Source organism: Eulemur rufifrons, chromosome 23, assembly GCF_041146395.1.
Source record: "Eulemur rufifrons isolate Redbay chromosome 23, OSU_ERuf_1, whole genome shotgun sequence".
NCBI classification, from domain to species: Eukaryota; Metazoa; Chordata; class Mammalia; order Primates; family Lemuridae; genus Eulemur; species Eulemur rufifrons.
In genome coordinates this window covers 25,397,456-25,469,544 of record NC_091005.1, presented here as the reverse complement: position 1 = coordinate 25,469,544, position 72,089 = coordinate 25,397,456, and the positions used below count along the sequence as shown (strand labels likewise).

Genomic DNA, 72,089 nt, shown 5'->3' with positions numbered 1-72,089 from the left:
GGTGCTAATTATTTTCTTTCATTTAGAAAGGCCAGGATATTGAAAAAATCCTAATTTATTTCTTAGTTTTTAAGACTATGTCTATTAATAATTTCTACACCCCCCAGAAGTGAATTTAGCATTGGCCACCCTGGAGTGGGCCCACTGCAGTTACATCCATGCTGGAATTCACTAGAAGGCCAAAGGAAGGTGCTTTACCCAGGCCCTGACTCCAAGGCAGAATTAGGCTGGCCTGTCTGACGCAGAGGTCAGGACCGGCCCCAGCAGAGCTGCTAAGCCCCGTGAGTGATAGTATCAGAGCCCCAAGGGTCCCTTGGCATCTACTTTGACCACTTCGTCCTTTAGCTGGGGAAGCTGAGACCAGAAAGGGGAAGGACCCCCAGCGTCACTCAGGTACAACAGGGGGTCCAACCTGTCTTTGTACCTTACCCTACTAAGCACCTGTCCCTCGATGGAGGTCTCTGCCCCACTGTCCTCAGCTGACTTTCCTTGCAGATCTTGTAAAATGTACCTGTCCGCAGTCCTGCTGTTTACAACCCTTGTTCATTCTGCGTTGCATTGAAGGATAAACTGTCCCTTGGTGGGGACATTTGCAGCACTGTGGTAGACTGGTTGGAAAAGATTTCTTAGGCTGGGGGCCTGTGATTTCCTCAGGTGACCCCCTTTAGGCAGCACCTCCCTTCCCCCACAATGTCCTGCTCCAGAGTATGGCTGGCCCTGGGTCTGTTCTCAGTCCTGGATTTGAAGGGTCCAAAGTCCCCCTGAGTGTGTGTTTACCAGATTTACCAGATTCTCATCATCATCTAGCATGTTTTCTTCAAGGATAAAATTCCTAAGCCCTTCCCTTGGAAATCCCAATTCAGCAGATCCCACGTGGAAACTGGGAATCTGTACGTTTCACAGCATACAGGTGATTCTCGGATTTGTCTGGTTAACTCACTATTTTCTCCTTCCCCTTCCTCCGTGTAACTTGCTGATGAGATCATTGAATCTCAAAGATAAGAAATAGTATTTCCAAGTGTGTAAAAATAGTTCTAGAACCTACTCACCTTTTCAAAAATAATTTATCCTTCTCTTTAAAGCTTGGGGCTAACCATTCCATTGTCATTCATGACCTTGACAGCTGAAGGTTCTTTCTCTCTCCTCTCACCTTCAGGATAAGCATTGTCATTTTCCTTTGGCAACAACTTTACAGGGGCCCCGCCCAGGAGTCCTCTACGAAAACACCCCCAGGCCGGTTCGCAGAGAGGAGTAACAATGTGACTGGGAGCAAATCTCTCCTAAAATTATAAAAGAAAAACATCAGCAGCTAAATATATCAGCCATGATGAGTCTTCTATTTTTGATCCATTGTTGTATAGCTCAAGATCCAGGGCTCTTAGTGTGCTAAGCTGAAATTAGACTGCAGATATTAAAAGCAATTAATGTTCTTCCCTTTATTTTTATTTATTTATGTAAGTTTCACAATGCAATTACTTAAGAGGCCTTCAGAAGAAATCCTGAGAATCACTTTCAATCAGCAGAATGAAAATGTCGCCTTCTGTGATTTGGCAAATAAACAGTGCGTAGAAGTAACTCCCTTACATGTTGCTGTGTACTATTCATTAAGGGCTAATTGCTGTGCTCTCTAAATGAAATGCAGCAAACCATTCCACCTCTGTGCCAGTTTGTTTAAAATCTGCAAAGCTTTATTATTAACGCTGTTTAATTATGTGAATGCCAGCCATGGAGAATTCCAAACCCACACTTTGCCTTCATCATTAGTAACAGGGCAAAAATGAAACACTTTCGACAATGAAGGGTTCATATTTCAAGCTTATACAGTAGCTGCTAAAAGGCTATACTCAGAAAATCAATTTTATTAAAGTCCTTCAAGCACTAAAGGGACTTGCATGCAACTAAGCAATTTTAAAAACATGTCCATGAGCCGTGACTTTTTGATTCATGTTTTTGGTGGGGTTATTTTTGAGTATTTTCAATATTGTCTCGGTACAGTGGGGTCAGAAGTGATGTGGGGAGGGGGCAAGCGGGAGAAGGGAACATGTCTTCGCAATTATTCCCTGCCTCAGTTGCCATCAGACATGGGCCTGGAAATCGGTGAGTGAAAACGTGAAGAATTCGAGTAGGCGGGAACTGGGGAGGAAGACAGAGGCGTCAGGAGACAGCACCTTTCCTTTTGTGTTTTATTTTAGTAGTTTTTGTTTGTTTGTTTAAACCCTGGAAAATACTAGCTAAGTGTGGCTCGAAGGCACACATTTACCAGCGTGGGCCCTGAAGCCTGCGTGAAACTTCCCCCGCTCCCCAAATCCCACTGACCCTTCCAGAATCGTGTTTTGTTCAAATCGCTCACTTGGCAATTCATTTCTCGCCTTACTAATTACTTTTGTCTTTGAACTTATCCGTTGGTGATTTGCGAGTCTTGTTTCCTCAGAGAGCCTGGAGTGTTCTGAAGGCACAGAGCATGGATTCATCTCTCGGAACCAGGAAGCCAACCTACTCTTCACCTGAACTGTTACCTTAATCTTAAATTACTGCTTCACTTGTCGCCTAACTCCGTTTCCTCTTCCCAACCTTTCTGTAGACTCCTTGGTAGGATGTGGCTTTTGTCACTAGAGTGTCTAGCATGGTGCTTCGTACACAGCAGGCGCTCGCCTACGTTGGCTGAATCGACTGGGGTATTGATGATCTATGATCCACCTGTGGGCCCACGTAGCCTGCTCCAGTGGTCTTGTCCTTAGCAGGTATGAGTGATTTATTTCAGCATTATTATTTTAGTATTTTAGTATCACTCAGCATTTTAGTACTGTCATTTTGGAACTAACTGGAAGATAACGTAGGGGCGGAAGTGCGGGCTCCCAAGTCAGCCAGCCTGGGTCTAACTCCTGGCGCTGCGTATTTCGAGTCATGTCATCATCCCGAGGCGGATGATTAAACACTTTAAGGAAAGAAGCGGGTCGTACGCTTTTCAGTTTCTCCCCTCGTTTTCACATAGTGACAAGAAATCTAGGTTTCGTCCTCACACGGCTCTCACTTGGATAGGGCTTTTCTTCTGTCCCTGTGGGACCTTGGGCTCTGAACTAGCCCTTCTCGGCTGCGGTTTCTTTGTGGGTAAAATCAAGGCAATGATGTCAATTCTTCGGGATCGCTCTTAGGGTTAAGTGAGATGATGCATGTGCGGGACCAGTGCTGGGTTGGGCACATAATAAGCTCTATAAATGGATACTATTGACAAGAACAAACACACTACGGCTGTTGTTCGTTTTGTCAGGGCAGGGTTAAGGTTTCGGTGTACTTAGGTTTCAGTGTAAAAGTGCAGTGGAGAAGCAGAATATCTGAGTCTCGTTCTAAGTCTCGGAGACCCTACGCAAGGCCTTTCACCTCTTAGTTTTACCATCTTTGAAATGGGTACAATCATACTTAGCCTGTTTGCATCCAACGTTGTTGAGTGGCTAACGCAATATAATAGATCTAAAAGGAGCGCCCCGAGCATTATACACGATTACTCAGTGTCTACACAAGTGTCTACTGAGGGTTTGATGCTGGTGCAGCACCTACCGCTGTCGCAAAGACATGTGTGATCAACCCCTATCCCCCAGGATAAGGTAAGACTAACCTTAGCTGAGTAATGAACGGAAGGTTTACTGAGAACTTGCCATAGAGCTTGTATTACTCCCATCACTTTGCAGGTTAACTCATTTAAGCCTCATAACAAGCCACTAGGACAGGCGTTATTTCCCTTCTCATTTATAGATAAGGAAACCGAGGTTCAGAGAGGGGAGGTGATTTGCTCAAGGTCACCAAGCTAGTAAGTGGCAGAGCCGGGATTCGAACCCCAGCAGCCTGGCTGTTTGCTACTCTCGAGCTGTTTGTCCGCAGATAAACTGCTTCTCTTTTCTGGGTCTCTGGCTTCCTTATCTTAAGATGAGCACATAATTTTCCTCTGATCCTCCTTGGATCCCAGAAGGCCTCAGGGACAGAGGGGAGGAGAAGAAAAAGGATTTTAGCAGTGAGGGTAGAGGAAGGCCAAGAGGAGCACGGCTTTATTTTAATAAGAACATAAATATATTTTAAGTTACCAAATCATTAATATTTTCATATACAGCTCCCTTCCTTGTGTGGATGTTTACAAAGATCTTCCCCAGTTCAAGTTCAGATAAAAAGCTTCCCATCATCTGGTCTATTTCTTTTTTGTTTTGTTTCATTTTGTTTTGCATTTATGTCTTTAATTGGATTGAAATTTATTTGGGCCGAGAGAGTGAGGTGACGCTCTAACCTTGTATTTTCTAAATAGTTAATCAATTTCCTCCCCACAATTTCATTAAATCTTTATTAATTTCCTGACTTATTGGAAATACCTCCTTTATCAAACAAATGAATATGTAAATTCGAGTTTGTTTCTGAGCTTTCTCTTCCTCTGTGGACGCCTGCCTACTTGTGTTTCAATACCACAATTGCTGTTGCTGGTTGGTTAGAATAAATCAACACCCAGTGCCTGCACATTAATAATATTCTAAATGGAGAACCTTGGATATGAGGTCGAAGACAACATGGACCTATTACCATTAGGACTTTGCGTGCCCGGGCAGCCTTCCATCAGAACAGTGCTGTGGTCTAGCAAGACGCTGATTGAAAACACGGTGTTTGCCAATTAGTCATTTGACTTATTCTCCAAATGGTTGGTGGGAAGTCTTGACAACCTGGAACATTTGTAAAAGACAAGGACAAACAAGTTAGTCAGGTGAAGTGCTAAGAAGGCCGGGATCCATTTTTCTTAGACCCTTAAGGGGCACTTAGAGATGGTTTTCCATGCTCACTCAACGACAACCCATGGTACAGATTTGGGCAAAGGGAGCCAGTTCAGTGTGTGGCAATATCCACATGGTTCGGGGAAACCTCCAGTGGGCAAATATTCAGCCCTTTGGCTCCCACTCAGTTGCTGAGCACACCCAGCCACAGCAGGCACACATTAGGAAGCCCTGCAATCCCCTTGGGGTTTGGAGCCAGAGGGAGTGCTACGTAAAGGGTCACCATTTGTTTTCTGAATAGCTTTGGATGAGTCATTGATCTCTCTGAACCTCTGTTTCTTCTTCTGTGAAGTGGGAATAGTAATTCTTGCCCATGTTATATGGCTGTAAAGATCAAATGGGGTAACACAAACACAACACTTTGCTGCCTTTAAACAATTAAACAAACGATGGTTATGAGTACTACACCTGGATCATGATTCTTTTTATAGGTGAATTATGGCAAACCAGATACCGATCTGGAAAAAAAGTCCGATTGTTCAATAGCTTTTGAAGTTTAAGCAAGAGTAACAGAATCCTCCAAATCCCCATAACAAGGAATGTGTTGGGCAGAAGCCATTCACTGGGCAGCTAGCTACATGGTTGGTTTCACTCGTGTAACAGGAGTTTTTCCACCCAACATAAAAGAGGGCAGTAAAGACGCTATACTTTACAGAGTCTCTCTTCCTACTTTTTAAAAAGAAAATACTTGTTGAACATGGTACATGTGGAAATGCAACGCTGAGCAGCTGGTTCTTGTGCTTCCATGGAAGTCCATGCAGGTATTGGCTACCTGTGCATTGCTCTGGGACTTGAAGTGATGAAATTTCACAGTAAACTTTTCAAAATAATCATTTCACCTCATTACCCTACTTTTATTTCTTCCATTCTCTTTTGAATCCAGTCCAATCAGGGCCTTTCCTTTAAGAAAGTTCTTGTCAAGGTTACCAACGACCTTCATGTTGCTAAATCCCATGGTCAAGTCTCAGACTTCAACTTACTCGACCTCTGCACCGTGTTTGACCTTGTTGCTCATTCCCTCCTTCAGAAAGCACTTTTCTTTCTTGGCTTCTAGAGCACCACATTGCCCTGGATGTCACCTTACCTCAAGGACAACCCTTTCTTAACTGCAGGACTTCTCTATCTTCCATTCTGTAAATGTTGAAGCATCTCCAGGCTCAGTTCTTAGGCCCCTTCTCTTCCCTCTCTACCCCTCACCCTCCCTGACCTCTTCTCTGGTTATATTCACACCTTTGGTGATTTTCTTCTCTGGCTACTTATCCAGTCTTACGGCTTTAAATATCATCTTAAAACACATCTCCAGACAAGACCACTCTTGAATTTCAGACTCGTAGATCCAATTGCCTGCTCAACCTCTCCACTCGGGTATCTAAAAGACATCTCAAACTTAGCATATCCAAAACCAAATTCCCACCAAGCAGGTTCAAGCCACCAGTATCTCTTGTCTGGGTGACAGCAATGACCACCTAACGGGTCTCTCCTTCCATTTTCGTCACAGTCTTTTATAGAACAAGGAAGCTGAATAGTCCTGCTGAAATCTGAATCTGATGGTGACATTCCTCTGATCAAAAATCTTCACTGGCTTCACCTCTTACCTGGAGGAAAAGTAGTTAGATCCTTACAATGGCCCATAGGGCCATAAATGATCTGCCCGACCTTCCCAAATCCAACTTCCCCCCACTTTCTCCCTCACTTACACTGCTCTGACCAGACTTGCCTTTCTGTTGCTCTAGTCTCAGGACCTTTGCACTTGCTGTTCCCTCTGCCAAACATGGTTTACAGCCTTACTGTTTTTCATGTCCCTGCTCAAATGTTACCCAAACATTGAGGCCACCCCTGACCACCACTTGTAAAATAGCAACCCCCACCCCGTCCCTGCCTTCAATATCCTTTCTGCCTCATTTTATTTTTCTTTCTTAAGCTTCTCATCGTCTGATATATATTTGTCTGTGCTAGGCACATAGTAGGTGCTAATAAATATTTGTTGAATGAATGAGTGAATGAACAAATGAGGCCTGCCAAGCGCAGATTCCCATGAAAGCAGGGTCTATCCAAAGGGCTTCGTCTTTCTGGGTGGAGGGACATCCACTGGCCCTCAGTCCTTAGTGCCCTGCACCAGTGGGGTTTGCTGCGGTCCCCAAGTCTCCAAGGGGCCGTGGAGGGAGCGCAGAGTTCCCCCTAAGCCTCTGCAGTCTGGATTCTGGGCCAGGCCTGGCAGCATGGGACGGGACCGGACTGGACGGGCCAGGCCAGCAATCAGCTGCAGCCGCAGCTTCTCACCTGGTTCGGGGAGGGCAGGAGGGGAGGGGGTGGAGGGTTTTGTTGTCATGGCAGGTGTTTGGACCCGAGTCCTGAAAACGAGACTGAGCCACTTCACAAGGGAGACCAAAAGCCTCCCAACATAAACCGCCGAGTTTGCGGTCCTAGGTCTGCAGCGGATTCGTCCGGCCTGATGTCCTCCGGGGAAGCAGTAATGTGTGTCAGCAATTGCTCTTTCAAGTCGAAACACTGTCTTTATCACAGGGCACTCGGGCGCTGGCTCCGAGGAGGGCCGTGAGGGAGAGAGGGCGACAGCTGAGACAAGTGGCTTCAGGAGGCCTCCTCGGGCCTGGGCAGGGACGGGGGCGCAGGGGCACAGGCCCCCCCCACCGCCTGCAGGCCCCCAGCCCCGGCAGGGCAGCTCGCCCCGAGACTCCAGAACACCCCTGGGCTGCAGCCGGGGAAAGAGAACCGAGCCACACAGGGCCGGTTTTACGCTTTTAGTTCTGAGATAGCGATCGTGGAGGAAAATTCCCTGCGTTTGTGGAATCATAAATTTTTTAAGGTCTCTCGGCTCCACTTTTAAATTTAGTGCCTGAATAAAATGTTGGCTCGAGCTCCATATTCGATTATTAAAAATCATACTCAGGCCTGGGAGACGAGTATTTACACATCTGCCCGCTCATCTGAAGACCCACATATCAAAATGTGGCTCTCATCACGGGGCTGCCTGGGAAGGGCGGCGGGAGGACTCCCAGGGCCACGCTTGCTCCAGGAGGGAGTTGGGCTAGAAAGTCCTTAAACTCCTCCTTGTCTCACAAAAAACATGTGTAAGTATTCCAGACTGCACTTTCTCTGCATTTGTTGTTTACTTTTGCCCTTGATTTTTAAGAAATATGTAAGTGCATATGTGTGTGTGTGTATAAATTAATAAAAGAACAGTCTGGAAGAATCTAGTTCAAATTGGTAACAGTGGTTCTCTCTGGAGAGGGACCCAGTGTGGGAGGGAGTGGGGTCAAAGGATTCTTTGACCTTACTTACATGCAATGCTTTTCTAGGAATATGTAGTCTCATGTTTGTTATTTAATCAGAATTATGCTTAAACTAGCACACGATCACTATAGATAATCTAGAAGCCATAGAAACGTGTAGAAATGAAAAAATTACCAGGTCCACTCATGCCAGGTGTTCCTGCCAGTGTTACCAGGACGTTGCTCTTGCAGACAGGCAGTGGCTCTGCTTCCGTTGCCAGAAGTGATGATGCATCTTTTCCCCTAAATAAAAATCAACAATAAAATACCCTGGGGAGCGAGATGTTAAAAGTGTCCATTTTGGCCCATTTAAAAAACATCTGCACGTTTTATTTTTGGTGCATTCTGGATCATAACAGTTCCAGGCATGATAAATATTTACCCAAATGAGGGAGGAGGGGGGAAATTACTAACAGAAACGGGAGAGGTAGAAGATGTTGGGATAAGAGGAAAACTTCTAATTTCTGTTTTTAAGGAAATTTAGTAAAAAGATAGCTTCCTCCCAATGGCTCTATTAGACCTACAAAAATAACATAGAACACCTGTAGTTCAGGTATGGCTAACAAAGCATAATAGATGGATTCCTTATTTTTTTTTTAAAAAAGTCTCCAAACAGCTTATCTGTGTTTTGGTAACTGTTTTTCCATAAACGTTCACTGGACTTACCAACAGCAGTAAAGCACATGTGCATGCCCATTTTAAATGCAGCGAAACAAACACCCTTAACTAGAAAAATCACTTTTAACATTAAACGATTCTCCAAACAATGCCCTGAATATGAGTGCACAGTACAATGGCGGTTTTTAATATTTCAGAAAAAAATAGCTCAAAGAGACGCAGCAAGGATATTTCTGTTAAGAACAGGAGAGATGGAATGACTCAGTTTCCACTTTAGAAATGAGCAGGTGGTTCTGGGTTAAGAGGAGGAGGAGGGAGGACACAGCAGAGTCAAGGATTCCAAAGTTAGTAGGAACGAAAGAGAAGAGCCCTTCCCGGAACCCCCAGTCAGGCCTCTTGACCCTCGCACAGGCAGACACTGGGGCAGTGGCCTCTTAGCGACTCTGCTCCCTGCTGTCCCCAGCCTGCAACCTGGGGCTCTGGCACCCAAGCTCCCCTTGGAGGAGCCTCCCGCTGTATATGCAAGTGGTGGGTAGCAGGAGCAATAGGCAAGGTTTCAGGTGGACGTGCAGGGTCTACACTTGAAAGGTAATTTCTCCGTTTCTTTGCTTTAAGCATTGAGTCTGCCATTTTCAATCATCTCCATAGCAACTCGGCCCTCATGAACATAATTTTCCTGCTGGAGAAGCTTGGTCACAAATGAAAAAGACAATTCAAACAGTAGCAACTTCATCCTGAGAACGGATTCTTCACAACTCTGGGCTAGCAGGGATGTAAAGGGTGTCTGGTCACAGTTCCACCTGATGCTTCACTCTCTTGTATGGCATACTGTTTGGCACTTTCCTCTTAAATGCCTCCCTGGGTGGGGAGCTCATTACCTCCTCACATCTGAGAGTCAGTAATGTTTCCTTACATTGAGTTAAATCCAGCTCTAAAAATCCTTCATCTAATGGTCTATGCTGCGGGGTCTTTATAACAATAGCCTGTCACATCTCCCTGGAGTTGCCCAGTGTGTTTTATTAACTATTCCTGGCATCCATGCTTCCAGGTCTCTTTTCTGTGATCTCATTGGGCTGCCAATGCCCCCCCTGAGCTGTGGAACCTTGCCTGGGTTTGGGCTAATGGGTATCTACAATACATTTGTTCAAGGCAGAGATTCAATGTTTGAAATAGATCATTCATCAGGACTCCTTCCACGGTAAGTGACAGAAACCCAACTCAAAAGGGCTTTTGTCAAAATAGGTGGTTGATCCGCCCACAGTACTGAAAAGTCCCGCAGTGGGCCTCGGGCATGGCTTGATCTGTGGGTCCAATCATGTCCTCAAGACTCGGTTTCATCATCTCCAACCCTCTACTCTGCCTCTCTCCATTGGCTCCCAGGGTGGCGAGCTGGCTGCCAGCAGCTCCGGACTTGGACTTTCACCGCTTTAGCCTAGTGGAAGAGAGGACCCTGATGGTTTGGGCCAAAGTTCTGAAAGAGTCCTGACTCTCATTGGCCTGAAATGGATCATGTACCCATCCCTGCATAGTTGGCTGGGGCCACAAGTATTGTGAAGCTTTAACTGGCCAGCCGTGAGTCAATCCCCACCCCGGAAGTTGGCATTGGCGCCAACTTCTCCCAAAACACTCATTCCTGAGGATGGGAATTTGCCAGAGGAAAACAGGAGTCCTGTCACTAGAAGGAGGGAGAGTGGTGGCCGGAGAGCGCAGGGGCAGGCAAAGCGAGGGACAGTCCAGGACACCAATGGAAGGTGCGTGGCTCCCGTGCAGGAGTTGCCGATGGGCCAAAGAAAAGATCTTGGAGAGTCTGAGGACTAGCTTGTCTGTCCAGTTCGGGAAGGTCCTTTGTAAGCACAGAGCCGGTCAGCTTCCCCCTTGGGCTTTTGATAAAAGCTTTTCCTCGCAAGTGGCCTGGCTTTAGCACCACCATTCGCAGCTTTCGAGTTGTTGCCACATTGTTCAGAGGAAAGTTGATTTTGACACTTAAATTAGGTTGCTTTAAAAAAAAAAAAAAACTAGCTGTTCTTCCTTTTCTCTCCCTGTTGTCCCCTGCCCCCCACTTTGTTCAAAGACAACGTTCCTGATCCGGGACCCACCAGAACCTTCGGGTACTAAAGGTTTCAGCATTTAGGAAACAAGGAGTCCAAGTGGCAATAGGGACGGGTCCTGCAGAGCATCGTTGTTAGAAGGTGGTGGGTACCAGGGCTCCGGGAAGGGCTCTGATGTGATGTGTAAAGAGCCCAAACGGTCAGAAAGCTGCGCCCTGCTGGAGCGGCGTCTGCCCTGCATGGAAAACAGCTTTAGGAACAGGAATGAATGTCAATGAGATTGTCTAGTCACCGAAGACAGAATGTCAGGGCCAGAGGGACATCGTGCCTAGACCATACTCTTCAAAGGTTTTGATTAAGATACTAAAAGATACCAAACATAAAATATGGGGAAAATATTTCAGTACATACAATGACAAGACATTAACATACCAATTATACAACATCTTACAAACTTGTTTGTTTGGCTGAGATTTATTAGTTTGACTGAGACAAATAGCCCATCAGAAAAATAGGTAAAGGACTTAACCAGGCAGTTCATAAGTGAATAAAGAGGATGAAGATTCAACCTTTATTTCAATCAAGGAAATGTAATCTTAAAGAATAAGGTGCAGTTTTTTGGCTTACCGAAGAAGGTAAAGGGATTTAAAGTGATGATATCCAGGGATGGTAGAGATTTGGACATGGGCTCTTTTACATTGTTTGGGAGGGTATGAAGTGGTCCAATTTTCTTGGACAGAAATTTGGAAATTTCCTTCAAAAGCTTCAAAAATATGCATGCCCTTTGACCTAGAAAATCCAGATTGAGGAAATATCTTGAAGAAATTATGGGAAGTATTTATAAAGATTTATACATAGAAATAATGACTGAGGCATTTTTGCAACAGCAAAAAGTTGACAAATCAAGATTTCCAGTAATAGGGTATTGGTTAAAAGAGCCACGAAAAATCATATTTTGAAAGAATTTGATGACAGAGGAAATGTTTAAAATATACTAAAATTAATAAATTATGAAATAGTGTGCATACCATATGAAATACATATGTGTGTGTATGTGTGTATACATATATATTATATAGTTTTGGGGGAAGAAAGCCTGGAAAGCTAATCTCTAGAATATTAATTATGATTTTCTCTAGGTTTGGGATAATGAGTGATTTTTTTTTGTGGGTATTTTTATATATCTTCTATCATTAAAAAAATGTTGATGATAGCTATTGAGGATTTATCATGTGCTAGACACTGTGATAAACTCTTTATATAGATTAATTTACCAGACAACAACCTTGTGAGATAGTATTATAATTATACCCACTTTACAGATGGGGACACTAAAGGGATGTGCCCACTCAAAGCCCATGCCCCTTGTGTAGACCATGCCCCAGATTCTCAGGAGCTCAGAGTCCCCTGCTGCATGGGCCTTGCTAAGTGTGGGCCTACAGAGCAGGCCAGGGAGGAGAGCAGGACAGACTGGGACCAGTCACCCTTTGTTGGTTCGTGCTCACATGGTGAGCACTGTGCAGAATCCCGGTACTGGTTTGCCAGGGTGCCCTGGGGCAAGTCCCTTACACCCTCTGGGTGTCAGTTTCCAGCTGGGTTTATACTTGCTGCCCTGACGCTGCATGATTTTGCTCAAGAAACAGGATCCTTAACACCTCAGAGATGTTGCTGGGAGCTGGAATAACTAGTCCTCTTTCTTCTGGTCTCAAAGTAAGATATTAACAGCTATGCACACTTCAGAAACGCTTAGAGCTCTCTGACGCACACACGAAATCCATTCATTCATTCACTGATTCAGGCAGCTAATTCCCATGCACCACTTTCATCTAAGTGTTCTTACTCAGTCCCCACAAGGGCCCTGCTGGGTGGGTGTTAAATGACTTTTTGATTTCTGGAGAGAAGTAGATATTTATGCAATTTCACTGGCCATGAGAGGAGAAAAATCAAAGACAATTAAGATTTTGCTGGTGTCCCTCTTTTTGAACCCTCCCACCAAGTCTCAGAAGTAGCCACCATAGCCTTTGCCATCCGTCATCCACTGACCTTTTAGAGAACCCTCTGGGCAGTGAGTGAGAGCTGTCGGTAGCACGGAGTGAGCTGACATTCACAGTCTGTGTCTTTTGCCCCATCAGGTCCCTGCACGCTGGCAAGGAGGCTGCTATGGGTGCACGCTGCGTGCAAGTGTTGGGTGCAAGTGAAGGTCCTGTAAGCCCCATGCTGAAAACCTCTAACAACCAACTCTTCAGTTTAAACTAAAACTCTGACTCCTCACCTGGGGCTCACAGAGCCACCTGATGAAGCCCTCCACCTCTCAGATCTCACCCTCACTCCACTCTCCAGCAGTCTCGGCTCCAGCACCCTGGCATTCTTTAGACTGAGGGAATGTACTAGTCTCATTCTCACCCCGCTCTTACTGTCCCTTCTGCTCAGAAGGCTCTTCTCTGGGATCTTCATGTGCCAGGCTCCTTCTGGAATCAACTGAAAGCAGGTACCTGGATTGTGTCACTCACGGCTGAAAATCCCCAGCATCTAAAACAATGCTTGGGACACACTAGGTCCTCAGTAAATATTTGATATAAGAATAGTTTTTTTTTTTTTCAAGAGGCATCCCTGAGGTCTGCCTGGAGGAGGAGGCATGTGATCTGGGCCCTGAACACTAAAGCAGCTTGCTTGGCCTCCCTTCCCCTGGCCTGCTTCATATTTTTTCCATCTGGACACACACTCTTTCCCAGGATGACCTCATCCGGGCATGTACTTGATTTCAGCTACTATCTTTGCTCAGGCCTCTTTCCACGACACTGTCTCTCCATCCCTGCCTCCCCCCACCTCTTTGTCTGTTCTCAGCTGTCCTATTTCTGGTGCTTAATTACAGTCCTGCTATGCAGACAATGACGATGCCATCGTTCTCAAAAGATGATTGTGTCTGCTCGCTCTTTTGTCCAGAGCAGAAAGACGGCAAGACGGTCCAGATCATAAAAATGAGTGTCGTGTTAGTTAGAAACCATTTCAAAAAGCACCAGAGTGCTGCTATCTGTCACCAGGCTTGCGGGCTCGCCCAAATGGCCCACACGGCTTCCGATCTGCTCTAGGCAGGATGTCTTATTAAATTAATTGCAATTTTTAGACCTAAGCTCTTTTTTTAGAAGTTCTTTTAAAACAGTTTTTGTTTTGGTGTGCGTGTGTGTGTGTGTGTGTGTGTGTGTGTTTTAATGACAGGAACTGGAGTTTTTCCAACCTGGAGCAAATTTAGACAACCAAATAGTTTGGGTGGGAAATGTGCGCATTTAGGCCTTGGCAAACAGAGCTATTGTCTTCATTGGACGCAACAGGCAGAGGGCCAGAGGCTAAAACTTTTCAAGGCCCTTTGAAAATGTTGAGACCGGATGGTGAGGAGGGAGTACATCGTTGGCTTCAAAATGGGGAAAAAATGCTATCCCCTGAAAATGAATAATAATGTTAGAAACAAAACTAGAAAAGAATTTCCCATTTTTAAGCCAAAAAGTTACATTTAATGTGGGATATGAGTGTACTTTAATATATTTGATATAGCACGAGAAGGGCCAACGCAAACGAGATGTGTCCGGGCTGTGTCCGGAGGCTTCTTGGCAAACGGAGTTGCTGGTCTCTCACCTCGACCCTCAGCGCCACGTAGGGTGCTCGGAGAGAAAGCTTTTGTAGTGGTACGAGAGAGGCTTTTATTCCCCCATCATAAATCGGAGAGTTTAAACTTCACTGGCAGGAGGAAGATTTAAGAATTAAAATGATGAAAACTTATAAAATCTTTCCAACAGGACGGTAATTGCAGTAATAATCCCCTTTGTTATAGAAGCTACTGTATTATGGGTGACCTTGACTTCCATTATGTACTGTTACCTTTAGCTCGGAATCTATAACTCAGGGGACTATTAATTATCTTGCCATAAGTGCCGGCCAGAGTGGGGGGCTTTCTGGGAGAGTAAATGCCACATCGATATGAAGCGGAGCTCCTCTGCTGCTGGGTGGCTCTTATCAGCGATGACGGTGCAGCAGCCCATGGTCAAAGCCAGATTATTCCCGCCTGGGCTTTCACGCCGCCTCAAACTTTTCTGATCGCCGTGACCTCTATCCGTGATCTACCCCAGCACGTAAAACAAAACAGTTTATACATACAATTTACACGCTCCTACTTTTTCATCAGTCACATCCCTGGGGTGTCCCCTCTGCTGCTAAGTGAAAACACTCCTTTTTCAAGTATGTTTTTTTCCCTTGGAGTATTTTTTAAAATTTACATTTTGTCCCATGGAATTGTATACTCCCATCTTCCACCATTTATTATCATCAGGCAAGAGAGTATTACTTATACTATGTCCAGCTCAATAGATGCTGAAAATGCTATGTTGGGGGTGACACAAAGAAGATATATTTATATATGTATTTTTTTAATGAGCTAGAAATCAGATTAAAGGAAGGCCTTTCGTTTGCTATCTGTTTCTAAAAAGGGCCAGCTCGAACCACTGTTCTGACTACTCAGCATTCGCTGGAAATTTTATCCTTCGAATTCAATCTTCAGTTACAGCCAAGAAACTATTCCGAGAAGTTCTCCACAGTCATGACTAACCCCAAAGCAACATTTCCATTTTCCCCCCACTAATGCCCTAATTGAATTTAGGGGTCGGTTATGTTTTGCATAGGCGTCCACCCCACATCAATGGCATCCGTTCCAAGAGAGCCGTACGGACTGGATCAGATAAACATGGGCTGCAAATGTGCTGATTTACCCCAGCTTGTAAAACAAAACAATTTACGTATACAATTTAAACATTCTTTCTAGTTTTTCATAAACCACATCCCTTGGGTGTATAATTGAGATTTCCTCGCCACCCAGAAGATACGGAGACGGTCCGCGGGGCTTTGTTCCCTTCTGCGGGAGGGCGGCGGGAGCGCGGGGAGCCGCGTCCTAGAAACGCGCCGCTGGCGGCTCCGGATTCGCTGCTGGCGGGTGCTGGACCGGGCCGGCGACGCTAGGGAGCAGGCTGACACCAGGATTGCGGATGTGCCGCAGACACCCTGCCGGAAAGGGCACAAGCCCCTGCCAGTAGAAGAAGCCCTGCCTGGTATCTTCTTTATTTAGGCTTTGGGACCCGAGGGACCCGGCGTGTGCAGAGGGAAGGAGCGCGCGTCTGACGCTCAAAGGCTCCGGCCAGCTTGAGCCACATGGCCGTGAACAGGGAACCCACATAAAATACAAGAGCGGTGGCCGAAGGAAGAGGGGACGTTTTTCTCCCTCGGTTCTCCTGTGCTTGAGCGCTGGGGGAGGGGACGTAGGTCTTCCCGTGGGTGAGGCTGTGGTCTGACCAAGGACCTGAGATCTATTCGATCATCAAGCGCCCCGGCACCTTCCTCCTAATTGATGTCAGAACTACAGTAAGGTGTCGCAACCTTACCATCCGTCCGTAAGAGAGAGAGAGAGAGAGAGAGAGAGAGAAAAGAATAAAGAACAAGAAAATGACAGAATCACAGAGTGGAATATTACACCACAGTTAAAAGGAATGAATGAGATTGTCAAGTGGCAAAAGCAAGTTGTAGAATGTTCACGGCACAGTCCGGATGGCTTACGGTGGCCTAGGTAGGTATGTAAAAGCACAGCAGCGAAGGCGAGAAGGAGACACAGCACACGCAGTCCAGCCACTGGGAAAAAAGGAAGGGGACGAGAAGGATAAGACAGAGAGGGGGACAGACAACAGTGACATCACTTTTATGCGCGTTATTTTTATTAAAGTGATCTGAAGCAAATATGACATTTAAAAGATATTTTTTTCTTTCTGGTTTATGGGAGCTTGTTTGTTTTTATTATTCTCCGTACATTTTTGTATTTAAAGAAGGGTTTTTTTTTTTTAAAAGAAAAATAACTGGAAATCTGAGTGTGCCAACCACAGAGCCCACTGTGAATGTAGCTCAGACCTTGGGTCCCCAAGTCCCCAAGTCCGAATATAGCTCAAAAGTTGTAGAAGTCAGTCACCCTTTCTAATTTGAAATTGCACCATTTGGGTGTAATTGAGTCTTTTTTCTCCCCCGCCCTTCTCCTTTTAGTCAAATTAAACTTATTGATTAGAGCCCATTAGTATGTAATGGATTGTTAATTTGACTCTTTTTACAAATCATATTTATCTGCACCAATAAAATATTTGGATTTAATATTCATATGTCACATTTATGGTGATGTTGATTGAGGGCCAAGCAATTTGAAGTGAAAGCAGACACCTCGTCCTTTATCCGCTCCATGAACTCTTCCAAAGGTGGGGAATTAAATACAAAGGAAATCAGAGAAAAGGAGAGACACGCCCCCCCCACCACCCCCGACTTTGCAAACATGAAATAAACTGTATACAGTGTTTGCATGCTCTTCTCCTGAATCGGAGCACCCCAGTGTAGTATTCAAGTTATTTATAATGTGGTTGCAAAATTCCTACTAGCAACAAAAATCAGATCCTTGGTAAACATCAGTTCAACTCTGGCCTCTTGTACTCATTTCTCCTATCGAGGAAAATAGAGCCCAAAGAAAGATCAGGTCCTTGATTGCTTTTCCTGGTAGAGGGCACTGAGCAGGCAGTTGCTTAAAGGGAAAACATGAATATATTTTCTGTGTATTTCAAATAGATACTAACCGAATGCTGTAGGTGATGTGACTGCTGGGAATGCGGGACAAAAATACCGAAAACTGCTACCATTTATTGAGTGCCTATTCTCTGCCTGGCTCCCGGAGTGATGATAAAAATATTTAACGTATAATACAGCATGAGTCTCAGCCAATTGGAGAAGATGCCCGCTGAAAGCGCAACTGGTAAGCTTTACTGATATACCAGCCAAGTTTCTGTCCTGCTTGTTTCTTGAACAGGAAATGCAACATTTAAGTTATCTAATGCTCAATTAAAGGAGCAGTATTTGCCTGGGATAATCAAGTATTTGATTATTTCTTTTCTTCATCATTTTTTTAATTAAAAAAAGTTCATGTTTATATTTGTACCAGTCTTAATGCATTTGGGTTTTTTTTTTTTTTTTTTGGTTTGTTTGTTTTGTTTTTGCAAGCCACTTCAAACCTTTTGAGAGGCAGGCAGGCTGTACATTTTAAATAAATAAAAAATAAATACATGCTTTGCCTGATCCTGGCCAAATCCATTACAAAGAGAACCAAGGCACCATCAGAATTCCTTTGTTGCCCAGGGGGTTGTCCTATCAATATTGCATAAAGCAGGCAGGTCACTGGCTAGGCCTCAGAATTCTTTTTGTTATTTCAAGGGTTTAGAGTAATATTTGTTGTAATGAGAGCCAATCTGTAAAAATGAAACTTCTTTTTGCAAGGTTGTAACAAAAAAGTCTTGCCCAGCCGGTAACGCTGTGATGATATTTGGTCCACCCTCTTTGCAGACAAAGAGGTTGGCCGGTCACCATGAATGATGGAGCAAGATTGCTACAACTTTTTTTGACAGCCAGCTTCGGTAGAAACTATAGGCAGCCGATTGTCAAGTCATTTTACTGAGCTCAGGAAATTTCCATGTGTCACTTAACAGCCATGTGTCAGAAGCAAGGTTCTTTGAACATGAATTGTGATTTCTTTCAGTTATCTTCGGAGAATGCATACTCTTTCACCAGTAGGAGATGACCTAATATTTGAAGTAGTAACCTTTATTTAAAAACACATGCAAGTTTTCATATTGAATACCATCAATTTTTTTTTTTCTCTCTAAGAAACCCAGCCCCCTTCATAAGCAGTCATTATCCCAGATAAGTATGTGGTGAGCTAGGATACCGAGGGGAAGTGGAAAGTTTCCCTGGACTCAGCAGAAATTTGGTGTCGGAAGCAGAAATCGCCCCTTGTTAAGTGCATGGCTAATAGTTGTGTAGCTCTTCCTTTTCTGCCCAGGTTCTGATAGATTTTTATACGAATATGGGATGGCTCCGGACTGAACTGTAAAATCCTAGACAGGGAATAGATTCCATTTGTTTATTTCTCTCCGCAGGACCTAACAAAATAAGTATTTGTTGATTACATGGTAAATTTGGGGATTAGAAATGTCTTTAAAATCTTGATCAAGTTACTTCAAACTCTGGCAACCGTGTTTTATCATATCTGGACTGAGTATAATAATGTTTTGAGGATTAATGAAATGTTGGGCAATTCTTGTGCTATTTGGCTGTCGTAGGAACTGAGTAATAAGGCAAAAACATTTATAAAATACATAGTAACGATTTATACAGTAAGTTATACTCCCTCAGGCAAAGATGTTATATAAACCACAAGGTATTTGGCCACTGCAACATTTAAGACATCTTAAGATGCCTAAATACCATGAGATGTATAAATATTTTTAATAGTTAAACAAATTTAACTTTGAAAGGTCCCTAATATTCTATGAGGTTTGAGGTCGGAACTTGTTTTTCTTTTTTGTATTTGAATGTGCTTCATTTAGGTTGATGCAAGCAAGTTAGAATGGGTGCTTAATGGCATATCAGAAAGGATTTAACTTAATTCCACCATAATGAATTAATTCTCTCAGTGACACTGTTTTCATTATAGATTTAATGACATCACCTTGGCCAAGATTCAGGAATTTAGAACTCTAAGTTACCCTGAACTATCTAAAAACGAAAATGGGAAGATGACTGGGCTTTGTGTCTGTGCGTACTCCGAGGGTGGATAAGGGAACACAGAGAATGTCTATTATTTTGGGTAGTTGAGTTAAAAATAAAACTCCTAACACCAGTGAGAAAATTGACTTCCACATTCTCTTAAACTGTCCTTGGAGACATTCATTTTACAAAACTGGAAACCAAGAAGAAGAAGAAAGCCCTAGCGGTTCATTTCATTTGCTGATGTCATGATTATTTGTTGTAACCAAAAAAAAATGAATATGGGATCCTAAGTCGTAATTCAGGAACAAGTTTTCACCAGTTAGGGAAAGAGGGAATGGGTGTAAAAATATGTATGCCGTATTTTCCAGGACTGTGTCTGATTTCCTTTTGGATTTGTTTATTTTCTGGAATTAGAGGGATGGAGCATCCTATTTTTATAGGCTTGTATTGTTACCCCAGGAATGTTTTGGCAGACTCAAAATTAGAAACCAATTTCGTGTGTTCTCCAGTGCCCTTCGGGGCCTTAAAGGACGGGAACAAAGTATGGTGGTTTGTCATCGGAGCTCCAGGAAGCCACAAGAAAACAGAGCTTAGGCACCAAATCACTCAAAATGGGAACGAAATGAAAAATGTACAGCAGATGCTCCCAGCCTGGAAGTGCACCCTCAGGAAGAAGGGACCACCAGTAATGCTAATTGGCCTTGAACAATGGCTGTTCGCACCCAGACATGAGAGAAAGAGCCCCGTTTCTCTCTGATTCTGTTCTACAGACATCTTTCCAGGATTTGAAATTGATAATTGTAGACACAAAGATACACTTGGCCTAATTTGCCAGCCTATTTAGAGTCATGTGTGTCACCCCGCACGTCTACTATGTGTGCAGATGGTTCCTGCCGGCTTCAATAAAATTGGAAAACACAAAATCTGTATTTTTTTTTTTTTTCCTAGACAATTGAAAGGGGCTGCTTGTCAGTGCCCTGGGTGTTGAAATGAGAAATGTTATGCTGATGTTTTAGCAATGTTCCCCATGCTTATAGGCCAGTAACACCACCGAGCTCAGTTATCTGGGCTAAATTTGGGGTGAACGGTGGAGCCAATCAATACTGGTGTCAAGTCAGCACTAGTGAATGCTCCAGCAAAGCAGGTATCGTGGCTGATTTCCGTTTGGAAACAGAACTCCTGCTTCAATCAGTTCAGTACTTAGTAACTCAGTGATTTCCAAACATTACTCATTTGAGTATCACCTTTATGATTTTTTGGTCATATCCAAGTAACAACTGTACCATTATTTACTTATTTTTCTTTTTTGAATAGACTTTTTTAATAAAATAAATATATTTTAAAAGGAAAATTTATATCATTTCTATAAAAAGAAACAAACAACATTTACCACCAGTGCAAAGTAACCATTAAAATAATTGTTGCTTGTCTATGGCTCTCTGAGCCCCTAGCTTTCTTGTTCTTCACTTAAAAGGGAGATTATTCTAAGTCTGAAAGGTGCTGGAGCTCTAGTAGCAGCAGTGGAGAGGATCTCTTTGATAATAACAAGGAGGTGAGGAACAGTGGAAAAAGGACTAAATGACTTCCATCCCCACACTGGAACCAAAAACCAGTCTTGCCCTCAAGGTGCTTCTGTCTATTGGGTGAGAAAATATTTGCCCATCAGAATTGATAATATGTATGTATATTATTTTTCTAGATATGTGTGGAATTTTGCAGCGTGCACTCTACGTTCCACAGGAGTTTAGAAATGGCAGGCTAACAGCTGCCGTTTCTGCGAAGGCACTGGTACATGTCTCTCCCGTGCTTACCCGTTTATCCCTCAAGCAAATCTAACCACACAGGCATCTCCCTTTACAGTGCGGACACTGAGGCCAAGAGAAGTTCACTGGCACCAAAATCACACAGGTGACCACCCAGTTCAGGTTGACTACAGTGTAGAAGTGTCAATGTCTGTTTTACAATAAATGAAGCTCATTTATATTTGGTATTTTGTTTCTAGGCAAATACATGCTCCCTTAGAAAAGAGCCTGGCTTCGCTATTGGTTAGCTATTGCCACAGCAATGCTGTATAACAAGCCATGCCAAAATTTGGTGGCTTAAAACAGTCAGTTATTATTGCTCACACGTCTTCGGGGCGAATGGGGAGATTCAGATTTGGGCTGCAGCAGCTGAGATGGCGGGTCCTCACGTGTGGCCCATCCTCCTCCCGGGACCAGCAGGCTAGCGGGGATCAGATCTTCCTAGGGTGACGGCGGCGGAGTGACGGTGGAGAAGCAAACGAGCAAGCCTAACTTTACAAGCGCAACCATGCAAGCACATGCAAGCTGCTACCGGCATCATAACTGCGAACATTCCATTGGCCAAAGCAAGTCACAGGGCTGAGCCCAAAGTCAAAGGCAGGGAAATATACTCGCCTTTGGCAGCAGAGACAACAAACACGTGACAGATGGCACAGACCAGGGATGGGTGAAGCATCAAGAACCACTAATGCCGTCTCCCGCTCCCTCTTTTAAAGCACGGGAGCATAGTCTCCCTTGTCACTTCACTGGTTACTTGTTTACCTTCTATGCAAGGAACATCCCGACCCAAGTTCAGTTCAGTAGCAAGAATGCTGCAGTGCAGAAAGGCCGAATGCTATGGAACTGTTGTCCCCCCCATTCAAGGGGGAGACTTCCAAGACCCAGTGGATGTCTGAAACCACAAATAGTACCAAACCTTATATATACACCACGTTTTTTCCTATACATACTTGTGATAAAGTTTATTTTATAAATTAGGCACAGTGAGAGATAAACAACAATGACTAATAAAAAGAAAGATCAATTATAACAGTGTACTGTAATAAAAGTTAAGTGAGTATGTGGTCTCTTTCTCAAAATACCTTATTGTATTATACTGAGGGTAACTGAATTCAGGGAAAGCGAAACCAACATAAGGCCGACCCCTGTAGTTGCTAAGTATCCAATGCACCTCTCTTTGTTTCCATTAGGAGGAAATTGAAGTTCAAGGAGAGAAAATGCCTTTCCCAGGTGAAAGAGCAAGTGGGTGGCAGTGTGGAGCCAACCCAGGTCTCTCGACCTCCATCCAGCCTGTGGTGTGTTCCACGCCACAAAGTCAGCGAGATCAGATCAGTGAAGTTTTCTTGCAGTTTTCATCAGGAAAACAAACGAGCTATTGAACTCTACAGAGAACAAAATGCCTTATTTCAGTGAAAAGAGTAGTGCAATGAAAATGTTTACCGAATTACCGTAGAGATATTTTGGATTCATCTCTTCATTGCAACTGAAATTAGATGTTACACGTGAACATAGGCTGGTACTTAAGCTAACATTTTGCTAATAGGTTCAGAGATTGGCTTGTACTGCTTGAAAGTATTTTAAGCAAAAATATTAGTATTGTCATTCATAGCATGCCATTTCTGTGGTTCATTATACTTTAGTCGCTGGAATAAAATATTCTAGTTTTGTTTATTCTCAGGGCATGGAAAAATTTTCATTTTAGGCCTTGATAGTATTTTCTTTTTCTTTCATTGATAAAGTCAATTTCAGTTTAATGAGGTGAAGTCATTTAGGTGAATTACTTTGGATTCACCCTTTCCAAAGGTAGAAAAGGAAAACAGCATGTCCCTAAGGAGACATGTGTCTCCCTCAAGTACTGATCCCTGCTTTGGCTGAGGAAGACCTTGGACCAAGAGCCTGAAGGTCAAGTGTGTCTTCTCCAGGCGAAGCTTCCCCGGTGTGTGTAGCTTGTGCCCAGCCCAGGCGATGCAGCCAGGACGTCTGCCTGATCTGCACCCTTCAAGGTCAGTGCCAGCTCACATGTGCTTGAGCTATGGACAGTCTGCGCAGCACAGAACGATTTAGAATCCCTGCCAGAAGACAGGGGCCAAAATTCAGGGATGAATGAGAGAACTGTCAGAACTAGAAAGACCCAAGAGATCATCGCAGCCCCTTATTTTCAGGTGGACAAAGAGGCCCAGAGGGATGAAGTGTCTTGGCCAAGGTAGGATAGCTTGTAAGTGATTGGGCAAAGGCTTGATTGGGTTGTTACTTATGGAAATGTTGACCTCCTCCCCATAGGGAGAGCTCCTTGCAGCTGAGTTTCTGCTGACTTCATCTCTGCCGTCCCTATTAACTTATTAGTGTCTTCAGAACTGACCCGAGGACTCCCAGCTGCTCTGTGAGTTCTCCCCAAGCTACAGTCCTCTGCCTGCTGTAGGAAGAACTGGATAACTGTGAGCTGTAACCAGTCCTTGCATTCGCACTGTATTTTATGCGTTTAAAAAGCATTTTAGACATTGAAATTGTGTGCCGTTGATTTGGTGATTTCACATTCCCTGGAAATGACTTCAGAAGGAAAAAAAAATAGTAAATAGACATTTTAAGATATGAAAACACAAAGATGTTCATGACAGTGATTTTTATAATAGCACAAAGTTTGTAACAAAGCACAGGTCCAACAACAGGGGGCTGTTAAAGTAAATGATGGTTCTGTGGAGCCATTTCAATGGTGCAAAAATGCTTATGTGATAATATTAAATGAAAAATAAGATGTAAAACTATGTATACCCTTGATCACGACGGGAAAATGCAAACAAATTTTTTTTCCAAAAATATGACCCCAAATCTTGTATGTTAAAAAGCTAGGGGAAGAAAACAAAACCAAAAAAACCCCCAAACCCTCACATCATTGCTTGTTTGGGCTTGGTTAGATTATAGGTAAGAGTTTAACACCTGTAATCCTAGCACTTTGGGAAGCCAAGGATCCCTTGAGCTCAGGAGTTCGAGACCAGCCTGAGAAAGAGCGAGACCCTGTCTCTATTAAAAATAGAAAAATTAGCTGGGTGTCGTGGTGCATGCCTATAGTCCCAGCTACTCCAGTGGCTTGCAGTGAGCCACAATGATGCCACTGTACTCTGTCCAGGGTGACAGCGAGAGACTCTGTATCCCTCACCTCAAAAAACCAAAAAAAAAAAAAAAAAATGTATTTGGGGGATTCTTTGTTTTCTTTAATGAGTATTCATTATAGAATCAACTTATTTCAAAATAAAAGCCATATCCACATTTTTATTACCTCGTTTGATCACTGTAACTTCAGATAAAATACACTTTGTCACCCACATTACATAAACAATGCAACTGGGGCTTAGAGATTTTTTAAAAACTTAACTTAAAAACTTGCTCTGACTCGCAGCTGTGACTCTGAGCATGTAGCTGAGTCACTCGGGTCCGGGAAACCCGAGCAGCCGTGTGCGGGAGCCGCCTCGTACCAGCTCACAAGAACTGCCAGATTTTCAGGAAGTTTGTGAACTGGTGTTAAACACAGCGGTTACTAAAAATTAAAATAGGTAACCTTTCAATTAAGTAAATCATTTTAAAAAAGGAGATAATCCAGACTCAAAACTCATCACTTCCTAATTATTTTTACTCTATTGATGCCTTTGAGATTATTTACTTGTATTGTGTTAATATCTGTATGGTGGAAATGCTATATACTTGTGTGCTGTTCCTACTGTACATCTCTTCCCAACTCCAAGATCAGTGATGTCATGTTGGTCGCTTGAAATCTGAAATCGGCCATGGTGGCAGTATTTACACCACAAAATCAGCAAGTGCTAGAAATCAGGACTTCCCTTTGCCCCACCCTGGAAAGCTAGTCGGTTGTCAAACCAATTCACCACTCCCTGGAGCTGTCCTTCAGGGCCACTCGCTCCAGGTGGCCATTGAGTCTTTGGGTCACTCAGTGGACTGCTACAGGGAGAACCAAGGAGGAGTGACAGCTAAGTCCTTGAGGGGCACACTGTCACATTCAGTCACATTGGGAAGATGGAGCTTAACCTGGCTGAGGAAGAGTTTAGGATTGAGATCATTACTCTACTTGTAGGGCATTTAGGAAAGGGCCTACTGACTTGAGTCACGGCTGGCATCATGGGCCACTTGGCTGGACAGCAGGTGGCCCTGCAGTGGACGCCGGTGGGCGAGTGAGTTGACATTTCCCCTGTGCTGGAAACGCATGTGGGGGCCAGTAGGTGGGAGAGGAAGAGGAAGGCAGGGGGATGTCTGTAAGGAGGGAGAAAATGTAAGAAGAGGCCTGCGGCAAACTTATCCCAGGGAGGTTTACTAACGACTACCTTAAAAATATATGGTAGTAATTCATGATATTGGTTAAAAGGTTCATGCAACCAGCAGGATTTATAAGAAGTGAAAAGTAGAGTCACCTCCTTCTGCCCCTACTCCCCAGCTGTTGTTTTCTATGTAGCCTTCCAGACAGTTCTACGCAGATATCATCTTTCTCTTTCCCTCCCCACCTCCTGCCTGCCTCCCACCCCCTGGAAAGTCTTGTGTGATGTTCCATACCTTGCTTTTATTTCCACTTAAGGATATAGTTAAGCTTTGACTCTGGAGCTGCGTGTGTTATTTTTCTATGTCAGATAATTACCTCACTTTATTTTTTTTTAATTTATTTTTTTAATGTCAGCATATTACAGGGGTACAAATGTTTAAGTTACATATATTGCCTTTGCCCTACCTGAGTCAGAGTATCTCATTTTATTTTTAAAGTCACCTACTATTCCATTGTATGAATGTACTAAAATAGATTTAAGAAGCCTCCTTTTAATGGACATTTAGGTAACTTTCAAATTTTTACTACTATAAACAATGCTGCAAATACACTCTTATGCAAATACACGTGTACAGTTGTATGAGTTTGTGCATGAGAAAAAAAATTCCTGGAAATGAAACTACTGGCTCAAAAGTATGTATATTTTAAAAATTTGATAGCTATTACCAAAGTTACACCAAATAAGCTTGCTACCAATATATGCTTTCCACATAGACTTTGAGAATGCCTGCTGCATTTCAGAGGCAATAGCTGTGGGCACCGTCCAACTTTTCTGTCTTTGCCAATGCAGTAAGTGAAAAATGTTACCTTGTCGTTTTCATTTTCCAAATTACTAACAAGTTTAACCATCTACTCATATTTTAATTATTCCATTACTATTTCTTTTGAGAAGATACAAAATGTTTATGTACTTTGCCCATTTCTTTATATTTTTGCAGCTTGTTTTCTAATTTTTTTTGCTACGTTTTTTTGCCACACAAAATAGTTTCCTTTTTCTGTCATCAAATTTATCATTTTTTTAATTTAATAGTTTCTGGGTATTGGGTGACACTTAGAAAGGTTTTCCACTGCATTTTTTTTATTAAAACAAATTTATTTGCATTTTCTTTTAATAGTTTTATGATTTCATATTTTATATCTAAATATTTGAGACATCTGTAGTTAGAAGTGCATTAATAATGCATTTTATGTTTTTCCAAAATGTCACTAGTTTTCTCAGCATGATCTATTGAATAAGCCACATAGTTTCTCCATTAATTTGAAATGCCACTTTTATTTCTTATAAGATCCCCACATGGATTTAGCCTGACTTCTCTTACTTTTCTTTCTTTGATCTGCTTCTCTAGCCCTGGGTCAGGACCATACTGTTTTAATTACTGCAGCTTTATAATATGTTTTAAATATAATCGTGCTAGTCCCCTACCCCCCCATTAGTTTTCATTTTCAGAATTTTCCTGGCTATCTTATAAGATTGTTTTTCCATATGAATTTTGATATCTTTATGTCAAGTTGCCTTAAAAAAAAATCTCTGTAAGATTTTTTTGACTAATGAAAATTTTAACTAGTAATAACCTCCTTCTGTGAAAGGCTCTTTCTGACCCATTTTTTCTTTTATTCCTCATAATGATGCTAGTAATACCAAGTCCCCTTTACAGATAAGGACCTGAGGCTCAGAGAATTGATGACATTGGCCCACAGTCACCCGGCTCACATGGGGCCAAGTCCTAAGCCTCAAACCCAGATTGTCTGATTCCTAATCCAGTTCTCTTTCCATCAACCCCAGAGAGATACAAATGAGGAATTAGTTTAGAGAAGTAAGGAGGAAAATTATATGAAAAGCCTGAAAAAGAATCAGTTAATCTGAACTCATTCAGAAACCAGGTGTATGCTGAGTTGTGCAACATGCCTTGTCAAATGAGGCCACCCGTCTACCTACATTGTACAATTCCAACCGTCCTCGAGTTGGTCCCTATGGATGATGATGCAGCAATCTGTAACATAAAGTGTGACACAACTTCTTGTTAATAGGGTATGTTAGGTACAACCACACTGCTGCTTTGAGCTGCTTACTTAAGAATGGTGACAAAAAAAAAAAACAAAAAAAACAAAACAACTCTGAGACTTGGATCTTATGTTTTCAATCTGACTGCTATAAATAGATAGGATTTCAACTTAAAGATACTAATGATTTTTTTCACTATGCAAATTATATTGGTTCCTTAGCAACAGAACAAATAAGTGTTTCCCCTCTAATTCCGTGTATGTTAGTTTAGAGAAGGCACACAATAAGTTAATTAGAGAGTGGTTGGGGGTGATTTGTAAATGTCATATTAACACGCTGTTTGCTTTTGTAGCACCCAAAGACTGCAAAATATATGGATGCCATTTCTGGCATGGTTGATTTTTTTTTTTTTTTTTTTTTGGTCTCTAGGATCTTTTGCCAACTAATATTTTGAACAAAGATTTAGAAGTGAAATGTGATGCCTTTGGTTGCAACTTCTAATTACAGATGTACTCAGTTTTAGGGAAAACAGATATATATATATATATATATATATGAACATCTAATCAGAAAATGAAGAGAAATCAGGGCGTTATTAGAATCCCAGTGTATCAGAGGTAATACTTCCACAGAAGTCCCCTATTAGTACTCCTGGGCCACGTTCCAAGACCCCCACAGATGCCTGAAACTGGCACCGAAGCTGACCTACAATATATTTCATCCTTATTCAGTTGAGAATGTTCACCTTTTCACTTAAAGTCAGCATTTTATGGCTTCACTTTGGCATATCCGAGTCGCCAGAATCACTACTCTTGTGCTTTGGGGACATCATGAAGGAAAATAAAGGTAACTTGAACACAAGCGCTGTGGTACTCCGACAGCTGATCTGATAACCCAGGTGGCGACTGAGCATCCACAGTGAGCATGTGCTGGACAAAGCGACAACTCACATCCTGGGCAGAATGGGGCCGGATGGTGCAAGATGCCATCACACTATTCAGAGCAGCACTCAATTTAAAACTTACAAATTGTTTATTTCTGGAATTTTCCATTTAATATTTTTGGACCACAGTTAACTGTGGGTAACTGAAACCTGGGCAAGGAAAGCCATGGATAAGGGGGGACTACTACAACCCTTTCATTTTGCTGGGGGGAGAACTTGGACTAGAATGAGCAAATGATTGACCTGAGAAGCCAGTGTCTGTATTTGAGCTTCTGCTCAGACACAAGACTCCTGTCTTAGTCAGCTAGGGCTGCTGCAACAAAATACCACCGACTGGGTGGCTCAAACAACAGGAGTTTATTTTCTCACAGTTCTTGAGGCTGGGAAGTCTAAGATCAAGGGGCCAGCATGGCTGGTTTCTGGTGAGGACTCTCTTCCTGACCTGCAGACAGCCACCTTCTCACTGTAGCTTCACATGGGGGAGGGAGACAGAAAGAGAGAAAGAGAGCAAGCTCTCTGGTATCTCTTCCAATAAGGGCACTGATCCCGTCATGAGGACACCACCCTTAAGACCTCATCTAATCCTAAGTATCTCCCAAAGGCCCCATCTTGAAATACCATCACATTGGATAGTTTAGGGCTTCAACATATGAATTTAGGGGGTTGAAACATTCAGTCCATAACAACTCCCTATTCTGTTTGCCATCCCCCCTCTTATTCCAAGGCTTTGTCCCTGTCTTCCTTAAATAACCAACTCTAGTGTCTCTTGTTAAAGGTTTGTTTATATTTCTGTCTGTTTTCTATTCATCTTAAACTTGATTTCTGCCAAAGCTACCCTCTGTTCCTTCCTCCCCCCATGGTTGAGCTGGCCTGTGTTACATCTGATTCATGAACCATTTTTAGGGAGTAGGGGTAGAGAGAGGTGGTGTGCCCAGCAGAGAAATTCTGTAATATACAGGATAAATTCTGAAGCAGAAAAGCTAAAAAGAGCTTTGAGGAGAAAAACAACGTCCATTAATCAATTAAAATTTTAACTTGGTCCAACCTGAGCCTGGAAGACTGGCTCCTACAAATAACCGAGGTGAGCAGAAGGGTTATCCCACCGTCAGCAAGGTGGTGACCAGAGAGCACACTGTCACCATTCACGAGTGCACCCATGGAGTGGGCTTCAAGGGGCACCCAAAGAGATCTGGAAATTTGCCATAAAAAGGAGATAGGAACCCTAAATGTACCCACTAATACCAGGCTCAACAAAGCTCTCTGAGCCAAGGGAATAAGGAATGTCTCATACTCCCATCAATGTGCGGTTTTCCAGAAAAAGCAATGAGGAAGATTCACCAAACAAGCTCTGTATATTGGTTACCTATGTACCTGTCACCACTTAAAAAAAAAACCTGCAGTCAGTGTGTATGAGAACGAACCACTGATTGTCAAAAAGTTTTAAAACCACGCAAAAATAAAATAACAAGGAGTCTCTTATTTTAATTATTTCAATTGCACAACTTGTTAAGTTGTGACACATGTTTACACATGCTTACACCACCAGCCTTATTTTGATGACTAAAAAGTTTAAGGCAAAGACTGTCTTTCTGTTTCACAACACCTGCCAGGAGTAGGAAGAACAGTTTAAGGAACAATGAATGATATGGACTTTGTACTGAGAGACAAAATCAAATTTTCGGTTAGGAATGCATTTAGCTGCAAGGAATAGGAAGCCCAGCGCATCTTATGAACATTTATTAACTTTACAGTGAGTCTGGGCTGTGCAGTTTCAATATTACTGGTTCAGAATATAAATGATGTCCCAGCTTACGCTCACGGTCCCTGTTAGTGCCACTGCCCTGGGCCTCATGTCCTCACATGGTCTGTCCAAAGGCTGGAAATACAGAGACGCCAGAGGTGAGAGGGCTCCTTTTACCTATCTCTTTCTTTTTATCAGAAAAGAAGACTCTTTCCCCCAAACCCGAAGGTGGTGTTCTATTATATCTCGTTGGCCACAACAAAGACAAGCTTAGCTGCAGAAGAGGCCAGGAAAGCGTATGCGCTGGGAGGCCAGCAAGGACACAGGGGCTTGGGCACACTGACCGGCGGCCACAAGTGACTATACATACCGATCCTGCTAGCAGCATGCCCGGCCCCTGTCTCCTGGGCACTCACCATTCCAGTACATGGGAATTGTGCTCTCCCGTGAGGGGCTGAGGGCTTTCTCCTGGCACAAGTAGGCAGGCCCTGGGTGCTGGGCAGTTACACCCCTGGGATCAGCCCCAAGGCAATGACAAATTGTAGATGGGGGATACATACCCCAGCTCCCTCGCCCGTGAGTGGGACAACTCCGAGGCATATTTCACACTGTTTCGCAGTAGGACGGAGACCCAGTTGCCCATAGAGGTCACGTGTTCCTCTGAATTGGTTTTCTTGCCTTCTTGTCTCTCTCTCCTCCACCCCACACTGGTATTTCCTGGAATCATCTTCCCAATAAAGCACTTGTGTTCAAGTCATGGCTTAGAATCAGCTTCTGGGAGAAATGCGGCTGAAATATTAGCTTTGTGAGCCTCTTTAACTTCAGTTTTTCTGGCTGTGGAAGGGAGATAGGCACCCCACTCGGGTAGACCGGTTGTGAGGGTTGCTGACAAAACCTATGTGAAAACACACTGCAAACTGCAAAGCGTGACTCGGACGCAGGGACAACGTGGACTGCAAAACGCAATGTGCTTTTTCACCCGAGCCGTCAGTGTAGATCCCAGGGATGTAATTTCGCCCACACTTGCTGAAGACTGAGTCTCGGGGCAGAGACTCCTTCCCCTGCCAGGTACGGGAAGTGCAGGTGCTAAAGTGGCGCTTTCCCGCCATCTCAGCCTGGCTTTGTGGCTTTGGCGGCTGCTGCCGGGGCACTAGGACTCCAGTTAGCTATGAGCCTCCGGAGATGGGGGTGGGGGGTAATAATGGTCTGCGCTGGTGCATTGCAGTCTTCAATATTCAGCTTATTGACAAAGATACACAGTGAATTCTCTGTCGAGGGTACTCAGCTGGAAATCTTTCCAGACAGCCTCAAAACTTTTACCCCTGGTTTCATTTTCTCCACAGGGAAAAACACACCTCGATGTATCGGATGCAATCACCTTAATGAACCCAGGCTTTTAAAAATAAGAAGCAAGGCCATCTATTTCCATGCAGCTGAACCTCTCATCTAATATGGCTTGAGGTTTCTTCTTTTTTTCTTTTTTTTGTTTTTTCCTTGAACTGAAAGCTGGAAAGTACAGACCCTCTTCTTCTAACTTCCAGCATTTTTTTTTTTTTTTTTTTTTTTGGTGCTTTTCTTCTGACCTCCTGAAGCAGCCCTGTGCTGTATTTGGGCTGCCTGCGTCTATTCTGACTTTTCCTGATAATGGCACCTGTGTTGTATATTTCTCATCTGCCCCTGCAGGTGCATTCTCTGCCCTTCCCTGTGGCCCTGGAGACTGACCTCCACAGACTGCATCGCCAGGTTCCCTTGCTGTCTGGATTTGCTTTGGAAAGTACTGGCAGGTGCTCAAAGGGTACGAGAGAGTACGGGCATTAGAACCCTGACACCCTTCTTGCTGCGTTGCTGCTCAGCAGTGGCCTCTTCCTCTCCTTACTGCCCCAGCTCCTGTCTGGGCAACTTCTCCTACATCTCTCTTGGGATCTACCGCTAACTCCCTCTCCTGGCTCCTTCGGGCTCTGGGGTGGTGATGGCTTCCCGTCGCTGCTGGTCTCTGGGTGCCTCACCACTCCCTGTTGGCCCCCTTGGTCCACACGGCTGTACACGGTGCTACATTAAACTCTCTCCAGCCACCCCTTCAAGGATGCCCTCTGCTTCCGGCTGATTGAGACAGCACCCCAATTTCCTTTTGAAAAGTTACCTTTCTCCCACTGGACAGAGCCAGTGGAATATTTAATCAGGGGGCCCTGCCTTTCTTTAGCCATGATGAGGATGGTGTGGAAGAACACATGGCTTGAGCAAGCCTAGCGGATGCTCTGCCTCTGGAATTAAAACCGAGAGCAGAGTAGCCACAGGTTTGAGCACAGCTGAAGCTCATTCCTCTGGCCGCATGACCAGAGACTTCCAGAGCTGCTCTGGACAGTGGCTTTTCCAGACCTGGTCCAGCAGCCTTCCCCTCTGTCCTCGGAGCCTCCCCAGAACCTTCCAGTCAATTCCATTTTTGCTTAAGTGAAGCTGGTTTAGATTTCTGTTGCTGACCACCAGAGAATCTGCATTATCTATCTCCTAAGAGCTCTTCTGGGAACTGCCTTCCCCAACGACCCGTGTGGCCTCACCCAGAGACCTTTCCCTTGTCCCTTGGGGCCATTGATCCTTTTACCTCCCTTCAGTTATTGCACTTTGCTAGTTACTGAATTTTCATAGCTTCCCCCCTGCTATTCACATATGCACCGTATCCTAGGTTAGTGGCTTTCCCTTATATTTTCCAGGTGATGTCCTTCTGTGATTGCTGGCTTTTGCCTGTGGTTCCTGTTTGCTCTGATGTAGGACCCCAGACCTGAGCCCTCCCCCCCAAATGCCAAACACTATAAGGAGGCAGACTGTTCCCTAAATTAGTTGAAGTCTGCAGGCCTTAAATATAAAGCTGGCTGAGGAAATGTTATTAGCATGGCATGCTTTGAATGTAGACACAAATGCTATGTTTGAAATGCAAGGGTGTGGTTGGCTTTCAGAAAGACATCTTAAAAATATTGGAAGTAGTCCAGCATGGTGGTGGCAGCTCTCTAATAAGCATCCTGATGACCCCTGGGTGACCCCATGAATAGAGAGGACTAGAAGCTTCTACCCACGGCAGCTTGAGGCAAGAGGGGGTTCCTAGGTCTCAGGTGTTGCTGTTACATCTTCTCCTGTGACCAGCTGAGAAAGGATCTATTAGCTTCAGGGGATTCCCAAGTTGTTGGAACAACACCCCCCTACCCCACAACTATGCGAACTGCCCCTGCCTGCAGTGGTGAGGCGCTATCTCTCTGCTGTCCCTCTTTGCCTAAGGACCACCCCTTTCCTCTCCAACAAATCTTGGGAGAGGTAACTTTTGCTTTTTACATTTGTGTTCTTTGTGTAAAGTGCCTGCTTCTAATTCCACCTCTAGAACTGGTCGATACATATTTAATATTTGTTTAATTAATATTTAATTAAGCCAACCCACCACCTCTGTAGAAGCACCCCTCTTTCTCTTTCTACTGCCTCATCGGATGCTGTCCTTAGAAGACCAAGGTCATAGTTAAAAAGGTGTTTGGCCTGGCAGAAAGTGTAGAGATCATTTCATCCATCCCCTCTGTAGTGGGTTGAATTTTTGTCTCCCAAAAACATATGCCCAAATTCTAATCTCTGGTACCTGTGAATGTGACATTATTGGGAAATAAAGTCTTTGCAGATGTAATTAGGTTAAGGATCTCAAGATGAGATCATCCTAGATTTAAGGTGGGCCCTAAATCCAATGGCTGGTGTCCTTGTAAAAGAGTGGAGGAGGAGAAGTCCTCTTAACGACATAGTCAGTGATTAGAGTGACCAGGAGCCACCAGGAGCCAGAAGAGGCAGGCAGAGATCCTCCCCCAGAACCTTCTGGAAAGTGGCCCTGCCAGCACCTGGAGTTTGTACTTCTGGCCTCCCTGACTATGAGAAATAAATTTAAGCCACCCAACTTGTGGTAATTCGTTACAGTAGCCTCAGAAAACAAACACACCCTCCCACTTACAAAGGCTTAAACAGGGAAGCACTTGGCCAGATTCTCTTAGGGATTAGAGGTGATAGATCAGGGATTAGAATCCAATTCCTTGACTCAACAGTTGTTTTTTTCTACATTGCCCCTTTCATGAAGCCTCCCCCTACTATGCACATGTGCACGCACACCCCATGACAGTGGCTTTTCCTGGTATTTTCCAGGTGGTCTCCTTCTGTGATTGCTGGTCTTTGCCTGTGGTTCCTGTCTGTGCTGGTACAGGACCCCAGACCTGAGCCTTCCCTAAAAATGCCAAATACCATAAGGAGGCAGACTGCTCAACCAGAAAGTGCTATAGACTTGTGTCCACACCCATGGTTTAGCTTGTGTCCCACTCCTGCCCTGGAGTGCAGAACAGAAGGTGGTCCCTGGTCACGCATTCGGTCTGTCAATCAGTCTGTTGTATCCGCCCCCTCCTGTGCCAGGCACAGGGCTGGACCCGGTGCAGGATCCGGAGACGAACCTGCTCTGCATCCCACACTCAGGAGCTAACGGTCTACTTGAGTTGGGGCAGAGTAGGGGAAAGAGCATGTCTGTGGAACTGTAATTCAAGTAGAATCTTATTACCTTAATTTATGCAAATGCCCCAACGTGATTATGCAAATGCCCACGGCTGCTGTGATTCTGCCCGCTGTCCCCTCAGCGCATGTGGTCCCTGCGGTAAGAGGTGAAGGAGGCTGTGGAGCTGCCCAGCTTTCAGCTGCCCCGGGTTCTGCACATCTCTCGTGGCTTAGTCAATGTGCCAGAGTAGGATTCCAGAGTTTAAAGGTGTATGTTTCTCCTACAATCTGCCCCTAAATGCAAACCAACTACACCATCCAATACTCAACCAAAGAAATGCCAACCTATTTCTATATTAGAAAAAACCTGGCTTTATTGGAATGTATCAGAACACATCATTCCCAAGGTGGTGACTGGCTTCACAAGGGATTTTCAAGCATAAGTTGGCTTAAATGCCATCTTTGTCCCCCTAAGGCCTGCTTATGACGTGATGTCACTGTGTAAACCCATTCGAGCACGGATGTAGTTATCTATGGTCAGTGCTCCTTGTAGACATCATTAGCCCTCGGGGGTGGGAAAGCGTCTCTTTTTCCACTCAGTGACTGTATGCGTGGCTCCTCCTCACCCCTTTCATTCTACCTTAGATCACCTCTGTACACCTGCCGGCTCCTCCTCCCCACCAGACTGCCAGCTCTCTGAGCACAGGCTACACGTCCAGCTCATCCTGGTCTTGCCCGCTGTGCCTGGCACAGCGTGGAACACCCAGGAGTGATTAATAACCATCTATACAAAGAACAAATGCCTCTACTTAAATCCATGTTTTATAGCTTCTGGCTCAGGCTTGCCCTCTCTCTGAAGAATGCAGCATAATAAAAAACAATTAAAAGACAACCCACAGGCTGGGAGAAAATATTTACAAAATAAAACAGAGGATTTGTATTGAGATTATTTTAAAAAAAAGATTCTACAAATCAATGAGAGAGAAACAAGTACCCAGTAGAAAAATGGGCAAAGGATACAGACAGGTGAGTCACCAAAGAGGAAAAGATATTCAACTTCACTAGTAACAAGGAAGCTGGAATCAAAGCAACAACGAGATGCCACTGTGTACTCGTTACACTGGCCAACCTTTTAAACATCACACAACATTGCGTATTGGCAGAGTGCAGGGCAGGAGTAGTTTCATAGTGCTGGAGGGAATGCAGCTAGACAGGGACACTTTAGGGGACAATTTAACTGATTAAAATTTTAAAACCACATTTCCATGACCCAGATATCCTACTTTTCAAATCCACCCTAAGTAAACACTTGCCTCTGTGCCCAGGGAGGCCTATATTAACTAAGGTGTTCAATTTAGCAGTGTTTATAAAAATTAAATTTGGAGGGGAAAATTGTAACAAATATATAAATGGAAAACAAGTATGTTAGTGTCCCTCAATAAAGAAGAGACTAAATGTCCTATGAGAAACTCCGACTTTAGATCACCGGGCAGCAGTGGAGAAGAGTGAGTTACATTTTTGCTTGCTAACAGACAGTTCTCCAAGGTGGTTGACACCATTTGTAAAAGAAACACACAAAACCTAATGCCATCTCTACATACTTGTGTGAATTTATACATATTTATGTAATGCAAAGGAAGGAGTTAGAAGGCAACACACCAAACAGGCAAACTGCTTACCTTTGGGGAAGAAGATACCAGAATACTTTTTGGGGGTAGATTGTGAGACTGTGGCAGAGGCTGGCCGGCTGGTGTCCCTACCTCTTTCCTGTTCTTTCTGGTACCCCAGCGAGGCAGCACTTCCCAGCTTCTCTTGCAGCTAAGTGTGGTCATGTGGCTCCATTCTGGCCAATGGAAAGTGGGCAAAGGTGTCAATTCCAGGCCTGGCTCTTTATAACCTTGCACCTGCCACCCTCTGTGCCTTTTCCTTCCTCTTCGCGACCTTGGGAGCTATGTGTTGAAGACGGTGGAACCGCGAGATGGAAGGAGCCAGGTTCCTGGACCTTTTCCTGAGAGAGAGCTGCCTGCAGATTAGGAATGTGCAGTGAGAATCCCTGGTACTTTGGTGTTTATCCGTGCTAGGAACTAGCTTTACCCAAACTAACACCGGCATTTTAGTATTGATCGAAGTTTTTACTTTTCTAATAAGAATACATTCAACTGTCATGTGCAATTAAATATAAATTTTCAAAAAAGGGTGGACCGAGCCCAAACCCGAACTCAGAAGGATGGCAAAGTGCTCAGAACCCCATGTGAGTGGTAGCCGATGCCCTTCTGGGTTTCTGAAGCTCTGGGTGGAGTTCTGCGATGCCCGACCCAGAAAACTTCATTCTCCCTTCTACAGAGGAGCTGGAGAAGGGAGTCAAGAGGTGTGAACTGCAGCCCTAACTCCTGATTCTACCACCTGGGGAACCTTAAGCAAATCCCTTTACTTCCCTGGGCCTCAGCTGCGTCCCGTGCAAAAGGCAAACTGTTCGGGGCAGGTTCCCCAGCAAGCAGACTCGGAGACTCTGGGGTGTGTCAGGGAGCGCTCTTGACCTGTGAGTGGTGAAGGCAGCAGAGCTGGGGAGAGAGAGAAGTTGAATTGGGATGCAGCTGAAATAAAGATTTCAGCTGATTCCACAGGAAGCTGGGACAGATTTTCAGAGTTATCTCAAATCGGGAAAAGGAGGCCAAGGCTTTGAGATTGTTCCCTAACAGGACAGCTTTGGGACACAGCCTTCCTTGCTTCCCTAGCAAGGGCTTGACCTTGAGACCCAGCAGCAGCCCACACATCCGGGCAACTGGGGGAAGGAGAGCCTTAGTCCTGGGGAGGGGATCTGGGCAGTGCACCTGGAATTTGAAAGAGCTTTTTTAATTATAAAGAGTCTCCTCATAGGAGGTGATTTAAATGTATATCAGACCATCCTCCAAAATAAACAGAAATATTTATGGGGTGTGTGGTACCCCATAAATATACACAATCATTATTTGTCAATTAAAAATAGATAAATTTTTTTGAATTTTTTTAAAAATTAAAAAAATTCATGTAAACCAAAACATAATAATTCTGTTATTAACATTCTTCTAAATGATTTCTCTCCTCTCCTTCTCTCTCCCTATCTCTCATTTTGGTTCATATGTATCACTGAATTCAATTTCCTAATATTTATGTAGGGCTTTTGCATCCGTGTTACAAGGGAGATCGTCCTGTAATTTTCTTTTCTTGTAAAGTCTATGTAAGGCCTTCATAGCAAAGATATGGAAAAAATGAAATAGAAATAGAAATAGATGAAGGTCAGTTGGATTTCTGCTCTCTTCATCCCTGTAGGGGTGTGGGTGCCAGAACCCTCGGGGAAATGAAACCCCAAAGCACGAAGCCCAGAGAGGTCCCCAAGCAGAGGCGGGTCCAAATCAGCTTGATCTGATGATTTCTCTGTGTGTTTCCATTTGGCAATGATGAATGGAGGATGATGCTAAATTCTTCGTGTCCCTCTGACGGTCTGAAACTAATGGACACCTGACATATGTCAAGAAGGTGAGGGCCAGGCCATTTCAGGGTGCGGTTGAGGGAAATGGACTCTAGATGATCATCCATGCTGTGACCCCCATCTGTTTCGTTATATTAAACTGCTGTTTGAATTTGAAGTTGGGAATGTGAATACTTTAGCCAACCATCCACAGGTACTAGAAACACTGTGCTGGAGGAAGTATATCCAGTCTTCATGATTCTGCGCAGTGTGTTATAGATTCACAGGGTTTTATAAATGTCAAATGTGACCCATCAGTTCTTATTTCCTGCTCATAGAACTTGACCACCTATAGTGGGGGTTACTTTTGTTGAGAACTGGGGAGATGAGCTCCTCATTGATTCTATAGGTAACTTTCTCCAAAAAGGGAACAGTGCTTTCCAGGGGAGTTGGATATGATTTGAGATAAGAGATGAAAATGGACCGGGTGCAGTGGCTCGTGCCTGTAATCCTAGCACTCTGGGAGGCCGAGGCGGGCGGATCATTTGAGGTCAGGAGTTCGAGACCAGCCTGAGCAAGAGCGAGACCCCGTCTCTACTAAAAATAGAAAGAAATGATCTGGAAAGCCAAATATATATATATATATATATATATATAAAAGTTAGCCGGGCATGGTGGCACATGCCTGTAGTCCCAGCTACTCGGGAGGCTGAGGCAGAAGGATTGCTCAAGCCCAGGAGTTTGAGGTTGCTGTGAGCTAGGCTGACGCCACGGCACTCTAGCCCGGGCAATAGAGTGAGACTCTGTCTCAAAAAAAAAAAAAAAAAAAAAAAAAAAAAAAAGAAAAGAAAATGTTAGGATTTGTCATTTCTTTTTAAAATGAGCATTTTGTATGTATATATATTGTACATATTATACTATACTGCATGTATATAATTTATAAACATAATCACATCTATATTTGGGGTACCTCTTTGAAAAATTTTTACTAATAGTAATATACACCTGTGGTCTAGAGAAAAGAACCTTTTAGGACATTATTGGCCCCATCTTTAAGAATCTGATGAAAGCTAAGGATACCCTCTCCCCGGAACACTGCATATATACGCACACTTCCGCAAACTGTTTTAGGGGGTTCAGAGAGCTCCTAAAGTTCACCTGTGGATCCCAGGGAAAGAGTTCTTATTTTCAGGTGTCCTCACCCAGGGATTATTCTAGACATCTTTAGGCCACTCCGGCAGCTGGTCACCCAGCGGGTCCTCAGTTATGGAGCCTGACAGTTGGTGCCATAGAACATCTTATGTTCCTTCTGGCCGGAGTCTGCTTGAGCCAAAAATAATGGACCCTAAATAACCGGCCATCTCCTGCCACCCCCCTCAACAGGACGGCCCCCGTAAGCATGACAACCCTTCGTATCCATCCCTCATTGCTCACATTTGTGCACACACACACACACATACAAATTTATTATTAATACATACTTTTCATTATAAAGCAAAATCTTGCAGAAAATTTGGCAAGATAGAAATGTATAAACAAGAACAATTAAAACACTCATAATCTCATCCTCCAGAGAGAACCACGGTTTTCATTTTGGCACATGACCTTGAAATCCACTTTTTTATCCATCCTTGTCTACCTGTGAAAGGATTATTTTTAATGTTGATTAAAAGGAGCTCCATCTTCTGAGTTTACCCTGAAATACTCATGCTTGTGTTTTAAAAAAATTGATTCCAACTCCTTTATTGATTTTTTTTTAAAAAAGATTTCTCTTGAACAAGAATGAGACAGATAATTGCATTTTAGTATATCTGGCCAAAAAGAAACAAATACAGAAATACTGAGGTTCCCGGGATCTTGAACTCAAGGGCAGACATTTGGGCCTTTTCCTGTTCATATGCCTTTGATTTACTCTCTAATTTTGCTGTAAAGTGTTTTCCCTTGAAGGACCTTTTCCTTTTTTCCTTTTCTGACCTCCCCTCCCCTTCCACATTCATTCATTTTTCCAACATAGGTTTTTTTGGTGTCCGCCTTGTGTCAGTCACTGAGCTTGGTGTAAGGAAAAAGGTGAACAAAACCAATCAGCCCTACTCCCAATCTACTTCATCCTTCCATCTTTCTCTTTAGCATCCATTTGGAGGCATTTATTTGTCTTTCCTTTGTAACTTACACCTCTAGAAACATCCCCCAATGCAGGTGGCTTCTCTGACCGTCAGTATTCCATAAACTGTCAGATCCATGAAAGAGGCCTCTCTCCACTGAATTTATGGATTGGTAAAGCCATTTCATAAAAAATGATTAATGATAATTAACATTTTAACTTTGGGCCGTTTAATGGCACCCGACAAAGGGGTCAAGTGAAACTCATGGGTGTCATATGTCAAATGTCACAATTATGTGATGGGGCTGAACAGTAGCTGAGAATTCGATGAAGAGGGTGTGTGAGGAACTGCACTTGGAGCTTCTGTACTCACTCCCGGGGGGCCGCTCCCCCCTTGTCTGAGGTCAAAGGGTTACCACCTACATCCCAAATTAGAAGTATGTGGGCTCCAGTTTGAATTGTGTTTGAGAATTCAGTTTTGTGAAAAATGTAATAGTTCCCTACTTCCTTCTGCTCTGTGTGTTCAATACTCAGCAGGCTTCACTCTAAGAGAAGGCTAATAAATGTCCACTGTTAACAACAAAAGTCGTTCAAGAAATTGAACATCTCAGCCTCGCTTGCTCTGTAACTTGCTCCTCACCCTTTGGTGGCTCTAAGCTGACACCCTTATTTCACTTCCTCACCCCAATCCAGGCTCCCCCTCTGCCTCTTTCCCACTTGTTCCTTCCCCTCTCTTCTTGCTCTCTGAACGTTTACAGATCACTCCTTGGCAATACCCTGCCTGGCTCTAACTGGCCCTCAGGAACCCCCTTCTGGAGGGCACCCCACCCACTGCTCTGCCCCAGCCTCACAGATGGCGCCTAACTACCCACCACCAACACAAAGTGGAGCATGAAGTGAGACCAAGAACCAACATGCTTCAGAAATGGAAGGCTGCGGCCTCCCTGAGAGGTCATGAGATGCGTGGTCAAGGACTAGACAAGATGGCGGACGCCATGTACTAGATCTGGATCTCTGGGAGATGAGAGCTTGGTGCTGAGGTAATAGCTGGTAATGAAAAGGAACACACTCTTGGTGAGGGAGGAAGTCAGTTCCCAAGGAGGAGAAAAGTGTCATAGCAAAACAATGTTTCAGTCAGAGAGTGACACCACATGCCCAGATTCCAGCATCGGGGGAGTGGGCCTTTGCTGGGAGAATTGGGACCTCACAGTGGGGTGACACACGAGATACCTGAGACTGTAGTGTATGTCATGACCTTAGCAAGAACACAGATGACCTTAGCAAGAACGTGGATGGCTGTTTGTCACTTCCCCAGGGAGCCCAACCTTAGAGGAGCAAGTTAATACACTAGTAACTAACATTGGTTGCATATGTGTGTTAGTCCATGAGATAAACACTTAACATTCACCAACTGATTTCATCTTCACTATCCCCCAGGAGCTAAGGTCTAGTTTTATCCCATTTTACCTAGGAAGAAACTGAGGCTCAGAAATGTTAAGGAACTTGCTCACTGTCACCCAGGTATGAAGAGGTGGGGACAGAGTATGAACCCAGCTTGGTCGGACTCCTGTATCCACCTTTTCAATCACGTTACCAACTCCTGACGAGTGAGTGAGTCCCGGTGCCCAAGCAGTAAGGAAAGGGAAGACATAAATAGTGGGCGTCCATACAACGTTTACTTATGTTCCCAAAACATTTATTGAAAAAACATAAAAGTGAATCTATTTAAAGAAAAATATGAAGTAAATATAGTACAAGTTGGGATTGGCCTAAATTGTGAAGGTGAAATGCAAAATAGCAGCGGCTGGTAAGCTCTGAAATGCAACATGGCAGGTTTCAGGGAACGGTACTAGTGGGTACGTTTGAGAAGCAATAGAGGATAATGACGAGTTTTCCAACGTACTGGAACAATTCCCCACTGTTCGGCCATAGCAATCCCCATGTGCCGCAGCTCTTCTGACCTTGCCTTGCGTGCCAATGTCAATAGCTGTTGTCACCAGTCGATGGGCCTCCCGTTTGGTACTTAGAGATTCTCTTTATGCACTTAAAAGGCATCATTAGGACCAAGTGGCTATTAAAGCAGTCTTGCTGTTCGGAATGATTTTCTGAAGCAAATGCAGAGGAAACGTGTTGAGGGTTGAAGTCATTAGCTGCCACCACAGAAGGACTGACCGTGGGCAATTGTGCCATTAATCTTGATAAGGAGAAGTGTGAGCAATTCATAAAATCTGCTGGGTGAGGTTGTTCCCTAAATGGACACCCGAGAGAATGACCCTGTGTCTTTGCTCTAGGTAGAAGAGACACGCGTAAGCTGTGACCTCAACTTGGCATAATAATGAGCAGTGGTGACAGAACAGGGACTCCAGGCCTTGCTGGGAGACAGGCCTGTGGTGGGGCTGGCTGGAGTGTAGGAATATGAGAGAGGTCACAGCTGACATTTCATACAATGCATCCTGTGGGCCAGGCACAATTCTAATGCTTTAGATGTCAATGGTTTAATCTTCACAACAGTCCTGTGAAGTAGGCACTACTGTTATGCCCATTTTAGAGATGAGGAACCTGAGGTTCAGAGACGTTATGCCACTTGTCTGAGGTTGCACAGCTAGTAGTAGATGGAAGAGCTGGGACTCAAACCCAGGTAGTCTGGTTTCAGAGCCTGTGTGCTCGCCACTTGGCTATGCAACGGGAATACATTAGAGTGAATACATTCAGCTTCCTTCCCGCCTTCACTTGGGGAGGGGCGGGGGGAAGAGCATAGGCTTTGGGGTCATGCAGACTTGGATTTGAACTCCAACTCTGCCACTTCCTGGATGTTGGACTTTGGATAGGGACTTCACTTACTTAAGATTCAATTTTCTCTTTAGAATAGAGAATTGTCATGAAATTATTAACAGATGAAATGGCAGACACTTAACAGCACTTGCATACACATCACTGCCCACTTCTTCCACACCGGGGGGACAGAGGCTGCGCTTGCTGGGCCAGGACACTGGTGGGGGAAAGTGGAGGGACAGCAACCAGAGCCTCTGTGCTGAGGGGCCGGCCCAGACCACTGCCCAGGGAGTCAGCACCCTCTTCCCTGTCGCCTGCTTCCTAACTGGCCTCTTCCATTCTGGGTTCTAGGGTCTATAATGGACTGGATATCTGTGTCCTCCTAAAATTCATATATTGAATCCCTAATCCCCAATGTGACTGTATTTGGAGAAGGGCCTATGAGGAGATGTTAAAAGTTAAATGATGCCACAGGGTGGGCCCTGATCTGATAGGTCTGGTGCTCTTAGAAGAAGAGCAAGAGACACCGGAGTTCTCTCTCTCTCCTCCCTGTGGGAACATAGCGAGGTGGCCATCTGCAAGCCAGGAGGAGAGCGCTCACCTGGAACCGAATCTGATGGTACTAGGATTTTGAGCTTCCCAGGCTCCAGAACTGTGAGAAAATAAATGTCTGTCGTTTAAACTACCCGGTCTGTGTTACTTTGTTATGGCAGCTTAACTAATACAGTCTCACGTCCACGTATTGAATGGGAGAGTACATTCTGGAAGTGCATTCAAACTGTACCTTCCACAGTGATCCAGTTCTGGTAAAGAGGGCTACAATTTTTTTTTTTTGCTACTCCTCCCATGGAGCAGTAGGGTCAAATTCCCCTCCTCTTGAATCTGGGAGGGCTCTAGGGACTTGCTTGACCAATAGAATGCAGTGGAAGTGACATTCTGGGACTTCTGAGAACAGGTCATAAGAAGCCTTGCAACTTCCACCAAGACCTCTCGGGCTTCCTGCTCTAGAAACCCAGCGGCATGATGTGAGGAGCCTCTAGCGGCCCAGGAAGAGCCCTGTCTTCATTGAAATGGATTCTCCAGCTCCAGCACATGGACCAGAAAGAAACCATCCCATTGAGCCTCACCCAAATTACAGATCCATTAGAAAAGTCAATGATTGTTGTGGGGTTTCTTTTTCCGCCATTAAGTTTGGAGTTGATTTTCCCACTGCAATACAGAACTAGGACATCAAGAAACACTTCCAAAGGACCTCCTCCCCTGTTCAAAGCCACCTCTCAGTTGCCTCAGGGGTGACTGGGTTGGCACACATGCCTAGGATCTCATGTGGAGGAATTTCCCCACCGTGAATCCACCCTATGGGCAGACAGCTGGGATATATGATGAGCAGGGCTGAAGGAGGTCTCTCCAGTCTAGACACTGGCCTTGCATGTCCAAGATTACGTCTGTCTACAAGCTCCTTTATCAGCCATGTGGTAAAATGTAAACATTAGACCCCATTTTACTATGGGGGAGAACAAGAAATAGATAGAGTTCAGGGAGAAGCCACAGGCTTTTAGACTTTGAGTTTGTCAATCCCCCATACAAATTTTCTAGAAAATTCTGAGGCTAGAAAGAGAAACAACGTGGTTGTAGTTCATTGGTTCTTAACATTGGCTGTACATCGGAATCACCTGGGAGCTTTAAAAGCCACTGCTGGGCCCCACTTCTAGAGACTGGATTTAACTGGATTTTTACCTGGGTAAAAATCAAAACAACACAGCAGCTCCACCCTCCCTCCAGCTGATTTTATGCACTTCCGGTGTTGAGAACTACAACTCTAGACTCATCATCATCATCGTTCTTGGGTAGGTTTCCAAAGACTATAAATAAAGCCCAGTTGGGATTTGGGGACAGTACAAATGAGGGAAGGCTGGTGAGGGAAGACATAGTCTCTAATGATCCCATAAATAAAAATCATGCTCTACATTCATACAGATCAATTCACCAAAGAGCAGAATACGTACCACTGGCGATGTGATGTGGGCTGGTCCTGGTGTTCAGTAATGCCAAATCTCAGAATAACCCAAATTATTCCCTTTTCAAATCTCTTGCAGTCCTCTGATTACACAAAGGAAGTCGGTTCGGCGCTAGCTTGTCTTTAACAACTCTTCAACTCTTGCCACCCACCAAAATTCAAACATCACTGATCTAAATCCTTCTCCCCATAGCAGCCAGGTGAGAGAAGCATAGAACTTATGAAAGAGTCACATCCCAGCCTACCAGGAGAAAGCTGAGTCTTGGAGACATTTGGTGACCTGCCCAAAGACTCAGGTCACTGTTCCTCAACCCCCACAACTTAACTTTTAATGAAGAAAAAATTGTGCTGATAGAGTGTGTCCTCTGCCATATAACCAGGAGATGCACCTTAGACTCCATTTCTTACTCTGATCCCAGAGTAAGAGCAAAAGGAGTCTTGCTGGGGGAAGGGGAAGATGCAAGGAAGCTGAGGGAAAGAATGAGTCACAAAAAAGGCTGAGATTTGGTTTAGGAGACAACTTTCAAAAGTTTTGTGGAGAAGGAATTTGGTTCCAAACAGAGAGATCTTTCTAACACCAAAGCTGCAACTGGCTGTGTCAGACACAGGCAGGGTGAAGAGTCCCTTCCATCAGTTCTTTCATTTGCTTAAGATATTGTCTTTCCTTCCTAGTGGCTTTCCTCAAATGTGTAGATTCGTCACTGCATGCTCATGTTCAGGGACAGAATTCTCTTGCATACCAAGGAACTGGGGAGTCCTAAAGTGCTGCCAATCCTGGGACCCTAAATAGTCTTCAGGCAGCTGGGAGAGGCAAGTTAGCCTCCTAGTTCTCCTCATCCCCCTCCAATAACAACAAGCCTTTGAGCTTCAGGATGGGGGAAAAAAGAACTGAACTGGATGAGGAGATTGAATGTGAATCCAGATGAAGTCCTGCAGGAAACGTTTGCACCTGTTACTGGGATGCGATTCACTCTTGGCCAATAGCAGGTGTCCTAAGCCTTCTTGCTGAGCTTAGAGTCTGCCTACTTGAGCCACCACTACTCGGGACAGAGGCCCAGCAGACCACTTGGGGTGCTTGTTAAAAAGGCAGATACCCCAGCCCACCTCCTGGTGTGATTGTTTAGTTATAAGCTGATTTTGATGGTAGAGATCCATGGGCTACATTGTGCCCAGCACTGACCAGGGGTCATGTCCCAGGGAAATGTGGGCAATGTGATCAGCTGATGATGCTCTTGGCCAAGATGTGGGGGTGAATCCAGGTGACACCAGAGTCCTTTCTCATTGGACATTTCTGAGAGAGAAGGAGGGCAACCTAGGAGTCCAGAGCATGAAATAGTAGAATCTAGACGTTTACCATCTCATAAACATATGCTCTTACTGATAATTGAATAAAAGAATCTTAAAATAATAGAACACATTAGCAGTAGAGCTTAGTGGTTAAAGAATTGGTCTTTAGGATCTGCCTTCTTTACTGGGAAGCTGGACAACTGACATCGAGTTACTTAACCTCTCTGAGCCTGTTTCCTCTTTCATGAGTTGGGCATACTGGTAGGGATAATACAATGCTTCCTCAGATTGTTGTGACATACAAATGCGTCAGCATTTACAGGATCTGGTGCAGGAGACTAAATGTGTGTGTCCCCCCAAAATTCATATATTGAAATCTAATCTCTCATGTAATGGTATATGAAGGTGAGGACTTTGGGAGATGATTAGGTCATGAGTAGGAAGCCCTCTTGAATGGGATTAGTGACCTTATAAAAAAAGACCTTAGAGCGTTTCTTCGCCCCTTCTACCATGTGTCTATGAATCAGGAAGTAGACTTTCACCGGACGCTGGACCTGCCGGCACCTTGATCTTGGACTCGTCAGTCTCTAGAAACATGAGAAATAGTAATACATGTCTGTTATTTATAAGCCATCTAGTCTATGGTATTCTGTAATGTTGCAGTCCAAATGGACTAGGCCATATCATGTTGAGTCTGGCACATGGTAAGGGCTCCTGAAGTTCTTATTATTGTTAACAGGGTCACAGAACCTTAGAGCTAAAAGTGATCACAGAGATCATCTAGTGAGTCCAATGCCCGTCTAGTGACTCCTGGCAGGAGAAGAATCAATAACGGGAGAAGACACTAGACGTGAGTGGCTTCCCCGTGCAGCACCCCCTCTCCTCCAGGATGCCTAGACCCCTGGTTGCTGCCCAGCTGCAGGAAGGGGCACATTAACTGTGGAGGGAGTTTGGAGGTCCAGCTCCTACGATTCTCCAAACCAGAGAGCCTCCACTTTCTGCACTTAACCACACGCACTTTGTGGAGCTCATGGCCCAGCTCTTGGCCGGGCAGGCCAGGCAGGCTGCGCTGAGGAGGGTGGGGCTGCGTCCTCCCTCCCCTTGCTCTGGTGTTTAATCAAAACTGTATTCAAAATATGATTCTGGGAGATTATACTGGGGGATTTGCGGGAGACTCTCAGCGGGGGTAGAGATGGCGGGAACAGATTGCCACTGGGGGCCTGAGGCTGGGATAATCACAGGCTCAGACGTGCCATTCTCAGGCCCTTCTCTGGGACCCCTGGAGCTCACCATCAGCCCTGGAGGAGGCACTGAGTACCAGGATGGAGACTAGACCGTCCTGGTAGTTTACAGCTGGGGAACTAAGGGGGGAAAGGCTTGTCCAAGCCACATAACAAGGTGGTAATGCAACTGAGAAGGTAAAGCAGGTTTCTGGGATTCCTGGGTACCCTTTTCAGCCCTCTCACACCCCACTGTCTCCAGCCAACTGGGCTGGGATCTTTGGGACAGACTTAGGCTGCAAGCTCCTGCTCTGGGCTGGGGGAGGTGGGGAGAGGCAGCCTAGGCCTCCCAGGCAAGAGATGTTTCTTGTAGCTGGAAAGAGAACCTTCTAGGGCAACACCGGAGGGCCTACTTTCCCTAGGGCTGAAATGCTGGAGGCGGTGCCTGGGTAAGAACCCCCCACCCGCCACCCTCTGGATCCCAGTCCCTGCTGAAGCACGTGGCCTGGGTTTAGGTGGGTCCCTTCTCCAATCTGGCCTTCAGTTTCCTGTCTCCAAATGTTCACTGGGTGTGATTCTAAGGACTCCTCTCTCCCTTCCACAAAATGTCTAGCCTGAGCCCCTAGGAACAAGCCTCTGCCACCTCTGCAGTCTCCAGAGGGGTCTACCTGGCCCCCCAGGAGGGGGTGGGGTCGAGAGCGCCTTGAAAGAAACCTCCAGCTAATGCTCTTTATTACAAGCGTTAATCCCGCAAAGCCTACTGGAAATAATGTTTATCTTTTCGCAGTTTAATTTTCCGGACCCTAAGCCGCGGGTCAGCGAGGGCGACTGGAGTGTCCCCGGGGAAGCCTGGGGTGGGAGCAGCTGTTGCCCAGGAACAAAACGAAAGCAGGAAACGGGTCTCCCAGAGGAAGCGAAGAAGGGAGGGGGAGGGAAGGCGGGCGGAACCGAGAAGGGCACCGGACCCTGAGCGGAAAGCAGGGTGGGTCTCCACCACCGACCTGTGTGACGCTGAGCCAGTCCCCTTCCCTCGTGTCTGGCCTCAGCTTCCTCACTCTAACAAGAGGTTTGTGTTTTGTCATTCATGATCTCGAAAGTCCCTTCTGACTCCCAGAGTCTTTTCTATGGAAAAGCAGAGGTGGGGCCAGGCGGTGTCCACCTTTCCCCTCCTCAGTCTCCGAGGGTCTTAACACCCCATGCGGAGGAGGCGCACCCTCCTCGCCCCAGACATCGGTGGCTGCATCGGGCTGGCCTGGAAAGGCCTCCACCCAGCTAGGGTGGGCGGGGGCGGGGCCCCGAAGACCCGGTTCTTAGGCGCACCCCCACTGCCTTGCCTCCCGCCTTCTCGCCCCGCCCCCACCTCTCCCGGAGCTCGCCTCTGGGGCACTGCCCGGGTCCCTCCTTCCCCAGAGCAAAGGTGCGCTCTCTCGCTGGCTAAAGCCGAAGCCTCTAGACCCGGGGCGCAAACTCAGGCAGGCTCAACTGGCCCGCACTGCGCCAGCGCCTTTCAATCTCTCCCCCCAGCCCCCACTGCCCGACACCGCCGGCCAGGGGGACAAAGCCCAGTCCCTGCCGGTCAGCTCCCATTGGTTGGCTTGCACCGGAAGCGTTTGCTGACACTTTTGATTACACAGAAAGAATGTCTAGCTGACCTGGCAAACTGTCTGACTTCAGGAGGTTCGGTTCTAGGGGAGGAGCGCGGTCCCCCATTCCCTCCCCTCTCCCCCTAATAAACTTACAACCCAAGTACAAACCCCCGGAAACAAATGCAGGTTCCAGACAAACATCCTGACATCTCCCACCACCTCGCACGCACAAGAACCAGGGGGTCTGGCCCAGCGAGTCGGTTACACAGCGTTGGGTCCGCTAAGCTGAAGACGCCACGGCCTTGTCTGTTTCCTTGTCAGTTTCGTTTCCCGCGGTTAAAGGACTGAGGTCTGCAGCCCACGCCGCGCTGTCCCCCAACCTCTGAGAACCCCTGGCCACATTCCATCCTTGCCTCCACCCTGACCTCTCCAGGCACCCCGGGCACAGATAGGCCACACAGCATGGGTTCCGATTGATTATTTTTAAGGACAGAAGGGGTGGGGAGGAGGGAGAAGATGCACATGGTTCTGAGGGGCCATATCAGCCATGAAGTTACAAAGTGACAGGGTGGGGGTGAGCAGGAGAGGAAGCCTGGCCCTGTATCCAGAGGAGGAAGGGACACTTGGTAGAGTCAGCGCTCAGGGCAGACCCACCCAGCCTCCCACTTGGCCTTCCCCAGGTGCCCTGCTGCCTCTGTGGGATCTGCTAGGGTACCAGTCTGCCCACCACCCCCAGCTCTGCATGCAAGGACAGCCGCTAGGAGGGATTCTGCTGCGTGTCTGTCTCTTAGGTGAAGTGAGAGCTTCTGGTCTCTGGAAAGGCCTCTCAGCTTCTTATGGTGGAAGTGGGTTTGAAAAGTGGGGCCCATTTCCAAGATTCTTCGTCAAATGGCAGCCATTGCGCTAACCTGCTGAGAGAGGAAAGGTTGATTAAAACCCGAAGGCGCTTCCTGGCAATTCTTAGGAAACCAGAGGTCAGCACGTCTAGTTGAAAGGCTAGCAATTTGGCTGCCCAGAGGTAACGTTTGTACCCGTTATGTGTTAAATTCAAATAATAGTGTTACCCACTTTTCTAAGCCAGTAGCTAATCCTGAGAGATATTACTACAAAGATCAGAATCTGACAGTACTTGCTAGAGGCTGCCTAATGTTTGAGGAACATCCCTTTGTGGGGTGAAATCCCTTCCACCAGGTTAACACAGCCACAGAACCAGCTATGGACAGTCACCACCTCCTTGGGGATGAGACCTTGGGGAGGAGTGCTCTCCAGGGACAGCAGCAACCCTGGGCTTGAAGTTGTTGAACTCAGGGGCATGTGTACACTACTTATGGGTTTTAATGGGCCACAGAGAGGGCTGCAAGCTGGACTTAAGCACTGACCTTAAACCCAGTGTGTGTCTGGCCCACCCCCTTAGAGGTCTGTGAAAGCCCTGGTGCCCGCCTGGCCCTAGAAAACTCTTGGAACCAGCACAGCAGGGGGCCAGCTGGTCTCCTCTCTAGGACAATGGCACTTGTGCTAGAGGAGCATGCTCATGCACACCTGGTGCGGAGATCTAGGTTGCCCATCTCTGCCAGGACTTTCTAAGTGATCCTAAGTAAATTACTCTCTCCCTCTTAGTTTATTACTATTATTTGGCTTTCCAAATGAGGGAGCACTCGAACTTTTATCTCCAAGCTTCCCTTTGGAGGAAGCTGTGGAAAAATGTCACCCCAGGTCTGCACCTGAGTCGGGAGAGGCAGAAAGGGGGTGCGATGGCTAGGCAAGGGCGATGGGGTGGGTGTTTTTTAGGACAAACACCCCAGCGCCGTTGGGGGTCCACTACCTTCTGCTCCAGACGGGTACTGGCACTGCATTGCAGGCTCCCTCCTCCACGGGCACGTTGCACAGTTCAGCGGTAGCCCCTGCAGGGCAACCCTGGAGTTTCCCAAACGCTTTGGCTACTCAGGAAGACTCCTCGCACGCGGAGTCTCCGGGGCCCGCGGGTCGCCCGGTGGAGGCTGGAGGCTGTACGGGAATCGTGTGGCACTCAGGATTTCACGGCCTGGGCCGGGTTAGGGGTGCACCTTCGAAAGCGCTGGCTGCCGCAGTGTGCGCCAGAGACCAGATGCGCGGTTTCTCGCTGCATGGGTAGTGCAGGGTACACCTGGGGCCGCCAGGCTCGGCCGCGAGGAAGTCAGCTTCTCCCGACCCAGGGGGCTTATTGAAGGAGAAGCGAGATGCAGCCAGGCTGCACTCCCTGCGCTCCAGGCGGCCCTCTTGCGCTGGGGCGCATGGCCGGGGAAGCGACAGCGCGCTCTTATGGAACTCTGCCAGCCTGTCCGCGGCTGTGGCCACTGCCTCCTCTTCTTCAGCTTCCTCCTCCTCCTCCTCCTCTTCCTCTAGGTCTTCTAGGTCACTCAGCCTGAGCCCCCTGGTCTCCTGGCTAGCAGTAACATCTGCAGGAAATCAAGAGCGAGTGAGAAAAGCCCCAGGGCCCAAGGGAAATCCGCGGGAGTGCCCATTCCCGAGAAGCTTTTAGCAAGGCGCGCCCTGCACTCAGGGCATTCGCGTTGTAATTCACCAGACCTGCCATACCGTCCCTTACACTTGCGCCAGGGCTGGCCGCCTGGCCCGGGGAAGAATTCCCGCCCCAGCCCTGCCCCCACCCCACCCCCTTCACCGACTCCTCTCCCAAGAATCCCCACACCAAGGAACGCTCGCCACTTTGCACTGTCCAGTCCCGGGTCTCAGTTTCTCCATTGTAAAAAAAGGGGTGTAAGGGGCACAGTTCATACCCACAGGTGGCTGCTGTTAAATTATTTAAGTCAATAAATATTCCCTGAGCGCCAACTATGTGCCTGACATTATTTAAGTATTAGGTATTTAGGGGACACAGCAATAAGACACTTTGTAGTGGAGCTGCCATTTAGAGGGGTTAGACAGACGTCACCTATGTACACTTCCTCGTAGCGGTATAGCAAAGGAAACAAAACAGGTTGGGATAATAGAGACTGAGAGGCTACTTTGGCTTGGGTGAGGGGAAGGACCTTTCGGAGGTTAACACTTTGAAGTTGAGGAGAAGCCGGTTCTGTGGGGGATTCCAGGCAGAGGGAAGCGCACTGGCAAAGGCCCGGAGGCACGCAGAGAAAGCTAGTGCAAGGGTAAGCGAAAGCACCTTCCCGTAAAAGCTGTGAGGCGGTTGGCAAATGTTTTCGATACCTTTAGTGTCACCGTTTAGGCAGCCCAGCGATTCCTCCGCGCCGCCCTCTGCCTTCCTATCCTCCGCACCTTTGTTCTTGGGCGCCCACGTCATCTTGTTCTCCTTCTTGAGGCGCCGGCGCGCGTTGGCGAACCAGGTGGACACCTGGGTGAGGGTCATCTTGGTGATGATGGCCAGCATGATCTTCTCGCCCTTGGTGGGGTAGGGGTTCTTGCGGTGCTCGTTGAGCCAGGCCTTGAGCGTGCTAGTGGTCTCCCGGGTGGCGTTCTTCCGGCGCCCAGCGCCGCTCAACTCCACCGCCCCGTACCTGGGGGGAGACCCCGATGGTGTTTTAAGATGGGAATAGGGGCTGCGGGCAGGGCAGGGGACAGTCTGTGGCCTGGAAGTGAGGTTCCGCGCCCCCTCCCTTCCCTCCCGCGTCATCCACCCTGCCTTGGCAGGGGAGGAGGAAGGACGTGCAGTGCCAGCCACCAAGGTGCCCCACTCCTTACCGATCATATTGGTACTGCCCCAGAGTCGGCTCATAGGGATAATAGGCTCCAGGTTGTGCCAGGCCAGGTGTGAAACTTCCTGCAGCCTCCTTGAATTCATACTGTGGATTCTGGTGGGAGGGCAAAAGAGAATTCAGGACCATATATTTGGAGAGGAGGAAAGTGGGGTAATAGCTAAGGGCGTGGACTCTGGGGTCAAGTTTGGTTAAATCCCAGTACCACCACTCACATTGGCTGTGTGACCTTGGGCACAGTTGTTTAACCACTCCGTGCCTCAGTTTCTCCCTTGGTAAAGTGGGGACAACAATATACCTATAGGTTATTGAGGAAGACCATGCTGGTGGAGCGGTTGGCAGAATCCCAGCTGCAGAGTAAGCAGTACTTAAATGCTAGCTGGTGTGATTACTGTCCCCCCAACACATCAGCTGAGGCATTTCCTCAATTTACTCTCCTTCCGGGGCCATCCCTTGATCCTGTGTATCTTTATGACTTTGGATAAAGTATTTGAATCCCTTCACACCTCAATTTCCTCATCTGTAAATTGAGAATAGTGATGAATTGCCTACCTCACCGAATTAATATAAGTGCAAATGTTTTCTAAACAATATGGAATTCTGAAACTGTAAAGTGCTGTAAAGATGTATTTTTTTTTCTTATACGTAATCCTAACCATTTCGTTTTCTCGGAGTTGTGCGTCTTTCCTAGATTTTCCCTGCGTTTCACCCGCCGCTGGGGCTGGCTCATGCCCCCGAGGGCCGCGTGTTCTGGCGCGCGGCCCCAGGCCCCACCGCGGTACTCACCAGCGCCCCATACAGCGCGTGCGGCTCCGGGCCGTAGGGCAGGTAGCCAGGGTAGCTCTGGGCAGTTGCAGCGGCCGCGTAGGGGGCTCCATAGATGCCCAAGGCGGCGCCCAGGTCGGGCCGCGCACTGCCCAGCAGCCGACTATCGTAGGGTGCGCAGCAGAGAGCGGGAGCCGGGGTGGAGCCTGAGGCCACATCTGAGACTGAGCGCGGGCTGGATTCGCAGCAAGTGGCGCTGGAACTTGCAGACACCAAAAACTACGGGGGCGAGAAAGGGGGCACTGCAGATCAGAGGCCGGCGCCTCCGGCTGGCAGAAGCTAGAGGAAAGGAGGGAACTGTCGAATCTCTCCTTCATTCATTCCTTTATTCTACATTAACTAAATGCCACCATGGGCTGAGCATTCTGTTAGGTGCTGGGATGGGAATTATCCCATAGCAATTCATCCAAATTGCCCTCATAGATGCGCCTAGACCATTGCTAAGGCTCCAGACTCCCAGGGGGGTCCAGGAAATGTGAACGTTCTGAAACCCGACTTAAAGATGCCAAATCCTTCACCCCCTTCCCTACCCACTTCAGAGGACCTACAAAGCTGGAGCTAGAAGTTAGCCCTAGAGGCCATCATCAACGTCTCATTCCTAATCCCATTTTCTGGATAGGAAATCGAGGACCAGAGAGTGTATGAGACTTGTCCAAGATCACACAGCAGGTCAAAGGTCGAGCTGGCACTAGATTCCAGGAAAATATACCTGGCACTCTAGAGAGAAGGTGGAGAACAGTGGTGGATGTCTCCAGAACTTTACCAAGAAATTTTTGTCATTACACAACACCCACCCTGGATTGGAACCAGAGAGCTTGGACTCGCCAAAGGAAGGGGTAGAGTAAGAACAAAGGTCAACAAACGAACAACAATACGGTGAGATGGACAGCACTCTGGCCTTGAAAGCTTTTCCCCAAGCCTCTCCCGGCCATCTGTACAGGAGGCTTGACTGGAAGATCCCTGGGGTCCCACCCACTTCACTAAGCTCGTGGTCAGAGTGCCCACGTTTCGGGTCACACGGTTTTCCAGCATGCACGCGGGAGTGAAACGTTCTCATTCAGGGATTGGGGATGTCAGAGGAGGTGGTGGTACGTTACCCTGGTCCTTGCTCCCTCTGGCTTCCTCTGGGGACACGAGAGGAGGAAGCTTACGGACAGGCGTGCGCTCTGGCCATCCCCTCCACCCAGTCTGCCCTTTTCCTCCCTGGAAGCGCCTCTTACCTGGGAAGCGCCGCCGTATGGGTGTCCAAAGTGTGGGAAGGACATGGTGGCTGTCCCTGGCCCGCCTCCCTCTTCCCTTTCGAGTTCCCGTCTCAGCCCAGCTGTTCGGCGCCCTCAGCCGTGCAGCGCTTCGGTTCCTTACGCGGCTGCGGGTGCCCAGCGCCAGTTCCTCCGCCCGCTTGGCGCGACTGGAGGCAGAGCCGAGGGCAGCCCAGCTGCCGAGCCTTGAGCTCCGGAAGGCGCCCCTCCGGCCCGTGGGGTCCGGAAGACAGAAGGGCCCATGGATGGGCAGGGGAGAGAAGAAGGTGCGGGTTCCCAAAGGCGCGCGGTGTCCAGGTGTGTTTCGGCGCTGCGCGGGGCTGTGAGGCTCCCGAGGTGTCCCAGTCCAAGGTGGCCAGAGGCTCAATGTGACGTCACGGTAATCCCGGGCCGCCAGACGGGACCCCGGGCCCCGGGGCCCCGGGCCACCAAGCGTGCCAAGCGCAGCCAGCCCGTGCGCGCGCGCACTCTCACCCACACTCGCACTTGCGGTGGTTTGTGCAGCTGGTGAGGAGCGTCAAAGACCCTGACCCTCTCTGCTCGGCGCTGAATCCTACCCCTTTTCGCCTCAAGCTCACGCGCGCGCGCACACATACAATCTCTCCAAATTACCCGGGAGAAGTAGGAGAAACGCCTCCCTCTGCGCCGCGCAGGCCCCGGGCGCAGCGCGCTCACCTCCTCCCCTGCGGCCCCAAGGCGAGAGGCAACCGGGGCGGCGAGGGAGGAGAGAATACAAAAGAAGAGACAGGAGAGAAGTGGGGGAGAAAGGCAAGAGGGAGAAGGAGGAGGGGAGAGGAGAGAGATGCGGAGTCTGGTGAACGGAGGCGCGCAGGGGAGGAGGAGGGAACTGGGGTGGGCGCAGGCTGGGCGGAGGGTAAGCACTGGCAGGTGAAGGAGAGCTGAAACTCGGGGGACGAGCCTCCTTGGCTGCAAGAAAGTTTGTTCCCGCCACAGGCCCGGGGCTCCTTGAAGCAGCACCAGGCGGCGTCGGTGGATCCCACTAGCCCGCCCATCTTTGTCCTCAGGGATCTAGTTCTCCGCCTCAGTTTCCCCAGGACTCTGCCTAGATTCTGGCTCTAAGCCCTGTCCATGGCCAGGGCCTTGACCTTGGGGCTTCTCTGCAGCCGCTTGGCCCTCGAGTGGGCAGAATAGCGCCCCCTCGAGGCTGAGGTTCAGGATCCCGCGGATACGGTCTGGAAACGCTCCACGTCTGACCCCGGCATCTGCAGACTGCGGGCTAAGGTCCCTGGGCATCTCCTCGAAAGCGAGGCTCGGCTGCCTCGCGCGCTCCGCCCGCCGTGTCCGCCCGGGAGCCAGGGAGCCCGAGGAAGTCGCCGGGGCGGGCTGCAGCCGCTGCGCTCCGCTGGGGGTGGCGCTGAAGAGCCGCAGTGGAGCGCTCCGGGAGGGCGGCCCATTCCCTGCGCTCCGCCCCGACGCCCGGCTGGGCCCAACGGTCTGGCCACCCCGTCACCCCATCCCAGGGGTCCTCAGAAGGACACTGATGGGCAGGGAGGCTCGTTGGTGCCCGGGAGGGGGCTGCGTCCTCTAGGCCTGGCCCCGGACAGGGGACCGCCAGTTGGTGAGCTCCGTAGGCCCGGCACACCTGGAGCCTCAATCCCCAGGCCCCAGCCGCTTTTCTGAGGGTCTCCAACCCACGATTTCTGGGGGTGACAAGGGACTACGGGTCTGATGGGGGAAGGTCTTCGGCGGTTGCTGCCGGGATCAGGTGGGGTTTGCAGGCCAGAAACTTCAGAAAGCCTCTTCTTTCACCTCCAAGCTTTATAAGATTAATTAATTAGTTGCGACTTCCCCCAGGAGCCATGGGGATTGGCTCAAGGGCCCAGTTTTCTTTTCTAGTTGAAACGCTAGAACGTGTGGCCCAGAGGAAAGGAACAGCTATGGCTTCTTGCAAGGCGAGGAGGAAGCCCAGAGACAGGGGCAAGGTCTGGGGTCCTGGCGGGGAAGCCCTCACCTCTGAGTTTGCCTCTGGCACCTTGTGGAGCAGACTAGTAGGCCCGGGAGCCAGTGACCTCTTTAGAATGACATCTCTGGCTTTTTTGTTTGTTTGTTTTTGTCCTTTTTTTTCTTTACACATTGTGCAGAACACGCAAGCAGCTTAAAGAAGCCACAAACCTCAGACTCCTCTGTTTAAGAGATTATTAACATGAGGAAAAGCTCCCTTCTAAATATTAACAAACACAGCTGCTACTGCCAGTGCTGTTACCTTGGAGAAACCTTGCGTTCAACCCGGGAAACTCCTAGTTAGAAAAAGAATTATAGTCATCGCCGGATTGACTTAGTGATAAAAATTCACCATAATAGATAGATCCCTTGATTTTTCAAAATGCACTTTGGAGCCATCCACACATTTGCAGCTTGGATACATCTAAGCTATTTTTTTAAGTAAGAATTGGAGAGTATTCATTAAATTTGTCCCTTGGGGAAGATTACTGCTAATTAATTAATTGCAAACATTTCCAGAGGGAAGGTATGTCAATTGTAAAGTAATAAAATTAGATAGTCGAAATACTTACTCAGCAACTTTGATTGCCCATTTGTTCCTAAGCAAAAAAAAAAAAAAAGAAATTTTTTTATGACAGAAAAATGGGGCTGGTGGTGGAAAAAAGGCATTAACTCTGTCCCTTGGTGATATGGTTGCAAAGGAGAAACTACCATATAGGAATTATTGATTTTTAGCTGATTTATAAGACCTCTGTGGTATCGATGCTGTGCGCAGGGCCTCCAGGCCTACTTCTTGTCTTTGCTCTTTAGGATTAAAGAAAAGCAACACGATTTTTAAAAAGAAAAAGGAAAGAGGGTGAAAGGCAGTGGTGAATGAAACCACGAGATAGGACCATGAAGATATCTCAGCATTTGTCTCCTGTGGAAAAGGAAAGAGGGTGTTTTCTGTTAAGGCACCTTTTCTATTGTCTTCAAACTTGCTGTATGGTTTTGGTGGCTTCTCTTAGGATGTTTCCCAGGGAGGAAGGCCTGCTGCATCTCCCTGGTTTTCTAGCCTTGGGAGACCTTGATTTAATATTTCTTTCCCGAGGAGAAGCTGCGCCCATAGCAAACCTTCCCTCCGTGGCTGACATTTGATCGTTACCAGCTTGAGCATTTAGTGGTGTTCTCTAAAAATGGTGATTATGAAATGTGTGTACTCTTCTTGTTATTTGGGGACCTCATAACAAAACAAAGCCGGTGAGTTAAGCCAATATCAACCTCTGTCTGGCAGAATCCTCAGGTGAGAAGAAGTCTGTTTCTTGCAAAGTCTGATTCAGGGAAGCTGTGGTGGAATATGCTTTCGTCCTCCTGACGGTTCGTAGGCTCCCACTTTGCCAGCCCGATGCTGTGGGCTTCTCCACCAAGACAGCTTTGCACTGCTTTGTTCAGTGCTGATTAATTTAGCTTCAGAGAAAAATCCCCAATTGTATATGTGTACACATAGCATTTTATTGAAGCAAGTAAATAAATCCATCCAATACAGACCCTCTCAGTTATATTTAAGGGAGTCATTCCACCTGAAGTATTTTACACAAATGACATAGACTGTTTTGTATTGTGCAACATGCCTGATAGTTTCTCTAGCTGCCCATTAAAACAAATATGAAACAAAGTAAACAATCAAAGGCCTATTTGTACCAGAGAGCGTGCTAATCCACATTGTTTATTTGAAGCTCATATTGTTTTGCTTTAAACGCATTAAAGTCCCTGAGCAGGCAGAGTAAAGGATGTGTGTTTGACAATAAACTTGAATGCAAGTATCACAAGAAACAAGCAAACCCACAAGAAAAGGGAAAACAAATCATCTTGCATTATTTTGGGTGAAAAATGTCTATGATTTTCTAATGATTTATAAAGACAGCAGATTTTATAGGGGAAAAAAGAACAACACGAAATGCCCTAAATCAACTTCAAATGCCTCAAACCGCACATGGAATGAGTGAGTACAGGGGCATAATAACCGAGTTGAAAATGTGCTAAAATATATTTTTTAAGAATAGATCTTTTTTTAGTGACTGTTTTTGAACTGAGAAGAATAAAATTTCCTCAAATCTATGCATGAATGAACAAGTGCATCTGGACAGATGCATCTATAATTTATACTGATCAGTCACCGCAGGTCTCGCCGAGTAAAGCCGAAATGAACACTAATTGTTTTGACGGAAGTAGTGTGCATGGCATCTGATTGCGAGACACAGTGAGTCCCTGCCTTGCCTGAGTACATATTGTCAACAGCGACTCTGGCATCAGGAGGGAAAAATAAAAAGCCACTAATTCCCAGATGAGAATGTTGACGTCTCTTGTCAGAAAGGTGACACATAGAAAGAATTAACTTCTTTGAGATAAAGTAAAAAATGAGACCGAATGCAGAGACCCTAGTTTGCCAGCATTGTACCCAAGCTTAGAGTTAAAATTGATAGGGTGTTAATAGTAATAAAAATCCTTCGCATTGGTTGAGTGTTTGGAGCTATCCTAAACATTTCTGCTTTATTTTATTGAAGGCTCATGATAAGGATATTAGAGAGGTGAAAAGCAAGTTCAAGATCACATAGGCAAGTAGATGACAGAGAAAGGACCAAAATGCAGACCTCCTGATTTTGGGTCTTTCCACACGACCATATTTCAAACACATATCAAGCATACAAAGCCAGACTTTGCCAGGAGATGTTGCTAACTCCAATTGGACTGTGTGAATTCCCATTTCGTGTGCTGTGATGGCACAGTGTAATTTAGCAGAGCAAATATCTAAAGAGATGCCCTTGTAAGGAAGTAGGTTTGGGGTCTGTACCACATGCTTTTCTATCAATCTGTAGGATGACAGAACTTATGCACTAATTTGGGAATTTTAGAAACTTAATATGAATCATTAATTAAATGGTAAATCGCAAACAGACCCAGCTGTGACTGATAGGTATGCAAAATAACCCAAACAGCCACTGGATAAAAATCAAAAACAAAAATAAAAACCCTCCTTAAAGGAAGCAATCTAGCCAAAATAGCATGTCTATATCTACACTGGCTTAAAAACAATTAACAGAATTTCATTATTGACTTTTTTCAGGAAGAAGAATTTTTGTTTTAAATCTTTGCTTTTTGCATCAGTAGGTTGGGGGGGGGGCGGGGGTTGCTGCATTAACTTCTCACTTCCAAAGCAGTTTTTATGTATAGAAATTCTTCATTATTTTTATCCTGTGGATGATGACATCTTGCTAACGATAAGCTCCAGGCATCTGATGTGTTTTCAAGGAATTAAACTTTAAAGTAAACAACAGATGTATGGATTTGAAAACCAGGGAATAGTTTTTGAAGCCTAAGTCTTTGGGGGAAAGAAATGCATGTAGGAAGTGAAGACTTTAAAGGGACAACATGCAGGGACTCACCGGGACACGATGCCATACCCCTCTTTTCCTTACGTGACAGGGCCTAGGAGTGGTTCTTGAGTGCACAATTAGGGAATGGATTGAATCATGGCCTAGACGCATGGGACAGTGGGCCGTGGTGTTGCTGGTTCCGGCTACATTAGGGGCTGTGTGCTTTTGCATACCGCTCTCTAGCTGAGGCCTTGCTAACATGCAGTGGATATTTTGTCATTCTTCCCCCTAAAGGATTTCACTGCCGTAGACTTTACGGCTTCAATTAAAATATGAGCAGCTTCAAGGCGTATACATTTTCATGTTATCACCAGCCTTCCCCCAGTATTCTCTTTCCCTGTGGTTTCTCCTACTTTTACAGCTGAACATTAGAACTGGCCAGGAGCCTTCTCCTTTGTGCCACCTGGGGCCCACTACTTTAGGGAAGCTGGGACCATTTGTGATGTCACATGCTGGCCATGGTAATTTACGACAAATCTTCACAAATCAATAAAAATATAGAAGGTATATCATTTTTAAAGAAAAAAAAAAGAGAAAGAGAGAGAGAAACACATGAGACATGCCCATTAAGGGCATAGCTGTTCTAATACCTGCATGTCTGCTTGGGTCTACAATTAAAAACATTCTGATAATAAATCTCCTTTCAGTCTCTGTTAATGCTTTTAACTTTCCTGAGGGTTCAAATTGGTATCCCAAAAATGTGCCAGGACATTCACAAGGTATTTTATAGACTCATAAATAAATACGGCAATTAATCTATGCTATATTTCTTTCATATGTGATGACAATTTATTATGGCATTCACCCATTCGGTGCACAAAAACTCTAATGCACTTAAAATCGGATTTCAAACCAAACATTTTATGGGAAAATATAGTATTGATCATTCATTTAAAGACATCATGAAGATGATTCATAACCTGCTGTAAAAAAAGATCTCATGAGGATCTTACCGATGAGTGGGGTGGTGGGAGAGTCTATTCATAAAACCAGAGCTATTGGATCTGGTCCTCTTGTTTTCTTCATCTATCTTTGAGTTTTCTAGCACTGATTACTTTTGCATGTTGCTGTTTTCTAAGAAAAATCGCCTTCTATGACATTTTTCATAGTGACAGAGGTTGTGGAATTTCGCAGTGAATATTTTCTGTTGCAACGTTCTTTAAAATTCTGGCTGCAAACAGAGATTCAGGGGATTTAGAAGATGTTTTCATTACTTTGGAGTCAAAGCTCCTGTATGGTCACCATCATCCTTGTTCACTAGCGATGGGCTGTGGTGGCTGTGAGCAATGTCACACCCCTGCCAGAATATGGTCCTAGAGTACTATGAATGAATGCTTCAGTATCTTTTGTGCGCATACAGTATGAGGTAGTACTGAGACTATAAGAGAATCGAAGGGTGCTGGTCCTTCTCTTTGAGTAGCACCAGCTTATCTGGAAGGAAAGACACATACCATTCATTGGACAGGCATTTATTGAGTGTCTACTAAATGCCAGGTTTGATTCTAGGAGACAAGGATTCAGCACTGAACAAAAGCTCATTCCTGCCCTCAAATAGGCTACATTCTAATGAGTTAGATATTTTCACATCACCCTGCAATCACTTACCAAGCATCATAATAATCTGAGAAAAGGGCTGAATGCTTATTGAATCCTCAGAAGGTTTTAACCAGAATGTTAGGCACTTTTTATGTTACCTTTCATCCATTCATTTGCCAAGCATTTATGGAGCACTTGTTATTAAAGAGCACTAAGTTAGGGGCTGGAGATTTAGTGTCAGCAAGACAATAAAAATCTCTGCCCCTGTGAACTTCACAGTCTAGCTATATTATCTACCTGAAATGTAGATATTATTTGTTTCCTTTTACAGAAATTGGACCCTAAGAGAGCTTAACTTTCCCAGTATATTGAAGCTAATATTGACAATCTGAAGTTTGAACTCAAACTGCTGGCTTTGAAGTCTTGGGAAAATAACATATTTCAGATTTAAATGCTTAATTGCCAAGATGACATGTCTTCAAGAAATAACTATCTCACCTAATATGTAGTTAATCTGAGCTGCCTTGTTCTTTTCATAAAACATGGTTGGCTTCCTCTGCCCTTTTATGTCTAGGAAACACTAAATAGGTACAGAAAATGAAAAAGTTGGGGCAGCCAAGTAGATGTTTTGGTGTCTTTGACGCCTATACCTTTGGATGCTCAGCTGATATTTTCACATTTGCCTTCAGCTGATGACTACTGCCATATATAATGTCCAAATGACCATGGAAATACGTTTTTCATAAATATTGCTTGGTGCCGCTGGAGGAGGGAGTATAGCCAGGTTGGAATTTTAGGACATCCGTGCCTCAGTTGCCTGGGATCTACTCACATCACCTGCTATGTGTGTATCACTTTTACAACTTGCTCTTTCATTCTCCCAGTCACTCTAGAGCTTAAATGGGGACAGGTTTTCTCTTCTTCTTTACACAGATAAGAGCAACTGAGGTTCACAAGGGTCAGGCCACTGGCTGAGGTCACATAACTGATTAGCATAAAGACAACCTAGGAAACTTTGGGTGTTTGAATTCTTGCCTGGTCCTCTTAGGGGCTTCTGCACCTTTGGCAAGAAAGCATGAAAAGTCTGACCTTGGAGTCTCACACAGGCTTTAGCGGGCAGCCCAGCAGCACTTGCTGTGTGTGGGAAGGGGTCACCCTGCCTTTGCGTTTTGGTTTTGAGGCTGGATTTCCCCTGGCAGTTTTAATGCCACAGGTGCCTCTGCATTCTGGTTGTTCAGGTTTGCTCCAGCCACGAGACCAAAAGAGAAAGAGAGCTTGTGGCGTTCACAGCATTCACACAGGCGTGGTGCTAAGCACGGAGCATTTAATCAGCAGTATAAATTCACTCTGGTGTGGGTCTTCTTGATCCTGTTTCTGAGCCCTTCTGCCCCAAAGCTGGCATCCTTCAGAGCAGGAGCTAGGTTTTCTCCGGGCACATGCCATTCTGAGTCTGCGGAGACGGAGGCATTGGGAATGACGTCTATCTCATGGCTGGGAGAAAATGGACTCAGCAGAGACAGCATGAAATACACAAGCGGGATTAGACTGTCAGTGTAGGCCGGAGAACATAAACCATTTCCTGTGTCACTCTTAGGCTCTAGGGCAGGGGCAGAGCAGAGGGGAAACCTGCAACTATAATTATAAAATATAAATTTGTACATATATAAAGGGAAGCCTGAGAGTGGATATTAACCACTAAAACGCCTTTTACATTATAAACACCACAGGGATATGGAAAAGTAGTGTGGGAATTAAGGGTATCTTTTTGCTTTGGGACTAATTTATTACTCTAGATTATGCAGTTAAAGGAGAAAGGGAAAATTGAGACTTGGTTGTTTCTCTGTAAAAGTTACACATGAGTAATGCGAGGGTCCTGCCCTTGGCTGTAAACACGTGATGGTTGGGAATCAGCCAGCCAAGTGTGGAAGGGAGCGAAGCACTGGTTTAGGAGCCAGAACTCTGGGATCGAGCCCCGGCTCTGCCACGGATTGCCTCGTGAGCTGGGCACACGGTTCTTTACCTCAAGGAGCCTTGGTTGACTCATCTGCAAAATGAAGACATTGAGCTCAATGATCTACAAAGGCTCTTTCAGCTTACATCTCTATGGGAGTCAGATCCTCCTTTTCCAGGACCCTAAAACCCTTCTCCTACCTTTGAGTGCAGACTTTTCGGAAAGTTCTTCTTATCATTGGTGGAGCATCAGAATCCTTAAAAAGTACAGATACCCAGCCTCACTCTCAGATTCTAATCCAGCCTACAGTAGGGCTCATGTATCTGCATTCAAGAAAAACATAAAATAAAAGTAGAGCATGCACGTGGTAAAAAAGCCACGCTACCTGTGGGCCACGTGGTTGTTGTCTACCTGATACCGGCTCCCCGCTCCTTCCTTGCTGAGAACACCTTGATGTTGTCTGGAGTGGCCACGTGCGGTCAGGGCCGCCTGCTCCTGGGTTTCCAGCGTCTTTTTGTTCAGGGGAGAGGATCACACCATGTGACCCAATTCTGGCCAGTAAGGCTCAGAGGAAATCTGTGTGGGGGATTCTGGGAAAGCATTTGTTCTCGTGATAAAAGAGGACAGAGGCAGTGGGGTCACCTCTCCCTTCTTTTGAACATGGACACAATGATTGAAGTGATAGCCTCGATGCGTTCACTCATTAGTTCAACAGATGTTTAATGAGCACTCAGTCTGTACCGGGCGGGGTTTTAAGGTGCTGGGATACAGCTGTGACCAAAACAAAGCCCTTGACCTCTAGAGCTGACATTCTAGAGCAGAAACAGTGCACACAGGTAAAATATACAGATGCTGGATGAAGATAACTGCCATAGATAAGAAAATAAAGCAAGAAAGGGGAGTCGCCATGAGCGTAAGGCCAAAATAATTGTAGAAAAGTAGCCCTGATACCAGGGAGCCAATAAACCGCCACGTCTGGACTTCTAGTTATGTAAGACAAATAAACTGGTTTTGTGTAAGTCTCTGTGAATTTGGTTTTCCATTACTTACAGCTGAATGAATTCCTGAGACACTGTGTGTGTATGTGTGGGGGTGCAAGAAGACAAATAAGTCATCTGATTATTTCATCCCCACTCTCCAGAGGCATGGACTCCTAACACTTTCTTGGCTGCCTTCCAGAATTTTCTATGATAATACAAGCCATATAAATATAAGCTATACATGTAAGGTCTCTCTCTCACACACACGCACACACACACACACACACACACACGCACACAATGGCAATGTGGCATGGTGGTGGGGAGCTTGGGTGCTAAATAGTAAAGCATTGTGTACAGACAGCCTAAATAGCAGCTCCACCATTTACTGTTATCTTCAACAAGTTGCTTAGCCTCTGTTTTTCAATTTCCTCCTCAGTAAAATGGAAATAATAAGCCAACCACTCAAGTCTGATGATCTGAAAAGTTACTATGTAAAGCACATAAAACTGTCCCTGGTACCTTGCAACCGCTCAGAAATATTAGCCATGTTATACACAATGAGTATCATCCTATTGCTTTTCCTTTTCACTTAACAATCTATTTGTATATCTTTCCAACATGCATAGAAATATTACTGTTTTTGACACCTGTGTAGTCTGCCTCGGTATGAAGAAGATAGTAGTTTTTCCCTTTAGTATCCATGGGACATTTGGAGGGTACCCTTGATGGAGGGCCATATTCTGGAAGGATCTATGCCCATGCAGAAGCTGGCCAACGGCAGGAGGAGCGTCTGCTGCGATTGGCCTTTTCTCTTTGTTGCCCTTCACTCCACACACTCCCCTGTCTCCCACCCCCCAGCCCACGCTGCACACTCCCCTTTAGTTATGCGCAGGACGGGTCGGTGTTTGTGATGTGCTCTCCTTCAATATCTAATAACTGATTCTAGACTTTTCTTCTATGAGGACACATCTCCTGTTTGTGGATGGACTTAAAAAAAAAAGCAAACAAACCCAGAAGTCCTTTTTGTACAGAGGCATGTGATAGCTAACGAGGGGTATCAATCTTTTGAAGGAAGAGCTATTTAAATAACAACTAGTCCAATGAGAGACGATGACATTAAATCAATCGGATGGAAGTAATAACACAGCATGTTTTGTACAATGGGGGAGAATAAACACCAAGGGTAATGGGAATAACTGATCTTAAGTAATCTTGCCTTGCAGCTGTGTGCAAAGGATCCAGAAACAATCTGGCTGTTGTGGACTAGCTGGGTTTTCATCAGAGAAGAGGCCATTCCAGGTAGGAGAGGGAACGGAATGCACAAAGCCAAGGAGTGAGATACTCAGGGATCCTAATAGTGCTGCAAATGGGGAGGGGTAGATGGGATGGAGCCAGGGAGGGTCGTCGGGTGGACTGAGAAGGGTGGTGGGTCCTGCTCTCTGAGTCATTGAACAGTGGCAGGCCTGGGTTCCGGCAGGGTGTCATGCATAACACCACCAATGAGATGCCGTGGCTTCTAGAATCCCAACTCCTGCCCAGGCGAGCACTCTGGGTTTCTCTTTCCTGTCTCACCAGCTCTGCCATTCTGTGAGGGTTCCAAAAGAAAGCAGCTGCAGCTGCCGAGTTTTGGGGAGGAACCCAGAAAAGCAGGTCTTGGGCAGTGGGGAAGCTGAGGATGATGTGTCTCTGTCTTGAGAGTGGGTGGGTTAACACAGATCTTAGGATTCTTTGGGTTGCAGCAACAAATGGACCCTGGCTCACTTCAGTGAACTGAAAAGGCTACATTTCAAGGGCAGTGGGATGAAAGGGTGGGTTAGGCATCCCACCTCGGGAAGCAGGATCCAGAGATAGCAGCAAGAGGCTCAGGACTTTCTCTCCAGGGGGCTGCCATTAAGGAAAGTTGGCCTACAACAAGTTTGCCCCTTTTAATAAGTGTCCTATTCCTGAAATAGAGACTCTGATTAGTCCATTTTTGGTCCAATGTCTTTGTGGCTGAGCCAATCAACTGTGGCCACAGAATGGTGGGGTGATGGCACTGAAGGTTGAACTGTTGTGAGCCAAGCGGCACCCACCCCACCCCCTGTCCAAAATGGTGGCTCATGACTTGTTAATCCTTGGGAAGAGTAAATAAGCACAATCTCTAGGAATGAGGCAAAGCTGTCATCCATTTAAAGCTTGGCGTGGGGCAGTTAGAACTACCCTTGCTGGATGGAGGCTCTGAGAAATTTGGACTCTATAATTTATGAAGGCAACAGGGAGCCAACAAATCCATTCAGCACACATGAAATACTTCAAGTGAGGCACCAGGGAACTGGAACAGGTCTTAGAGAGATGGATTTACATCTGGCAATAAAATCCCAACTCTAGTAACCTTTGCACTTAGGTCTGGATTTTGTCTGGATATTAAAGCTTTTATAAGTGTTTAAGAGCATGAACTCTGCAGGGGTTGGAATTTCTCTTGCCTTCTCCCTACAGGGATCGGGCTGCCAGGACGAGGTTGGGAGGCCTCCTACCTCTCCTTCTCCTGGTGCTTGATTGCGTTTCATCTCTGCCCGGGGATGCACTTGGCTCCACAGTCTCTTGGGTGACGTACTTAACCTTGCTGACTTACGAATGTCCTCACCTGTGACATGGGAGTGTCCTTCTTACCTCACAGCACTGTCACGAACACTAAATCCATACCATATTTGCAGGCATTTTGCAAATTAACAAATGAGTGAAGGCAATTATTTTGTGATCTTGCTGGAGTTTGGTTTTTGAGGTAGAAAACCCTTGCTTTGGGCCTCAGCTCTGGCTTGGGGAAGTCATCTAATCTCTCTGAGCCTCGGTTTCCTTTTCTATAACAGGAGGACAGTAGTGCCTATCTTGTGATGCTACTGTGAGAGCTAAGCGGTGTCCGCGGAAGTGGTCGTGTAAGGGTCTGAGCACAGGGTCATTGCACACACATGATAATCCTCCCCACACCCTCCGGAAGTGTTCAAGAAGCCAAACCTCACCTTCATGGTGGATGGAGGTGTCTCCAGGGATTAAGAGGTCTTTAGAGTCCCTATTTGTGGTAGGTAATCATAGTGCTCGCTGATATTTCTTCCTGGGCATGCTGGAGGCAACAAGCCTCCTTGCAGTTGGACAAATCATGTTACTAGTTTGGGCCACAGAACTATGAGCCGTGTGAGTCACTTCCAGGCTGAGGGAGGGAGAAGTCTCCTTGTCAGATGCCCGTTACTCTCTTCCCCGCCTTCTGCAAATGTGCAGGCTTTGTGTTGACACGGCAGAGCTATTGGTTCTCTGAGTCACCGCACAGAGGACAGTTGGCCTTGAGACCCTCAGTCCTGCAGCAAACTTTGCATGAATTAAGCCACTGAGATTTGGGAGATATTGTTACTGTAGCGTAACCGAGTCCAGTCAGACAAATACATTTACTTACTGCCTATGTGACCTTGGACAAGTAATTTAACTCCCCTAAGCCTTACTTTGCTCATCTGTAAAATGGGATAAGTAATAGCATTAACTCAGGTTGTTAATGATACGATGCACGTAAAATGCTTAGCACAGGGTTTGGCATATGGAATGTGCCAGCAATTACAGAAATAATGGTAGTGGTGTGATGGTGATGATAATAATGACGATGGTGACAGTGACAATGATTTAGAAGTTGGATGTGATCACTGACTCAAACCCTTCCATTTAAGCAGAAGAACCCAGGCAGTCTCAGGCTCAGGAGGGTACATGTTGGTACATGGTTTATTGTATCATATGGTACCAATTAAGCACCAATATCTATGGTTGTCTATACAACTTCCTAGTCTATACATAAAAGGATAAATACAATAAAATTGACCTCATTTGGAAAGCTATTAACCAGAAAGTTTGGCCAGCAATTTGCACTTTTATTCTTAGTGTTATTAATTACTTTTTTTATTTAACAAGAATGTGAAGTCAGGCATCGTGCTGCACGGTCCACTGTAGGAAGGAATGAGAATTGGCCTGTGCCCTTAAGGAGCTCATAATCCACGTGATGTTAATAATAATTACCTTGCGATACTGCATGGGATATCTCCACTCCCACCTGGCCCCGATACTAGATGGTACTCAGCGTGGCTTCATGGAAAGAACTTGAGCTTTGTGGGCAGAGGGACTTGAGTCTGGATTCCAGCTCTGCCACTTTCTAGCTGTGTCTTTGAAGAAAACTCTTGACTTTTGTTAGCCTTACTTTCCTTATCTTTAATAAGGGTATAACAATAATTGCTACTGTGTTGTAGGAATTAATTGCAATGTATGTGACATACTTTGGGCAGGGTTTAGTATTTAATAAGTGCTCGATAAACATTAGCAGTTCTTAAGTTTCTTGAGGACAGAGATTCTACATTATTCTGTATTCCCAATGCTTGGATTATAGAAAGTGGTCCATCTGTGTTTATGAAATAGCAGGCAGAGAAAATTATATTCCATAGGAAAGTAGTTTGGGGGAAAGCACTTCTGGTGGGATTTGAGATACTTACATGTTTTGAATCCAATTTTGGGTTATGCACAAACTTTCATTTATTTTTAATTAAAAATTGTGGACCTCTGTCATAGAATTATGCTACTCATACTTTTTAATTCTCAGCCAATAATTATCATTGTTTGGGTGAGGTCCCTTCTTGCTAACTTTATTTCCAATTTTTTTCATAATTCCTATTCCCACCCCCCTTCCCATGATATACATATGAGTGATGTATGTAAAACATGTAGTGTGGTTTTGTGCATGTGTTTGCAATTAATGTGAATTGCATTGTTCTGAAAATTTTGCTCTGTTTTCTACTTTTCTCATAAAAAATTCTATTTTTTGTGACCTGGTCACACCTCTCTCTATTTATCTCTAGTTTACTGTTCCTCACTATTGTATAATAGTCCATGTAGTCATTTGTTACTAACCAGAAAATTAGATTTACCAGAATACCTCAATTCTCCATCCAAGGCTGCAACTGTACTAAAAATGTTGTTTTCATTTTGTATATTGGGTAAATAAGTCATCAGATTATGGCCTTATAATGCTATTATAGCAATGATGATGACACATGCCACTTTGCCCACATCAAGAATGATTGTAGCAAAGAACTAAAACTAAGTCCTTTGCTGCCATGTTTCTCTGTTGTGTGAACACGTGCATGTGTCCTTTTGGCTACATTGTACTTTCTTGTGTTTTGGATAAATATTCCAATTTACATAATTGAAGTGAATTTCCATGGTGCATGAAAATACAAACTCCGGGCTATGATGTCAATTAGAACAATTCGTAGCCCGCAGTAAAAACAGCCTGAGTTTAGAGGCAGGAGATCTACATTCAAGCATGGGTCCTGCTGCTTCTAGTCGAGTGATGTGAGCAAAGCCATCGAACCTCTTCTATCAAGTGGAGAATAGTAAATATGAGATGTCATGAGGCTGAGATGACGTAACAGACAGGCCAGAGAAATGTAGTGCTGTATCATAGATATATTTGTTTCAAATACAGTTTTAAACTGGGTGTAATTAGCAAACATTCAAGTGTCTGCGCTGACATTGCCCCTTCCCATTTTGTGCCCATGAAAAACATTGGTAACTGAGCTAGACCCAACCTCAGGATCCCTTTCAACTTAGCACTCCAAGAAGTCACTGCCAACTGATTAGGAACTGACTTGCACCCAAAATTTCATATTTGCCATTTCTGATTTAGGCACTGTGCTAGGTCCACTGGGGAATAGCAGAGATGACTATATCCGCAGGTCTGTCCTCAGAAAACTTGAAGTCAAGAATGGGGCACAGGTGCGCTCCTGTAGTCCCAACTACTCAGCAGGCTGAGACTGAAGGATCGCTTGAGCCCAGGAGTCCGGGAGGCTGCAGAGAGCTATGATCACACCACTTCACTCCAGCCTGGGTGACAGAGTGAGACCCTATTTCTAAAAAAAAAAAAAAAGAAAAGAAAGAAAGAAAGAAAAAAGAAAAAAAAAAAAGAATGGGACACACAGACACAATGAATTCTGAAGCAGAGTGAAGTATCTTATGATAAATCTTTAAAGAGCGATGGGTACACCGAGGACTGGGAGATAGATTCTATGGATAGGCGTCCTTGAAAGCTTCTTGGAGCTGATGGTGTTTCAGCTAAGTCTTCAAAGCCAGAGGCAACTGGGGAGGTGCATATGCAGGGAAGAACATTCCAGGCAGGAGGAAGAGAATAGGCAAGCTTAAAGTGTGAGAAGTACAAAGTATGTGTGCAGAGCAGCTGTCTGGCCTCAAATCCAGGTGGTGTGCTGTAAGATAGGCCAGATACTCTGAACACTGTAAGAAGTTTAGAATATTTTCTTCTGCTGCAGCTACTACTATTAGTACCATTCCTAGCACTCACTGGTATTTACTGCGCATTTACGTTGTTCCAAACACTGTGCTAAGCTCTTTGGATACATGATCTCATTTGATAACCATAAAAAACCCTATGAGGTATTGTATCAGTTATTAACATGCTACTCCAGATCCTAGTAGCTTAAAAGAACAATCACTGATTATTTATCGGGAGTCTAGACTGGATCTGCAGATCTAGACAGAGCTTGGCTGATCTCAGGCTCACTCATATTTCTGGGTCCAACTGATGGGTCACCTTGGGCCTGGCTTGTCTTAGGTGGCCTGAGCTGGGTCACTGACTGTTTTCACATCCTTCCGGCAGGCTAGCTTGGGCTTGTCCACACGCCAGTGGCAGGACTCTGAGACAGAGAGAGGAAACACGCAAAGCCTCTTGGGGTCCGGACTTGGAATCGCCACACAGTCATTTCTCTTGCATCCTATCTCGTCACATGGCCAGCCCGGATTCAAGGCATGGGGCAGCAGGCCCCACCTCTTGATGGGGGTTGCTGCAAAATCACTCTGTAATCACTCTACCACACGCAGTAGCTGCCATTGTTATCTCCACATCATGCATGAAGAAGCTGTGGCTCCAGGCGGTTGGGTGTCTTGCCCAAGTTCACGTAACTGGCAAGTCAAGAACCAGGACTTGCACTTGGCTTAGTAGGCAGTGGGGAGCCAATAAAGATCTCGAGCACAAGATGACACTTTCAGCAGAAAAAGAAGTGAGGGCTATTTCTATGGCTACATGATGGCACCGCAGAGAATGCACATCGTGATCATTCTGGTATCAGCGCACTCTATTTTTGTCACAAGTGTACTAAGGTCTTGGAACTTCGCATTTTCTTTGCAGTGCTCTGTGGTTATGGTGTCGGCTTTTGAAAGACGCCCTTACTGGGGCTGCCTTTTCTCCAGGCCTTTAATCATCTGTGCTTTCCAGGAAACCAAGCACCACCATCCCTTTCAGGGCGCCATTCCCAGCGTGTCTTGAGTG

The 72,089-nt window shown here is 45.7% G+C and overlaps 1 protein-coding gene across 1 annotated transcript; it reads right to left on the bottom strand.

Annotated features, from left to right (window-relative positions):
• Nucleotides 1-50,815: 50,815 nt before the first annotated feature.
• On the bottom strand, nucleotides 50,816-54,905 carry IRX6 (iroquois homeobox 6). Its single transcript, XM_069456425.1, is given in 7 exon segments — nucleotides 50,816-50,832; nucleotides 50,934-51,036; nucleotides 51,038-51,546; nucleotides 52,310-52,617; nucleotides 52,802-52,911; nucleotides 53,602-53,859; nucleotides 54,861-54,905. Coding segments are annotated over 7 exon segments (1,350 nt in total).
• Between the last annotated feature and the right edge of the window lie 17,184 nt (nucleotides 54,906-72,089).